A 64,850-nucleotide genomic window follows, 5' to 3' on the forward strand; every position below is an offset into this window, starting at 1 on the left:
TAGTTTGGCATTCAGCTGCTTGCTATTAGCTAATAATCATGTAGGTTTCCAGCCATCAACATGGACTTAACCATGGCACCTGCTGTACATGCCTTTTATTAACTGCAGCCTTTTTTTTAATTCTCTGATACATTACTGCAGTTTCCCCTCCTCCTCTCCTAGCAGCCCTCTTTCCCTAAGCTCCCCTCTTCCCAAGATCCACTGTTGCTTTCCCTCAGAAAAGAGCAGGCTCCCCGGGTATCAACCAAATATGACAAATTACATTAAGAACAGTAGCATACTGTCATATCAAAGCTGGAGAGGCAACCAGTGGGAGGAAGGGAGTCCCAAAATCAAACAGGAGATAGCCCCCACTCACAGTGTGTCCCACAAGAAGAAACTAAGCTACAAAACCAGCATATATGCAGAGAACCTAGGTCAGACCCATACAGGCTCCCTAACTTGTCACTTCCATCTCTGTGATCCCCTAAGCCCTGGTTAGCTGATTTTTGTGGTGTCCTTGACCCCCCTCTGGTTCCTAAAATCCTTCCTCCCCAGATTCCCTGAACTCTGCCTAATGTTTGACTGTGGGTTTCTGCATCTGCTCCTATCAGTTGCTGTAGGGATTCAGCCTTCTCTGAGGATTATGCTAGGCTCTGTTCCACAAAACTGCAGCTCTTTGCCAAGAATATCTAGTAAGGACATGTCTCAGGAATGGTTTCTTGAAGATGGGAACCGTATCTACAGATATCATACCTAAGTGATGAGGTATCACACCTTTCAGGAATGGGGCCCCTACTACTAGCTTAAATTTTTTAAATTTACAATACAGAATTTTAATCTACATTTCAAAAGTGATCTGCATGTAAGATTGTAAAAAAAATACTGACCTTAAATCATTTCATTAACAGGATTAAAAGGCACATCATGAAAATCTAATATTGTGAAAAGTTTATTTGCATTAATTATTAACTCCTTTTTTCCCACCATTGTAAGAGATACATTTTTCTTTGTGATCAGAGAAAAAATATTTTGGAATGGAAAATCTGATTCTACTATTTATTAGAGAAAAATTAAGTCTTAAAACAATCCAGTGCAACAATTTTCAGTAGTACAGTCCAGTGCAGCAATTTTCAGTAGTCCTGTCTCCAGTGTAATCCAGCAAAATATTCACATGGTAACAAGCTCTACGTCTCAAGCTACAATTTATCGTTTTGTCCTACATGGTCTACAGGGCCAGGGAGCCTAAAGCAGCAGTGGTCACTGCCTTTCTGAACCTCAGACCTTACAAATGACAACAGAACTCAAGTCACTGGATCAGCCATTATCTAAACGCCAGGGGCCAACAACCCTCCATTCCATCAAGCTAGCTCTGGGCTTCCCAGTTATTAAAATTATCTTACTGGAGTGGTTAGGGCTTTGGATTTTTAACTCTTGATTATTTTTCTTATAAAAAGTAATAAAACAACATATGCAAGGTGGTTTCACTATGTGAGATGTAACCGTACAGAGATAAATATCTGATGGCTGATGCTTTGGATTTTTTTAAATAAATCATCTCTTCAATAAAAATCTCTAAAATCTTGGTAAGTGTAAACTACGGGTCACTCTATACCAACCTGACAAGTGCATCCTTGACACAGTTCATCAGGACACATTTATAAATATTTAGATAAGTCTTTAATACAACGTGATTCCTTATGACTCAGACATTAGTCTCCCTAATTTACTTTCATTCTTGGACCTTCAAAACATCTTGTAATAAATATGAAAAAATTTAAGTGCAAAAATGAGTAATGCATGATTTTAACACTTTGGAGAGGGAAATCAGTATATATTTTCCTGTGACTTAAAAAAAAAAATAAGAACTCAATCTTGCATGTTTGTGGACTTTTAGCCTATAACAAATATATTGTAGCATATAAAATGTTTTTACCTTATTTTGAAAGCATTACATACATAGTTGTCCAAAATATGTATTTTTTTAAAATTGACACCAATGCACTAATATTCCATTAAAAATAATCTGACTCATGTGCACTTACTAGAAAGCAAGTTTAAAAATTTGGAATTTGTTTAAAGTGCTGATACTTAGGAGAGGGCTAGCTGTAAGCATGTTACCGTACCTATCAACACAACAAGAACCTTTAAACTCAAGGTTAGGAAAATAAAAACAAACAAAAAAGAGGTTCTATGAAAGGAAGATCAGTAACAAACAGTTTCCACTGAAAAGGGATTCAGATAAAACAAAGAGCACCAGGAAGAGCTGCACAAAGGTGCTGGGGGCACCGCATTCCCTGCAGGGAGCACTCCATTTGGATGCATTGCAGCTGTAAATGCAACTGTTACTGAGGTGCTGGGGGGCAGGGCACCACATTCCCTGCAGGGAGCACTTCCTCGGAATGTATTGCAGCAGGCTGTAAATGCAACTGATGACTACCATTGCTCTGTTCACCTCAGAAAACTCATTTCCTTCACTGAACATTCAAATTACAGAACTATACACAATAATGAAAACAAAATTTAAAGGAACATTTATGCATGCCACCCTGGATAGAGGTGACGCATTTCAAAGGGTTTCATATCTCTTAAGACACTGAATTTACATTAATGGTCCAGGAGTGTTTTAGATATAGCTATAGATATATTTATATGCATATATATTTCAACAGGAAGTGTAAAAATCCTTAAAAAGAAATCACAGCACTCACAGCTGCTTTACATAGGAAGGTCTCAGGGTCACTGGGTGTTAAACTATTACAGACAGGAAATGACTTTAAAAAGATGAATGGCACATCAGGAAGCTTCGGACATTTTATTAGAGGTCCGTTTCTCATCACATCACTGATGTGTAGACCCTCCGCTTACAGAAGCAATGTCCCTGCCACCTGGAGTCTCTTGCTCTTCTGGATCAGTTAAAGGTCAGGAAAACGACTCGGATCTTCCTTGTAGTCTTCAGGGATGGCAAAGATGGATCCGTCAAATTCATCACATCGGAACTCCTGAAAAGTCACAGTGGCTGTGATCGTGGGAAACACGGGGATATCTGGAGAACAAATGGTGAGACACCGTCAGATGCCATCTGAGACAGTCCACTCGAGTAGGCCACATTCCTGCACACAACTCCAGAGGGACCCAATACACACCACCCAAGCCTGTGCAGTGGGCTCCAATGGCTTCCTAGAAGAACATCCCCTGATTTCTCTTTCAATTGACATTACTTGAGCACAGCAATCATAGAAGAGTTTCTGGCCCAAAAGGTAAGTGAATCTGGAGAGTATGTTCACCCACTCTGCTCATCTGATTCTCCCTGAGTGGGTTTTTGCTGCAGAAGGCACCCTGTGGCAACTGCTGGGAAAGCTTAGTAAACTGATGCAGATTTCTACTTCCCGACGTCCAACGTGAATGCTAAATGGTTTGTTTCCTGCAACTTGCATAGGAACCAGTGTGTCGCAAAGGTTTCTTAAATTTCTCCTACTGGTGCTGTGAAGTCTGCGCCTTGTTTCATTATTTATCTCTGTGCTTCTTTATTTTAGTGACTTAAATGTTCACACACACTCTCCTGCAGGAGGTGCTACCATGACCTTTATATTTCATTTCATTTAAATCACAAAGAAAGCAAAACTTTTATCTGCTATTGTTATTTCTCAGGCATTTTAACAGAAACACCAACACACTTAAATAATAATTTTTTAAAACCTTAATAAAAATGAAGCAACTGGTACATTCACTGCCCTTTAAAATATATCCTACTAAATTTGAATTAAAAATAAAGAACACTAAAATTATACCTGAATTTTGTCTTACCTAATTTTACAGGAAAGCCTGGAGGAAGCTTCATTTGAACAAATTCTCTAAGCTTGTTAAAGTGCTTGAAGGGTGCTATTACTTCTAGAACATTCAATAATCTGAAAAATGAAAGAATAATGTTTTCATGGTTTATGTCCTTAAGGTTGTTCCTGAACTGCACAGCTCAAACAAGATAAACTGAGGCTAAGTCCTCAGTCTTTCTTGGATGCATCTGTTTTCTTCTATTTTCATGACTGACTTCACTTTTAGGTTAGTGGGGTTAATCCTGGTTAATTTCAGATCACATAACCAACCCCTTTGCCTAGATCCCAGAGTTCTTCAGTGTCTTATACAACAGAGTCACACAACAGCTCCTTCCAGCCTCTGGCTGGGCTATTCCAACACCTACTATTACTTTCCTTCCAACAGGGCGTATCTTCCAGTGTCTTGCTGTGTAAGCAACAGCTAAACACACATTAAACCTTAACTGCTTTGCTTTCCTGACAGCTGGACACACTTCCTTTAACTTACTTTTGTTCTGGGGCTGAGAGTTGGTCCCAGAATCCTGTGTATGCACGGTCAGCACTTACTGCTGAGCTTAATCCCAACACTTTTTTTAAATTTTACTTTTTGAAAATTCTTGAGACATATATAGTCTTAAAGACTTGTCCAGGCAGGCCTTGACATTCTGATCCTCCCGCCTTAGTCTCCAAATAGCTGGGATTGTGAACTTGAGCATAATTTACCCTTTCCTGTGTCAAAAACTATGGGTGGGTGAGTGATTGCTATGCTTTCTCTGCCCAAATCTCTTAAATTTGTTTCTTAATAACTGAGAGTTAAGCTAGAGAGGCCATGTAGAATATTTGTCCAACATGAGCAAGGTACTAGGTTCAATCACACGAGAAAAAAAAAACAACAGAAGTTTATCTGGAACCAGGGAGAGTAGCTTACATCTGTAAATTCATATGATCCCAAAACTCAGGAGTCTGAAGCATGAAGACTAGGGGAGTTCCAGGAAGGTTGGGCTAGAGTGAGGTCCCATCAAAGCAAAGAAACCTTGTCATTTAAAGGGGCAATTTTCCATGTGATTGTTCTGTACCAGCTTTTTCCCATCTTGGAATGAAATGTTATCTCACAGACTATGCCCTTTCCTACAGAGACATGTCTATCACATCTCGAACACTAGCCCCCACTCTTGGAAGCTGGTAAGTGGATCCAGTTCTGTACTCAGTCATGGCTCTGACTTCATCTGTCAAAATTTAATTTCAGCCACATCTACTCTTATCCACTGTGTCTGATGATTTTGTTTTGTGAATAGTGCTGTTCTCTGCTCAGTTTAGTATTCCTTCTTGCCCTTCATCTCAGGAGTGATCTAGCTACACTGATTTATGTTCTCGGTGTGTTTCCACAGCAGTAACATTTCTTCTGTGATAGCATGGATTCTTTGTCTATCTTCTGTATGCAGCATTTCTTGACTTCCTTTCTCCTAGGACAGTGGTTACAATCATCACATGCACTAATACATCTATTTCTCACGTCTTAAGGCTCTTTGGAGTTAATTCCAAGCACACTATAAAATCAGCTGCATTCCTTTAACAGGGACCAGAGCTATCTCTCCATGTCTGTTAACTCCCTTCTCACATCGCCTCCAGCTTCTACCTATGTGTGGCCTCTAGCTTACATAGAGGTTCTGTACAATATTCTATCTACCTTCTAAAGCTTCAGGGTAACAAAGGCAGGTAGTGTGAACAGATTTTGTTGAAAATTATATCTGGGCAGTGGTGGCACGCGCCTTTAATGCCAGCACTCGGAAGGCAGAGGCAGGCGGATCTCTGAATTTGAGGCCAGCCTGGTCTATAGGGTGAGTTCTAAGACTGGCTCCATAGCTATTGGGAAACCCTGTCTCGAAAAACAAAAACAAGCAAACAAAAAAAGAGCGGAAAGAAGAAGAGAGGAAGAAAGGAAGAAGAGTAGAGAGGAGGAGGAAGGGGAAGAAGTAGAAGTAGTAGTAGTAAAAGAACAACAAAATAAATGATAGGAGGTTAGTACTATAAATTCCAAGAAAAAGGAAAAGAAGACAAATATATGATTTGACATAAATATGATCACTGTTGGAATCCAAGACACCCTGGCTCATAAAGCACAGAAACTCGTGTGGAAAACTCGGACTATTCTCAGGCTCTGCATTCAGAAGCATAGTTGAAAAAGCAGTCTAACTAATGTGCTGGAAGAAAATACCTTTTTATTCCACAAATGTCTATGCTTTCAGTTTTTATAAGCATGTGTATTTACGTAAACCAGAAAATTTATGGGCAGGTGTACACACTCTTGAGCCAAGAGCTGTCTGCTTTTTTCACATTTCAGATGCAAATAATGGTGCCTGTCAGAAATTCTGTAGTCAACAGCATACTTACGACTCAATCCCCAGGGGAAACTCCTGGCTCATGGCTACAGTGGCTTTAAATGTTTTCTTGCTCTCTTTGCACACCAGTTCTCTGCCCAGGTGTGGAGCCCTGCAACAGAAAGAACACTGTTAGGGAGCCTTGCAGAGAACTCATCACTCTCTATCAATACTCACAATCTTCCACTTATCTTACCCTGTCTACAGAAATATTATTATGCTAAAAACAAGATATATATAAGAAATGAGACAAAAATAGAGCTTAAAAGAAACAAACGTTAATTCTCAAGGAATTTCATACTGAATAAAACAATTTTAATAATAAACATTCTTAGGAACAAAAAATCACTATGAAAATAAAAATTAATCTCTTTCACTATCTACTTGTCTTAGCACTCAACAATAAAAGTACTGTGATTAAAGAACTGTGTACATATGCCCTGTTAAAGCTGTGTACATGTGCACTATGTACATGTGCACTGTGTACATATGCACTGTTAAAGGTGTGTACAGGTGCACTGTGTACATATGCACTGTTAAAGCTGTGTACAGGTGCACTGTGTACATATGCCCTGTTAAAGCTGTGTACATGTGCACTATGTACATGTGCACTGTGTACATATGCACTGTTAAAGGTGTGTACAGGTGCACTGTGTACATATGCACTGTTAAAGCTGTGTACAGGTGCACTGTACAAGTGCACTGTTAAAGCTGTGTACAGGTGCACTGTGTACATATGCACTGTTAAAGCTGTGTACAGGTGCACTGTACAAGTGCACTGTTAAAGCTGTGTACAGGTGCACTGTGTACATATGCACTGTTAAAGGTGTGTACAGGTGCACTGTGTACATATGCCCTGTTAAAGCTGTGTACATGTGCACTATGTACATGTGCACTGTGTACATATGCACTGTTAAAGCTGTGTACAGGTGCACTGTGTACATATGCCCTGTTAAAGCTGTGTACAGGTGCACTGTGTACAGGTGCACTGTTAAAGCTGTGTACAGGTGCACTGTGTACAGGTGCACTGTTAAAGCTATAATAAATTTAAGGCTCCTTCTTTTGGTGTCTGTGACTGCACTGCGGCAAACACCCCTTCTATTAACAGAGTGAACAGAGTGGACAGGCTTGAGACCTTCCTTCCTTACTCCATTGAGTTGTGCGACTGGGCTTTCCTGCCCTGTTTAAAAGTTCTGTTGAACTATCTAGCACACGCCAGGGACTACACGATGGTTTCCTCTGACCTGCTGGGGTATCTAACAAAGGCTAGGCAAAACAATGGTCACTCACAAAAAGACTATGCCCAACACTGTAAAAAGTTATGTCCATCCAACACTAGAACAGAATGTACAAAACCTGTGATCACAGCACAACTCTCAGTAAGGAAAAAACAAGGCAGCTTCTTCCTGAACAGAGTGGAGTGGGTGGGAGTGGTAGGTGCAAAGGGGGCTATTTTATTCTCCACCAAAGGAAACATAGGTGAGCCAAAATAAACATCCATTCGTCCATTCCAAATCACCTTTATTCACTCAGCTCTCCTCTAGTCAATGCACAGTAAAGGGAGAGGGCTGCTGTGCCTACTCCTCTCCAGGTTAGTGATACAGAGTAAGCACAAGTTTATGAAAGATGCTGACCAGTCAATGGAATGAATGGTGACAGAGGGGAAGCAAACTGGGTGGCTAACACATCAGCACAGCTAAGAACAGTCTGCCAGACAAGGGAACTGAAAAGCAGCACTCCCTTAGAACTAGTCCTACAAGGTTCTTGCTTATCGGTGTGTGTGGTTGACAGAAGGGATGTAAAAAGAAGGCTCTAGATTCACAATGCACACAAAATTTGGGGATTTTTTTTTCATGCTTACTTTATATTTCTTAAAGTTGTAACAATAGCTTTAGATAAAAATACATCAATAGTAGGCTCTCAAAACTCTTGTATCTCAATAGACTGTTTTAACAAATTTTCTTCCTAAGGTCCAAAGAAAACATAAATCAAAGGGGGAAAAAACACCTACTTTCCATTTTCAGCAGATATGTATTCTTCCCACGTAATAGTGTTCTGAGGAGGAGGGGTAAGGGACTGTCTTCTTACCGGCTGCCAATAAGAGAAAGAGAAAGGAGAGTGTAGAACGTGGAGTGAGAATATCACATTTAAAATGTAAAGTTAAAACATACTAAGGCGGAAAGCTTAGCAACCCCAAATTCCTCATGCACCACTCCAAACAATACATACAGTGGGCTCCTCCCCAGCAACCCTTTCATAACCCCATGACTCTACTCACACATGTCCTACAACATATTCAGCCTGATAATGAACAGTAAAACAGACTGTCATTTGAGTGACCTTTTTGTGAGGCTTTTGTTTTGTTTTGGTTTTTTGTTTTTCGAGACAGGGTTTCTCTAGTTGTTTTGGAGCCTGCCCTGGAACTAGCTCTTGTAGGCCAGGTTGGTTTTGAACTCACAGAGATCCGCCTGAGTCCTGGAATTAAAGATGTGTGCCACCACTGCTCCTGAGTGAATTTTTTAAGAGAAAAATTTATTTGCCATCTGATGCCAATGCATGATTAGACATGCAAAACATTTAAGATCAGATGCATCATTGTAAAGGACATACACAGGTAACTCAAGCATGTCAATCAAAACAGAAACCATCATACCCCTCCTCTAGCCACCAATTTACCCTCTTCGCAGACTCATTAAAAGAAAGCTGCAAACACTATCTGCGGCTCCTGAGTGCGCTAGCTCAAGTAGGCCACTGCTCCTCTGCAGTCTCTATTATTGTCTCTAAATAAAACTCCTTGCTGCTTTGCTGTTTTTGTGCTTTCCCAAATAATGGCATCAAGTAACTACCTCTTCTTCACTGACTCAGTTATCTAAAATTCTTCCAGGAACTATGCTAGATACAGAAGCACAGACAGATACACACATACTGGCTTCAAAAAATTTAAAGCAGCAGAAGAAAAAAATATATCAACAAGCAATTCAGCAGGAAAAAAAATCTAAGAGTCATAGTCACTAGAAAGGCACAGGTGTCTGGGAAATGGAAGCATGAGGACCAAGGTCATCCTCAAGGCCATTCTGAACAATGTGAGACTGTCCCCAAACGGGGAAAAAGACAAACAAAAATACAAGACCAGGTCTATTCATACTGGTGGGGGTACAGGGCTGAATTCTCCTGCAGGTTTCCCACAACCCAAACTCCTGGGCTCAAGAGCCTTCAGCAATAGTCTCCCAAGTGCCTGAGTTATAAATGCACAGCACTATGTCAGCTCAAAAAACAAAACAAACAAAACAAAAAACACAGGCTGGAGAGATGGCTCAGATGTTAAGAACACTGATTGTTCTTCCAGAGGTCCTGAGTTCAATTCCCAGCAACCACATGGTGGCTCACAACCATCTCTAATGAAATCTGGTGCCCAATTCCGGCCTGCAGGCATACATGCAGACAAAACACTGTAAACAAAATAAATAAATATTTAAAAACAAACAAAAAACCAATCACAGGTCAAATAAAACCACAGAAAGCAGCTCTACAGACTTGTGGAGGGTTCCACCTTTATGGTTTTGTTTTTGGAGATGGGGGTCACTCAATGTAGCACTACCTGTCCTAAAACCTGCTCTGTAGACCAGGCTGGCCTCGAACTCAAGAGATCCACTTGCCTCTGCCTCCCAAGTGCTGGAATTAAAGGCATGCACTACCACTGCCCAGCTTATAATAATATTTAAAGCAAAGAGAATTAGAGTGAAGAATATGAATTGATGTATTTATTTCAACTATGACAGGAAACAGCAAAAGGAGAGACAACACAAAGAGTTACCTATTGATTGTCTTTAAGGTCAAATTTCAATGCCTGTTAAATATGACTTTCTATCACTGTAGGATGAGCCAGCAATCTAAACTAGGGAGAGGCGGTGCAAACTGAAAACTGCTAGGGAGAAATAAGGTGAATAACAGTCAAGAGTAACACCACTACACTTTGGTTAAAGAAGGAAAGGATTTTTGTTCTGAGTTGTTTTAAAGACAGACCTTGGGTAAGCCCAAAATGGCCTCAAGTTCACTGCGTACCCAAGATAACCTTGAGCTCCTGCTCTGTCTGCCTCCACCTCCGAAGAGCACATGCCAACTGGCCTACCTCCCCACCTCCCTGTTTCTATTATTAGTATGTCCCCGGTCAAAGGGATATGTCCCACTAAGAACTGGAGCTGGTAAACTGTGGCTTGTTTTAGCAGCCTGCTAGAGACGTTACAAATGCCTGGAAGCCAGATCCTTACTTTAAACTAGCAGTGACTGTGCAAAAGAAAGACTGACTTTGAAGAGAAGATCCATCCTTTATGACATCCTATAGAAAGCAGGAGCTGCCCCAAAAGAGCCAGATAATGGGAGAGTGCTGATGCCGGGGTAGCCAAAAGCTGTGGTACACACGAAGCCCCAAGTTCTAGACCCAGCAACACACATATATAAACATAAACAAAGCTTCAAGCAGAGTTTTATATAGTAATGGATTTATCTATAAATTCAATGTCACAATCACCAAAAGCCTCACATACATATACATTAGAAATTGACAAACTAAACTTAAATATTCACCAAGAATAGAGGTTCTTAACTGAGTTTGGTGTGCACAGCCACAAAGCTGAATGAAGCGGATCAGAAATCTGGGGAGAAATGTCTCTCCTACTTAGGAGAAACAGAAGATCCTGTTTCAAAAAAAAAGAAAGAAAAGAAAAGAAAAAGAAAACCCACAAAACTGTGTTTTTCCTGTCCCACTATGATCTGCCTTCAGTAGACATTCACAGCACCAGAAACTAAGCCAACATCTGCTCCACTATGCCAGAGCCAAAATAAGCCTATAGTTCACAAGGGTTTCCTTTAAATCCTGACTAAAGCTGAAAATCTATGTACTTCATGCATATTATTCTGTTCTATTCTATAGTTACATCCAGTAAACTATATTTTAACTTCTAATTTGAAAAATTACAGCTTCTTAATGTCATTTAAAGAGCCATTACAATTCAAATACAATAGAATACATTTCATGTTATCGTACATAAACCAAGTTGTCTCCATTTGAATCAACAGGCATCAGTCTGGCCTGTAGACTTAACACCAGATAGTTTTTTACATACATTTATGCAGCAATTGGCTCATCAGAGCTAACTGGCAAACAGCCCATTAATTTCTTCTGTTTGAAGTGTTCTATGTTTTCAGCCCCAATATTAAACAAGGGTAGCAATAGCCACCATCACAACAAAATTCATTTTTAAATCTAGTCTGTCACACTAATTGTAAGGAAATCCGGTCACTTTGCTCTAGGGTAAGCAAATACCCAAGCCTCCTGACTGCAGTTCCAGCACTCACACATACATGCATGCTTGCAAACACATGCACAGCTCTGAGACTGCTGCTCCACAGACTAGAAGATGACTGTCACTATGTGTGAGATGTGCTTTGGTTGCTTTCAATCAGTTTTATTCAGACACTAAAAAAGGTGCCCATGATCTACTGGACTAATTCCATTCTCTCTCAAGGATCCCTACTCTCCTGTTTAGAGAAGAAGTTAACATCTGCGGATACTGACAGAGGGAATGGCTGGAAGAAAATAAAATCTTAGAATCTAGAAGAGACAGCTCAGCGATCAGAAGCACTTGCTGATCTTCAGAGAACCAGAGTTTGGATCCCAGAACCCCTATCAAGCACAACTCCAGTCCCAGAAGACCTGACACACGTCTGGCTTTTCCCCATCCTTCCTGACCCCACACTCACTGTACCAGTGTTTCAATAAGCAGAAGCGACTCCAGTTCCCAGGCTGTACAGGCTAGGGATGACCTATAAAGTAGTGGATCTTCAAGGCAGCAGGCAACAGGATACGGAATAAGAATTAACACCAGGTTTCATACTTACAAAATGGCTTTAGTCTATTAACTAATGAATACTCAAAGATAAAGTACAGAATCAAAAAATACCAAAAGTCTCCCCCCACTGTCTACTCATAATCAACAAAGACAATAAAGATACACAGGTAGACAGAGGTAGTAGAAGCGCACCTCGAAGTTCTGCTCCGTCAGGCTCCCACCTTTACTCAGGCTCTCCATGATGGCCTTATTCCGCAAAATGTCCTCCTCGCTGAGGTGCTCTCTTCTTTTTCTTGATTCTAGAACAAGTCCATTCACCAGATAAAAGTCTGCCAAAAAGTTTCCTACTCTTTCCTAAAACAAAATCAAATATTCCAAAATGACAGTTAAAGGAAGGTTTATTTCCGGTTTCTAAAAAGTGTTGAGATCATAAAGTTCTCCATAAACATGTACCATGTCGATGAAAATAAATATTCTGCTAATATGTGAAATCATCAGATATTTTCAGAAGTTAAATATACAATCATTTCCAAACACAAAGGGAAATTTAAAGTACAAAAGATATTTGCTAATTAACCTGCAAATTAGCCAGTCTAAACAGAAGCATGAACGGTGTTCATTCATTACCTACTCCCAAGTAGCACAAAACAATCTAAGAACCTTACTAAAGAGTCAAATCTGAGTAACAAGGAGGGGTCAGGGGTAACACTGTTCCCATTTTATAGATAGAAAAGCAGAATTAAAATCTATAGTCCATGCCACACTAGACCCTCTCTGATCTCTGACAGAATAAAACTTCAAGTTACTGCTACTCACTGATTTGAAAAAAGGGGGGAAAAAAGAGTAGCCTTGCTCACTAATACATTTAAATGTTTAAATTATAGATGCAGGCGCAAAAACTCAAATGACAAAAAAGGCAGCATGAAGAAAGCGGGCAGTTCTTTCCAATGAAGTCTCAAGTATAATCCGACGCTGACCCGCACCTCCAACACCCACACAGACCCGTATAAAACTATCTATGTATTATAAACTTACTTGACCCAGCTTCCCATTTCCACCTGTGTCCAGATTGACTACTCCACCTTGATGTGCCCTGGTATTCCAAAACTACATGTACAGCGCATCTCCAGTGCTTCCGTACCTCCTTAAAAGTGACCAGGAAGCCAAGCATTTTGCACCCGTTTCTACCTACAAAATGGGAACCATGGTAAACTGACTCCCTCCTTACCTGTCAAAGACTTAAGAAGGTCACCTAGCCGCTGTTCAAGAGCTTTTGGCTGCTTAGTGGTAACACTAGGTGGACAGCAGTTTCAATTTTTATCTTCTCTTGAAGTGATCCGTCTAATGCTGCCCAGAAGAACAGAGCACAGACAAGTAAGACTTCAAAGCAACAAATGCACTGCAATAACTGGACCCACAGCCTGGAGTCCTAAGTGCCAATTGTTGCCAAATAGGCTTTGAGGGCTCAGGGGTAGACTTCTGTATGCCAGGGAGGTGATTAACAGGTCTTGTGACCATATAAAAAAGCAGCATTGATCAAATATAAATTATCCCGAAAATGTCAAGTGTGTGCTACTCATGACTCAGCCACTGCTGTACCATGCTGTATCATTCTTGCTGCCTGTACTGTACACTACAAAGGCATAAGGGAAATGAATGAATTCTGTTACAATGGAGAAAATGGCAGAAACATGTGCTAATACTAAGGCTGTAGGAAAAAGTTGTAGTGTGCTTACTTTACTATGTAACACGCAAACTGCCAACAGAAGCAGCACTCCTGTGAGAAGTAGAGAATCCCACCACACACTCATGAAACAGCCAGTTCCAAAGCCTTAGACACCATTGTATTAGTATCAGGACAAAACACTACACATTATTTACAGATATATATTTATGTGTGAGAAATGCTAAAAAGGTCTGCAGGAGGGCCAGGATTGTAGACAGTGGTCACTAGAGTCTTCTGGCTTCGTATATAAGGCTATTTATATATGGTATTTATTTTGTGATGTCAACATGCTGCTGTGGTGACATTTTTAATACAATTATCACTGAATTAACAGACTCTGGAAAAACAGATATCCCTCTATAAACTGTGTGAGTCTCATCCAGTTTCCTGAGCCTTAACAGAAAACACTAAGGATTCTAGAAGAAAAAGCAATTCTTCTTTAAAACTGCAATACGAAAACCTTGATATCCTACGCATAGATTTCTGACTCCAGATGGTAGCACCTCTCCCCGTCAACAACCAGTCGGCTATAACAGTTCAGACAAATTCCCAAAAGTACACAAGCCAATCCCTTAAAGCAAGAAAGCCCACATGCCACCCTCTCCTTTTCTTCCCTTTTCTCTCATACCTTATCTCATTTATCCAACAGCCTTCATTGCTATCTCCTGAGTTACAGTTTTAAGTGAATATAAGCTTTGTTTTTCCAATGTAAAAACATTCACTTACTATATTCATAAATATTATCTAAAAAAAACCATTAAATCTTCACCCCTTACCTGATACAGCTCTTATTGTTACATTTACAGTTATTTATTTTATTAATTTACAAACAATTATTTATTAATTAAAATGTTTCATTATCTATTTCATTCAAAATTTCATAACTCAGGTCAGTTTCAAACCTGAACCCTCCTGGCTCAACACTCCATAGAGGCCATGCCAGGTGAAGCATTCTTAGCATGATTTTAGGTAGTCAGATGTGACAGGAAGTATAGAAACTTCCACTGAGATTTAAATTCACCATAGTTTGTAGAGATGTAAGCTTAATATGGGCAAACATAAGATACAGGAGCTCTAAAGGATGAAGAAAAGACCCAGCAAAATAAATTCAAGTGTGCATCTCTCCATAGGCCTCTTATACACAAATCACCAGAAAAAGAATGGAACCATGTGCAAACTCCCCTTATGAGGAGGGCAGACAACAGAGTTCAAATGAACTATACTTTCTCTCTGGGCTTTTCCAAAAACACATGCAAACTATGTAACTAAGAATTCTAACTACTTCTGTGAATTCAAAAGAGAGGAAAGATCAGCCTAAAAGATAATTCCTATAATTTTCATCATTATTTTGGTGATATCAGATACCAATTTTTTAAACTTAAAAAAAAAATCTGTATTTTTACATACTGTTTTATCTTCCCGAAAAAGCCATCCAGTTTGGGCACGTGTGAAAGAAATCGATTTGGTTGATAAAGTTGCAGAATAAATATCACTGCTCATTAAAATATCAACTTCTTCTTCTGTTTCCATCTCGGACTCCTAGGTTGGGGGAAAAGTTAATATCAGAATCTGGGTTTCCTTCAAATATGTAACAAATTTCAAAGGACAAAAATATAGTTTCTAAATAACGTGAAGTGCTATTTATTCTAAAACTAGATGCTTACATTTCATGTCTGATATCTTCTCTAATAACTAGGAATTATGACTAATTATGAGTCTTTTAAACCATGGCAAAGGAAATACAGCATTTTCACACTATTATATAAAAAAGTAATAAACTCACTGTTTTTCATTATAGAACTATATGGTTGTGACACAAATTTTTTTAACGCCTTTAAGAATCAAATAGAAAGACCTGAGACAAAAATCCTATTCAGAGGTTTTATTTACTTTATATGCAGATAAATTAGCCTTTAGTTATTGGTAATATAAATGAAAGAATCCAGAGGCTGGTGAGATGGCACAGGGGTTAAGAACACTGCCTGCTCTTCCAGAGGTCCTGAGTTCAATTCCCAGCAACCACATGGTATCTCCCAACCATCTGTAGTTAGATCTGGATCTGGTGTCCTCTTCTGGCCTGCTGGTACCAGTACACTGTGTACATAACAAATAAATCTTTTTTAATATTTATTTATTTATTATGTAAACCATATTCTGTCTGTGTGTATGTCTGAAAGCTAGAAGAGGGCACCAGGCCTCATTACAGATGGTTGTAAGCTACCATGTGGTTGCCGGGAATTGAACTCAGGACCTTTGGAAGAGGAGGCAATGCTCTTAACCACTGAGCCATCTCTCCAGCCCCAAATAAATCTTAAAAAAAAAAAATCTATCACTGTTATCTGAGTCTTTTTCAATATTTAATTTCTTTCTTTCTTTTTTTTTTCCCCTCCAAGACAGGATTTCTCTGTAGCTTTGGAGCCTATCCTGGAACTTGCTCTGTAGACCAGGCTGGCCTCAAGCTCACAGAGGTCCTCCAGCCTCTGCCTTCAGAGTGCTGGGATAAAAGCTGTACACCACCACTGCCCAGCCTCTTTTTCAAAAATTTCTAAGAAGAACAAGGGAGTTAGCTGTGGTGGAGGACAACTTTTATTCCAGCACTTGAGAGGGAGGAAGATCTGTAAGTTCAAGGCCATCCTGGACTCCATAGCAAGTACCCAGCCAGAGTTAACATGGTGAGAACAAAGGAGAAGAGTGTGTTTTTCCCAATACTTATTAGAAAAGTCATAAATATGACTTCTAAAACTTACCAGTAGTCTTGCTTAAGCTCTGTCTTTTTTTTCTTTTAAAGCATTTTCTATGCATTTGTAAATGCATGATGTGCATGTGGATGATGGGGAAAACCTATGTCATGATGTGTACAGAGAGGCCAAAGAACAACTATCAGGTGTGTTCTTTCTCGCTTCACATAGGTACTAGGGACTGACCTCAGGTCACCAGACTCACATAGCTAATCTCTGCACTTGTTTCTAGGACAGAAAACCACATGCTGGGAAGCTGGGGAACAAACAGGGAGATATACAAAGAGGTTCTCTCACATAAAAAACTCCTATTAGATAGAGACCAGGGAATGAAGGCTCTCCAGAGGCAGCAATGGCTACAAGCAGATGGCTATTTTCTACTCTTACAGCCCACTTTCAACTGGGTATCACTGTGCCTGTGTCACTGAGTCCACAGCAATCAGCACCAACAGCTGGAACTATACCAACACCATAGTCACCACCCTTACAAACCCTGAAATTACTGCTAATGTATAGTGAGTGAAAGTGGATTCCTCGGTAACACAAATACTGGACAGTTTTCTAAAGAAATGTTTTTGGTTCAACAGGTTGAGAAGAACATGAAATATTCCACTTTCCATATTTCCACTCCTCCTTCTACAACATCCCTGAGTCTTCTGTAAGGGAGGGTCTTGTCAATGTTTCTGTTGGGACTGGGATCCACAACGGTATTTTGATTGTGGTTCGCATGGGTCTTTTTTGTTGTTGTTATTTTTTTTTTTACAATCATACTGTTTTATGTGATTAAACCCAAGGCCCTAAGCTGCTGACCAACACTCCTATCAACTAAATTACATCTGGTACCTGATTTGAGATATAGTAACAGCATAAATATAGAAACACTGGCTACTCTTGCAGAGGAGCCAAGTTCAATACCCAGAACCCACATGGCAGAAAGTTCACAGCCAACACACTTGTCTGGATTCTAAAGGAACCAGAAACACATATGGATACCCAAACATACATGCAGGCAAAACTCCCATACATATAAAATAATAAAAATACTTTTTAAATTAAAACAAAAAAGAACATAAATACAATGTTCACTTGGCACAGAAAAATAAACACTAATTTGGTGCCCTTGGATATAAGGATGCAAAAAGGGCCTTCCAGGTCCAGCAAATAGAAACATCAAAAACGAAAAAGGAAGCTTTAAATAACCTGACACATGTGGATACCCAGGTTTACTATGAGGTTATCTAAAACAGCAAGTCAGAAAGTCTAGAGAGTGAGTGAAGGTAAAGCTACACGAAGGAAGCCATCGGAGACGCAGCAATGTCACCTTCAAGTAATACAGTCTTAATGAAAAGGGCCCGTGACCTTATTTTCAAGGTTCAATGTAGAACTAAAAGCAGACAGAAAGGGAGCCAGGATATATCACATATAAGGCGTGATATACTAAAAATCTAACTTCTAGAAACAGTGGGATGAAGATAAATGCTGATATAATGACATTAAGGGAAGAGATGAGCAGGCACATTCTCCAATCAGAAATCATGGAGTGTGAGAAAACATGTCAAAAATAACTTTTCAGTTTTTAAGATAATGATACCATTCACCCAAAGAGAGAAAGCAGGAAGAAGCAGTTTTGAGGAAAACAAATGAGTTAGGTGGTTGTTTTTATACTGTGTAGCTTAATTCATCTGTCTATTCATCACACAATCCTAGTATCATCATCATCTCAATGAATAACTAGAATTTTCTCACATAATTTTGTTGCCTCCAATGTCTAACTCATCTCAGACACTGGTAATACTGGAGTTGTCACCTATCACCTATAAGCATCGGTTTCCTAATCTATCAGACAGATACTAATCTGCACAGGTTACTTGTGGCATAAACAGCTGTAAAGCACTTAGATTATAACCCTAATATTAAGGGTCAGTAACCCATAGTGACTGTTTTTGCACAGTTACCCACAGCACCTGGCAGCTCCTAGCAGTTCCATGTGTAATGGGAGAGAAGGCAACTCTGGGAGTAGGTGATGGGGGAAAACTTTGGTCAAATCAGTACCTTATTTAAACATCTGTGACCCTCTGTTGCCGACTGCATCAGACTGTGAGGTAACTTCTGGCTCCAAGGCCTTAACACTCACTCACTTTTTTCCCAGTGGCCTGTTCCTGACTTCACTCACTCACTTCACTCCTCTCCAAAGAATACCTTTTCTTCTTTTCCCTTCTTTTCTCCTGTAAATCTGCATTTCTGGGTATGAGTTAGGAAACTATTAAATTAGTGCACACACAACATCGACTATGAAGTCCAATCTAAGACGGTAAACGAAGAAGAAGCAACATGATGTGGAATGCCCAAAACAAAGTAAGCTAAAGGGAAGAACTCAAAAATCAGCACAGCACACTCAGGAGGCTGAGGCACGAGAAGCACTTGACCTCAAGAGTCTCCCACCTCAGAGAAACACAGAAACTATCTGCGGGACTTGCTTACAGCAAGAGAAGAAAACAAATGAGGTCATTCAACACACAGCAGCAGACAGAGTGGCCAGCGGGAGAAAAGGTGGAAAGCAGGGCTTGTGTTCTGATGCTGTGCATAAGTCAGTGACAACAGCAGCTCACGTGGCCAGAAACAGGTTCAACACGGGTGTGTGTGTGTGTGTGTGTGTGTGTGTGTGTGTGTGTGTGTGTGTGTGTGTGTGTGTGAAAACTAGAACCAAGGTCACAGGTCCAGGGAGCAACTGAACTCTCAGGGTGAAACCAGATGACTAGGAGGAAAAAGGGTGCAAGAAATAATGATAGCCTTGAGAATTAACTGTATCAATTACACTTTAAGCTTTAAATAAAGCAATTATACAAAGGGTTTGCTAAATGCACATTTTTAACCCTTTAGTGAAATACTAGTAATACATACCTCATGATGTATTCGCTGATAAACTTTTTGTTCATTGTCTAATACTACAAAAGACTCAGAGGGTGCAGCATCCCCATTGAAGATGAAGCTTAGATCCCCTCGTTGGCACTTCATGTCAGTAAAGTCTATAAGAGTTGTGTCAAGCCTGTAAAAGATGGACAAGTAAAAACTGACAAAATTTGATAAAACTTTATTAATAATTTCATAAGTTTTGTGCCTCCTAAACTCAAACTAAGATGGTAATCTAATATCATAGCCTAACTTAGAAATTATAGCTTAAAAACTAAATTTAAAATGTTATTAAAAATATTATTTGAATACATACTCTGTTATCCATATTTCCCTTTTCTGAGCATTTAGTTAACCAAGCAAGAAAGAAAAAGGTCCCCATGGCAGTACTATCCCCCATCCTGTACTACTACTTTCTCATTCCCGGTGCTGTACCTCCATAGGGAAGGCAAAAAGGGAGACCTCTTCAAGACCATGTCACTAGCTCAGCGTATTACTCAAGGAGGCACAAGAGCACCATTCTGATTATAACTGAATCTACACCTAATCACCTGTGCAAACCTTAGTCTGCCTTTCACACTTACCAATCATGTCTACCTACAAAACTCCTGGCCTTTTTGTTGAGCTTCCCAGATTCAGCCAACCACTGTCTTTTTAAACCATATTACCACAGCCTGAAAGCCTTGTGGAATCTAAGAATCAGTTTTAGTTATCAACCTGACATAATTTAGAATCACCTGGGAAGAACTATCTAAATCAGGTTGGCATTCCTATATAGGTATGTCAGTGAGGAACTGTCTAGATTGCCTTAAGGGATGTGAGAAGACCCATCCTGAACTGGGAGGCACCATTCTCTGGTTTTAGGCCCTCAACTGTCTAAGAGCAGAGGAAGTAGCTTAATTTTAAGCACATATACATTTCTCTTTGCCCTTGACTATAGATGTAGTACAAGTGGCTGTTTCAGCCTTCTGTCACTAGGACTTCCTTGCAATGATGGATTGTTCCCTACAATTGTAACTAAAATAAATTCTTTCCCTCCTAAGCTGCTTTTGTCAGGGTATTCTTTTTTTCTTAATAAAGTTGTATTTATTTCTATTGCTTTAAGTTATATGTGTGTGTCTGTGCGGGGGTATGTGCATAGGAGTGCAGGTATTCAGAGACCAGGGGTACTGGATGCGCCTGGAGCTAGAGTTTCAGGTGATTATGAGCCACCTGATGTGGTGCTGGGACTTGAACTCTTTGGTCTTCTGAAAAAGCAATACGTATGCTTAAACACAGAGCTATCAATTCAGCCCCAGCCAAGATATTCTTATCACAGCAACAGAAATTAAGCTAGGACAGAAGTCAATCTCCACCACATGTTTGTAGACCTGCACATCTGCAAGGTTACTGATAGAATCAGTATCTGGACCTGCTATATAGTCTGGCTGACTGGGACGGTCTCTGACATTCTATAGATCACTACTTGGGAAATACTGGGATTAAAGAATTTACTACCCCCTTCAAGTACTCAAGTATTTATTATATTATATGATATTATATGATATTATATGTTACTAGTCCAAGATCACTTACCAGCTGCTCAACTGTCTTTAATCTCAGAAACTCCTTAGCACAGCTATCAAGAGAGAGTCATCCCACACCCAGAAAGTCATTGTGAGAGAGCTACTAATCTAAAAGAGAGTGACGGTGCTCACTCTCTTTTGTCTACTGATGTACATATTCCTCTTTGACCATATTTCCAGCAATTACTTGGATGACACAAAATAAGCATAAATTCTACAGATTCCTCTGTTAATATTTTATAATTCAGCTTCCTCTGGAGTAATGCTTAGAAGGACTATCTTAAAACATTAAAATAATATTTATGAGATGTTAATTTCCCTTTTTAAATAAAGTCTTATAATCTAGGGGAAAACCTTTGCCAATCCAGCCTCAGCATTGTTCTGTGCCACTACTTCTTCAGCCTAAGGCTGGAGGAAGTCCCATGCCCGAGATTTCCCTGAATTGTTTGCTCTCACCCTTCGACTTCTGCCACAATCCTCCTGTCAGACTCTCAGTCTGAGTTCCCAAGCCAGCATCTTCAGTTTACTTGGTAATGTGCATCCCATCATTCCCATTTTTGTCCCCACACCCCCCAGTGTTGGTGATCAAGTTCAGGACTTCACACACACAGGAAAAGTATTCACCTTCACATCATTTGCTGAGAATAGTCACACATAAATGTGAAACAAATTTTAAAATAATTGTTTCTGAATAAACAAGAATCAAATACAACTAAGACATAAAATGATATTTAAAAATTATTCAATTTCTCTGAGCTTTCTCACCTATAAATGAAAAGTGTATATATATAAAAAAAATCCCTCAGCCAGGCGGTGGTGGCACACACCTTTAATCCCAGCACTCGGGAGGCAGAGGCAGGCGGATCTCTGTAAGTTTGAGGCCAGCCTAGTCTATAAGAGCTAGTTCTAAAACAGGCTCCAAAGTTATAAAGAAACCCTGTCAAAAAAAAAAAAAACTCAAAACATTTTTAATTCTAAGCATTTAAATTAATAATCTGGAGAAATGGAGATAGATATAGAAGACACACTTCATACATATATCTATGACCATGTATAGATATACAAATTGGAATATTTATTAGTATTAATTTGTAAATATACAATTTAAAAATATGCTACATTAGTAAGCTAAAAATATAAGCAATGACAAAAGTAAAATTTTATAATTAGTAAAATACATTTACTTCTCATAAATTTAATTATCAATCATAGTTATGAAAGGAAAAGAACAGAAGAAAATGAAAATCATCCTTAACAGCTGGTGGTACATGCCTTTAACCCCAGTCCTCAGGAAGCAGAGGCAGGTAGATCTCTTTTGAGGCCAGTCTGGTGTACAAAACTTGTCCCATGACAGTCAGTTACACAAAGAAACCCTGTCTCAAAAAACCAAAAACCAGCCGGGCGGTGGTGGCGCACGCCTTTAATCCCAGCACTCGGGAGGCAGAGGCAGGCGGATCTCTGTGAGTTCGAGGCCAGCCTGGTCTACAAAGGGAGTTCCAGGACAGGCTCCAAAGCTACAGAGAAACCCTGTCTCGAAAAACCAAAAAAAAAAAAATCAAACAAAAAATTCATCCTTAACATGTTGACTGAAATGGAAAGAAGACTGAAGACAGGAGCAGGAGATGGGTGGATGTATGGAGAGAAAAAAGGGAAACGAAGGGTGTGGAAGACACAGAGGAAAAGGCAAGATGTGAGTGAGGTCCTCCTGAAGTGTCCTTACTCCTAATGAAACCCAAGACCAGAGAAGCACTGCAGCATGACCTCCCCTGGTGCTAGAGTCTGCTTAGATGACAAGCTATCTGCAACAGGTCTTACACGAGTAAAGTATCTGAATATATTACAGTATATTAAGTTACTAAAGACAAGCAAACTATGACTGCAAAAAAGGTTTCCTCCAGACTTAGCTTTTTTTTACTCAGAACACAAAACGCACTACCTCACCTGATGTTGATACCTTGCTTGTATATTTTACAGGCATCAGAAGGCAGAATTCGGGAAAGCAAAGGCACTGCAATTTTAGAAACAAAAAGTTAAAAAGTAAAGTCTAAGATATTTGCAATTTTTAAAAAAAAAAACAGCAAACATTTTACTAATTCACAAATGTTGATAATTGTCTTTAAGATAGTATCTCCCACTCAGAAACTGCTCAACTACAGAGTCAATTTACTTTACTAGGTGTGCCCTTAACCCTGTCCTGTAGTAATATTTTGTGATTTAACAAATAAAGCTTGCCTGAAGATCAGAATGTGGAGCTAAGCCACTAGAGGACAGGTAGTGGTGGCACAAACCTTTAATCCCAGCACTCGGAAGACAGAGGCAAAGGGATCTCTGTGAGTTCAAGACCGCCCTGAGCTACACAAGATTGAATTTATCTAAAAGAGAAACAGAGCTCACGCAAAAGTGGACAGAATATAAGGTGGGAGGAGACAAGAGTTGTGCAGTCAGTCCGAGGACAGGATCATCAGCCCTTGGGTCTGAGCGCTGACAGAGGTAAACATCTGTCTAGGGGCTGACCGCAGTGCTTCTCTGACCCTTCAGCTCTCACTCCCTAATACCCGACTCCAGATATTATTAATCCATCCACTTCCAAGAGTAGCTAACTCTATCACTTCAGGCCACTGTGTGATATACAAATAAATAAAAATCATACCCTGAGGTCACTAAACGTTATTCAATTGTAAACAAGTGATCATGGGTCTTATCTACTAGATCCCTTAAATATCATTTGGAAAAAATAGCAAAAATGTAACATTTAAACAAGATCTCTGAGATGAGGCCACTAAATTTAAGTTTGAATCCCAAATACATACCCTTGCTCTTAGACTGACTGCCTCAATTTCAATGTTTGTATAAGAGAAACCACACCATTTGCCCACCAACTTCTACCTTCCTAGGTGTGTACACACGTAAAGGTCAAAGGTTGATGGTGAGACAGGGTCTCTCACTGAAGTAGGAGCTCATCAATTTGGCTAGAATGGCAAATCTCTGAACCCTCCTACCTCTACCTCTGCATGGGATAACAAGCATGCACTGCTGCATCCAGCAAAGAAATAGAACTCAGGTCCTATGCCTGAAAAGCAGGCACTTTACCAGCTGAGCATCTTCACACTCTCAGCTGCACTGAGTGATGATGATCTGTGGTGAATGTGCACACCCAATGCACTGTGAAAGTGTAACTTGCATTAAAGGGTTTCAAAGTCAGAATGTAACTTTCAAATTAAGTTGTTTATCAATCTTCCATGACCTCCAAACTGTAAAATGTCTATTATTTTTCTACTACTACTGAATAGATGTAGCACAAATAATAAAGACCCAGAGACAGATACTGGGGTTCAAGATCAGAGAAGCAAAGCAGCCAAATCACTAGAGACTTCTTACCTGTACGAAATCTCATCCCCCTTATATTTCTCTCTAGTGCTGGTATGGCTGACTAGTATGGCTAGCTTTGGACTCTGATCTTTAGGCAGGCTTTATTTATTAAAACACAAATAAAATGACACTATAAATAGTTTTTAGTAAGATCTAAAATGACCTAGTTATAGACAGTAATAACAAAATGTACTATTTATTATAGAATATGAATACAGCACACAAATAAAACATATTATTTAACTTCCAAACTACATACAATTATATAAAATGGAACAGACTTCACAGTTTTGTCACTGCATGGCTTCAATAATTATTTCAGGGAAAAATATCACTAACCATTTAAATAACTTTATAATACAAATGCTAACTTAGATGCTAGCAAAAATGTTTATTGTATTAAGTATTAAGTCTTTAATAAAAATAAAATTAAGCTGGGCAGCGCATGCCTTTAATCCAAGCACAAAGGAGGCAGGGACAGACAGATCTCTGTGAGCTTGAGGTCAGCTTGGTCTACAGAGCAAGTTCCAGTGCGCCACCTGGCCCAGCAATACAAAAGTTATTTTAAGTTAATTTTCCATCTTAAAAACTAGAATTTTGAGAGCTGCTTCCCTAACAGGAAATGGAATGTTACTTGTGGGTTTACAATGACTATGCTAAACACAATGGACATTTTCTCTAAATAAGTATCAAATATGTCATGCTAATATTTCTATAAATCCATATTTTATAACAAAACATAGCACTCTTACCCCAGCTTTGAAAATCCCAGTGAAGCTCTAGGTAAAAATCACCTAGCTGAGAAATAAAATATGAAAAATTATTAAATATACTTTAGTTACAAGTTACATATCATTTTGCACCTCCCCCCCTCCCCGAAAAATACTTGATATCATTTAAGAATCTCTAAAGACTAGAGAAGAAATGAAAAATTATTCTTCTGCCGGGCGATGGTGGCGCACGCCTTTAATCCCAGCACTCGGGAGGCAGAGGTAGGCGGATCTCTGTGAGTTCGAGACCGGCCTGGTCTACAGAGCTAGTTCCAGGACAGGCTCCAAAGCCACAGAGAAACCCTGTCTCGAAAAACCAAAAAAAAAAAAGAAAAAGAAAAATTATTCTTCTATTTCTTATGTTTAGAGTTTGAAAAGAATGAAACTAGCCAGGCAGTAGTGACGCACACCTTTAATCCCAGCACTCTGGAGGCAGAGGCAGGTAGATCTCTGTGAGGTCAGCCTGGTCTACAGAGAACTTCCCAGGACAGACAGGGCTACATAATGAAACCCTGTATGGAAAAACCAAACAAACAAAAGACAAAAGAAGAAAAAACAAACTGCCAAAATACCTTCGTAGAGCAGCAGCCTCAGGAGGATGGGCTATCTATCAACCATGATACCACGACATATCTCTTCTAGAGCACTTGTCTAGTTTACTAAACATAGTAACATCGTCCCAGTTCAATGAAAATGTTTCTAATGTTTCTACCAATAACACAACCACACATTATAACCCTAGATTTTTATTTCAGTTACTTGATTTAAAAATGACTTTCACCATTTAACTGATCCTTACTTTACTGGGGAGAAATTTAACTGCACTTTAAAAGACTGCCTGAAGGGCTGGAGAGAGGCTCAGAGGTAAAGAGCACCTGCTGCTCCTGCAAATAAAGACCAAGTTCAGTCCCCAGCAGCCATGTTGAGCAGCTCACCACTGCCTGTAACTCCCGTTCCAATGCCCTCTGGCCTCCTTGGGTACTCTACTTATCTACACATACTTACGCGTGCACATCTTAAATGCTTTTTAAACCCACACTTATAGTTACTGTTTAAGTAAAGAATCAGCAAAGAGGGGGCTGGAGAGATGGCTCAGAGGTTAAGAGCACTGCCTGCTCTTCCAAAGGTCCTGAGTTCAATTCCCAGCAACCACATGGTGGCTCACAATCATCTGTAATGAGGTCTGGTGCCCTCTTCTGGCCTGCAGGCATACACACAGACAGAATATTGTGTACATAATAAATAAATAAAAAGAATCAGCAAAGAAGCCCAGCTTACCTCTTTTAGGGCTTTTAATAACCGAGGTCGTTTTTCTCCAACGCTCTCCCTGGATTGCTGCTTGAGTTTCCTTAGAAGAGCTGTGACTGAAGTTTAAAGAAAACAACTGATTAGTATTTTTCCTTAATTTTTCTATAATTGTTAATTTTCTACAATGAATATCACTGCTTTTTAAATTTTTTAAAATTTGCATATACTACTGGAAGTGTGTGTGTGAACATACAACATGTGAGTGCACCTTGTATAATGTGTGGTGCATATGGATATAAAATGTGTATGCAAAAGTCATAGGCAACTCTGTGGAGCCATTTCTCTCCTTCTACCTTGATGTGGGTTCTGTGTGCTGAACTCAGGTTACCAAGCTTCAACTGCTAGGTGGCAAGTGTCTTTACACACTAAGTCATCCTGCTGTTCCTTCCACTGCTAGGTGGCAAGTGTCTTTACACACTAAGTCTCCCTGCTGTTCCTTCAACTGCTAGGTGGCAAGTGTCTTTACACACTAAGTCTCCCTGCTGTTCCACTGCTAGGTGGCAAGTGTCTTTACACACTAAGTCATCCTGCTGGCCCTCGTTTCTTTTCTTTCTTTAAAAAGAAATAAAAGTTGTAAAATTTCAAAAATCCGAGTAGCAATAAATAAAACTCCCAAATATGAAACTTTTTATAAGATTTTCTTATTTATGTGTATATGAGGAGTGTGTGTGTTATGCTGTGTACACAGAGGAGTCCAGAAGAGTGTTGGATCCCCTAGAACTGGAGTAACAGGCATCTGTGAGCCAGCCCCTCCCCCATATAAGGGACAGGTCTTCTAAAAGAGCAGCAGGAGCTCTTACCTGCTGAGATATCTCTCCAGCCCCAACAAAAAACTTTTAAAAAGAACTTGAGCCAGTGGTGGCGCATGCCTTTAATCCCAGCACTCAGGAGGCAGAGGCAGGCAGATCTCTGTGAGTTCGAGACCAGCCTGGTCTACAAGAGCTAGTTCCAGGACAGGCTCCAAAACCAGAGAAACCCTGTCTTGAAAAACCAAAAAAAAAAGAACTTGCCTAGTGGGAAAGAAATCCTAACATAGTAGTCTCAATTTTTCTTTGCCTTTTTTAGTCATCTATTGACGGATTAACTGAATAAATCTTTAGTAGTGATAAAAATCTAAAAACAAGTCAGGTGGTGGTGGCACACTCCTTTAATCCCAGCAAGCATTCGGGAGGCAGAGGCAGGTGGATCTCTGTAAGTTAGAGGACAGGCTCCAAAGCCTGTTCCAGGACAGGCTCCAGAGCTACACAGAGAAACCTGTCTTGAAAAACAAATAAAGAACAAAAACAAACAAACAAATCTGAAAACAGCACACCCATAACAAGATCTCACGAAGTTGATAAAAGAACACTAGGTCACTAGAAATGAGCTGAGTACACAACTGGAGCGCTCTGAAAATGTGTCACACACAAGAAAATCCTCCTCTCTTAAAAAAAATATAAATGAAGTCTAAATGAAGAAAACTCAGGTCTAAGTAGATGGCAAATCAGCACAGACTCTGGTATGCCGAAAATTTGACAGTGCCCAACAAAATACTCAAAACTACCATAAAAATCAGTATCCCATGACACAAACTATAAACAAGCCTAGAGACCAAAGACAACCGGAGAACAGGACAACAAGGCATAGCTGTCTGCATCAGGAAAAGCTGGGAACTCTGGGACACAGGTTAAGACAAAAATATTCATTTTCTCCCTAGGCCATCATTGCTCACCAGGTAAACATAATTTTGTTTTTTCTTTTCCTTTCCTTTTTTTTTGTTTGTTTTTTGGAGACCTGGGCAGCCTAGAACTCACTATGTAATGGACAATGACCTTAACTTCTGATCCTCATGCCTCCACTTCCACAGTGCTCAAATGCCCAGTTTTACACAGTGCTGGAAATCAAACTCAGGGCTTCATGAATATTATATAGTCTATCAATTGAGCTACATTCTTAGTCCTGACTGCTTATTCTATAGCACAAAAACATTAGCAAAATTAGCAGAAATTAAATTTAAAAGACAATCACAAAGCTTTTGCTAATAATTTATAATAAAGTTTCTGATTCTCCCAAAAAATGTAATCATCTATGCCATAGAAAATTTCAAGATAATGCAACTAAATGAAGACTTTGTTTGTTTATTTATCTATTTATTTACTTATTTTCGGTTTTTTGAGACGGGGTTACTCTGAGTAGACTGCCTCTGCCTCCCTAGTACTAGGGTTAAAGGTGTTCACCACCACTGTCTGTCCTAAATAAAGAATTAAATGCCATTTCCTTAAACAACATCACAAATACAACTTCACACTGACATTTCTAAATAAACACCATTGGTTCAATTAAGTTAAATATTTGAGTTTTCACTTCATTTTGTTGTTTGGGTTATTCATGAGGTCGTTCCTGACAAGAAGTACAAACTGGCTTGAAACTCATAAACTCCTGCCTTTACCTTCTATGTGCTGGGTTATTGAGAATTAAATATTTATGTGATAGGTTACAGTGAAATATAAAATTGAATACGGAGATGTCCTGAAATTGGATTTCTATTAAGAAATATTTCCTGGCTCTCGTCACAGATGACAAGCTCAAATGACTAAGAATCATGCCTTTTTTCTTTAACGCACAAAGTGGCTTTACACATATTTTTACTGTGATAAAAAATCCTTGGAAGTCTCAAAGTCCTCACTAGTTTCCCTTCAAAAAAATCAAAGGAAGTCCTCAGACAAGCTACTACTCCATCCTTAGTCCTTTAATATGTACACTTTCCTTTGTCCCCTGAAATAATTCTATGACGAGGCCTGTTTCTTCATCTCATAGGGGTTTCTGATTTTGTTCACAAAGGACAACTGTCAATACGTAACAAAAAATACCACATGCCAATTTTGCTGTTAAAATTCCATAGAAGTCTCATCATATATTACATTTTACAGTCAAATACAGGCTCATCATTCAAAGTTATCCAAGCAATTCAGGCAACTCACATATGTAATATGTGGATGACATACAACTAAATCCCAAGAAAGTTTCCAGAAAAATCTAAAACTTAGCACAGAAGACTGAGTCCACACAGCAGCCTGAAAGAACAAAATGCTACATAATTCTTCAATAAACATGATTTTTCTACAAAGCTGTTTTAAATTGATTTTCCCACATGAACTATGAAGTAATAATAGTACCAGTCATCCAGATTAAATCCAGACAATTGCTTCCAATTATCCAGATTAAAGCCTGCAAATGTGATCTAGGTATCAAGCATGGTGGTTGTTGTGTAACAGTTTCTTTGAAGATTGAAACATTCCATCCTGCAGGAAAGTAAACAATTCAGAATAGCTTCAGAAAGTCTCTGAAATTGAGCAGATTCACTCTAAGAGTAAGTAATAAAAGCTGAGAGTTCATCTCATATCTAGCTAAGTCAAGCTGAAAAGAAGATTATCAGATGGAGGCTGGAGAGATGGCTCAGAGGTTAAGAGCTCTGGCTGCTCCTCCAGAGGTCCTGAGTTCAATTACCAGCAACCATATAATGGCTCACAACCATCTAGAGGGAGATCTGGTGCCCTCTTCTGGCCTGTAGGAATACATGCAGACAGAACACTGTGTATATAATAAATGAATAAGTCTTTAAAAAAAAAAAAAAAAAAGACAACTCAGACAAGCAAAGCTGCAAAGACAATTCTTGACCAGCCACTCTCTTCTTGGAAGAAACAGAAACCAGCTGAGCTGCCTGGAAGAGGTTTAGAACAACTGATACACCTGGAAAGGACACTCTCCAACCTGCTGATTGCCTGCAGACTGTGTGCTCCAAGTTCTAAGCTTTGGGAGCTGAGGGGTGGGGGTACTTTGGTGATGCAGCTGTCTTTTGAGTCATTTCTGCTCCTTAAGTAACCCCTCACCCATATTCCTATAAGTAGTAACAATAAAACTCATTGGTTCACCAAACTGGACTGTAGCTAAGGAAAAAAATAGCCAAACTGTATGCTAAGGAGCTTCGGGAAGGCTTTAATGCCTAAGCAGCAGCAGCAGTTCAGAGAAGACACCCATGTAGAACAATAAAAGTAAAGACGATCAAGCCTGACACCCCACCCCCACCCCCCGCAAAAGGTTATACCGGGGATGGAGATAGTTTGTTCAGTCAGGAAATCCCCCAAGAGCCAGATATAATGAATGAGAAAGGTACAGTCACTGTGCCAACTCAGGGCCACTCTGACCAAGGGATCCAGCAGGCACAGAAGAGGAAAGCATTCCCTTTAGCCCTGACTAGGTCGGAGCAGATTAAGACAGGCCCTGAATTTAATTGGGTGTGGAAAAATGTAGAGGCCCCTTCAAAGAGTTCCAAGATAATAGAAACATAATGGCTCAGAGACTAAACTAAGAGACAGCACAATTCTTAGCTTTCAGGAAAGTCTACATCCACTGAAAGCAGATGAGTGCTGTTAGCACCATAATTTTTATTTCAATTAGTAAGTCAATGGTTAAGCAGAAAAAATAATTTGCCAGAAAAGACAACTGATTCTTGACTTCAAAAAGAAAAACAGCCCTAGTACCACAACCACTCAATGCTTCAAGGAGGACATGAGCAGGTTTTCCCACATGACTCAATGTTCAAGTATTCCCAAGTTATGGATAATTCACGCGTGAGTTTGCAGACAACCTCAGCACATCGATCAGTATTTCTAAAGCACTGCTTACTCATCTGTCTGTCTCCATAGCTGATGGCTTCCGCCAGAGGGCTCCATCCCTGAGCATTTTTCACCTTTACGGGAGCGTTGTGAGCCAACAGTAAATGTGCACATTCTGCAACATAAAAATTAGTAATAATTATTAGACACGCAATTTTTAGAATATTTAAATATGAGTGTTATGCAAAAGTTCAAGAAACCAGATTACTACATTTGTGAAATAATACCATTCTATGTATAATTAGTAACTTATAAACTCCCATGTATATAATCAGTTCCCCAGATTTAAAGGTACCCAACCTAGCTAAAAATAAATTGGATTCTCTCTAAAAATAAAGTACTGTTTTCTGTCTCCAAAGAATATCTGAAGCGAGTTTCCAAAGACTGCAAGCTAACCTATCAACCTCAAGAGTTACTTTATATAAATATCTACAATTCAGCTGAGCATGGTGGTGCATGCTTTTAATCTAAGCACTTGGGAGGCAAAAGCAGAGGCAGGTGGACTTCTCAGAGTTGTCTGAAGGCTAGCCTGGTCTGCACATCGAGTTCCAGACCAGCCAGGGCTACATGGTAAAACCCTGTCTCAAAACAAAAACAAACAAGAAAATATCTAAAACCCAGAAAGATCCAAAGAAGTTGCATACCTGTCATGTCAATGAAATGTTAATTCTTTATTTCAGGAAGAAAAAAAGTGTTTTAAAAAGAAAGCACACTGAGGACTGAAGAGATGGCTCAGAGGTTAAGAGCACTGGCTGCTCTACCAGAGGTACTGAGTTCAATTCTCAGCAACCACATGGTGGCTCACAACTATCTATAATGAGATCTGGTGCCCTCTTATGGGGTGCAGGCAATACATGCACACAGTACACTGTATACATAATAAATCAATCTTTAAAAAAATGGATACCATAGACCTTTATCTCTTTGTATGTAATGGTCAATTTATAGCAATTTCCTCCCCGAGACTATTTATGGAACCTATCTTTATGGAAGATATCACTTGGATTTGTTTGTTTGTTTTTCGAGACAGGGTTTCTCTTTGTAACAGCTCTGGTTGTCCTGAAACTCACTATGTAGACCAGGCTGGCCTCAAACTCACTGAGATCCACCTGCCTCTGCCTCCCAAGTGCTAAGATTAAAGGCATACACTACCACTGCCTGGCTTCCTCTTTACAATGAGTTTCAATGTAGTCATATCTTAAGCACTGTTGTGCACACATGTTTGAATTAATGATTACCAGGAAACTTTTTTTCCAAATTGTATATGTCTAAAATAAGCTACCTGTGGTCAGACTTTTAAAGTCTGAACCAATACTGACTGAGAGATGCTGAACGGAACTACCTCCTATCTCCCATGGATCATTACTCTGCTAGTGTTTGCAGACACACACTCACGCACACACACACACACACATTAAATACTTAACTAAGCAGTTACTATATGTCTATTTAGGTATTTTTAGTGGTAGAGGTGGTGAGCATGTGGTAGGCAAGCATCCCATCCCCAAGCTGCATCCCCAGTCATTCCTAACTACTAGAAACTGAAAACAGAAGTGAAGGAAGATAAAGTCTTATTACCAGAACTTTTATCCTATGAGGAAGACAAGTAAATCATTTTTTAAAAATGTACCAACTTTTTGAAAGAATATGGTGGGGTGAGCTAAATGGCTTTACTTCAGCATTATTCTTGGTGATAGAAGGAATGACAATAGCAGAGAACTCTATTAGAATAAGATAAATATAGACATTTCATTTCTGAAAGGCATTAAAGAAAGTCTGTTCAAAATATGTGAGAATATGTGATATAGAAGACTGATTATTTTGGAGAATGTGGTGGCTAGCCCTTTTAACCCCAATACTCTCACAGAGGCAGATGGATGCCTATGAGTTTCAGGCCAGTTTGGTCTACCATAGTGAATTCCAGGCAAGCCAGGGCTACATAGTACAACTGTCTCAAAATATATATATATATTCTTTTTTAATACACTGATAGCAAACTAAGTGTCCACCATGGGTTATAAAGACTCCCAGTTCCACACACACTGCTAGAGAACTATGCGGTTCAAAGAGGAACACTACAGCAAGGGACAGGAATGAGGGAAATGGTCAGAACACATGGAAGTAAGGGGTGAGCTCTTTTCAGAAAGTAACTTACTGACAGTCAACAAGTGATGCAACCAGAGAAGCAGGTTACACCATCCAGTGTACTGGACAGAGGAAAAGCGCTCTGTGAGCATTCACAGGTGTCAAAGCGTCACTCCGAGACTATTTACTAATTAGAGTAGAATGTCTATAGCAGCCACACCTACAGCATCACCAATCAAGGGAGAGGACTTAGAAACTGACACGGAAAAGCACAATATGGAAAGTACAGCAGGCAGAACTTCCACTTGGGTGAACCCAAGCTGAGGTCATACTATGAAGAAGGCTTAAAGGTGAAAAGATACCCTTTGGATAATAAATATGGAATTAATTTTTATGGGTTTGGTTTTTGTTTTTTTCCTTGGGGGAGAGGGGGACAAGGTTCCTCTGTGTAGCCCTGGTTGTCCTAGAACTTCTTTATAGACCAAGCCGGCCTTGAACTCACAGAAATCTGCCTGCCTCTGCCTCCCGAGTACTGGAATTAAAAGTATACAGAACCACTCACTGGAATTAATATTCTTTAATACTACCAGAAAAAGAAATGGAGAGAGGCTTCTTGCTCATCTTTTACAATTGTATTCTAACTGAGTCGGTGTGTTTGCACTCATTAGCAAAAAAGTCTTTTATTAGTAATTTATTTATTTTTATGTTCATTTGGTGTTTTGCCTGCATTTGTGTCTGTGAGAGGGTGTTGGATCCTAGAGTTACAGACAGCTGTGAGCTATCATGTGGGTGCTGGGAATTGAATGTAGGTCCTCTGGAAGAGCAGTCAGTGCTCTTAAGCATTGAGCCATCTCTCCAACACACAAAAAAAAGATGTATTTTGTTACTCGTGTGTGTGTGTACATGCATTTTGTGTCTGTGTGTGTGCCATGGAGGCCAGAAAAATGTCAGATCTCTTGAAGCACTAAAGAAAACTTTTAATTTAAAACGCCTAATCTAAAAGTATCTTTTAAGGGACTAGAGTGATGGCTCCATGGTTAGGAGCACTTCCTGCTCTCCCAGAGAACCTGGATTTAGTTCTCAGCGCCCCCGTGGTGGGTGACTCACCTTTAACTCTGGCTCTATGGAATCTGACACCCTCTTCTGGCCTCCAAGTGCACCAAGCACAGACATGGTACACAGGTGTACATGCAATCAAAACACATACACATAAAATATAAAAACCGTAAGTGTTTTCAAAAGAGAATATCAACACTGTTTGTGGGTCCTAAAACAGATCTATTTAAGTCTGTCCCAAAATGTTTTCCAGCGGATACTTATCTCTTATAAAACCTATGAAGAAGTGGGAATATCAGATAACTGTGAGACATAACTCACCACAATCCTATGCTTGCCAACTTCAAAGTCACAGCACAGGCTGGTTCATTAAGGCTCTAGAGTAAACTACTGGTTTTAGCAATTTGAGTTTTCTCAAATGGATTTTACCTGGAAACTCTATTTTCTTCTGGCTACTTATCAGCATTTCCTGAAACTAATATTTTATGAAGTTTTTGAACATGTATTTATTTATTTTATGTTTTTTCTACATGTATGTCTGTGCACTATGTGCATGCTTGGTACCCACAGGCTCAAAGAAACAGTGTTAACAAGTGGTTGTTAACGCCGGGCAGTGGTGGCGCCTTTAATCCCAGCACTCAGGAGGCAGAGGCAGGCAGATCTCTGTGAGTTCAAAGCCAGCCTGGTCTACAGAGGTAGTTCCAGGACAGGCTCTAACACTACAGAGAAACCCTGTCTCGAAAAACCAAAAAAAAAAAAAAAAAAACCACCAAAAAAAAAGAAAAATGGTTGTTAACCACTATGTCACTATGTGGGTAATAGGAACTGAACCAAGTCCTCTGCAAGAGCAACTAGTGTTCTTAACTACTGAGCCGTCTCTCTAGCCCTTGGTTAAGTAATTTTTAATGACAAAACTGGGGCCATCAAGATGGCTCACTGGGTGAAGACTCTTGCCACCAAACCTGATAACCTTACTTTGATCCCTAGGAACAACGTGACAGAAGAAGAGAACCAACTTCCACAAGTTGCCCTTTGATTTCCATACACATACAGAGGCATGCATGAAATCACATACATACACACAAATAAATATAATGTTTTTAATGACAAAACTGATGTGTGAGTGAAGTTAAACATTAAAAGTATTTACTAACCTTTATTTCCTAACATCACAGCAAGATGTAAAGGAGTGTTTCCTAAAATTAAAACAAAATTAAATTAGAAGCCACAACAACAACATGAGTTTTATTTAAATGTGAATTCAGCTCCTTCAGGATTGTTGTCACCAAACTCTAAGCAGAAATAACACATTTGTTTTCTAAGACAAACTCAGAATGGGGCAAAAGTGAAGCTCTGAGTACCTTTCCTGCCCTGCCCAAAAGTAACCAGCAGGGCATTCACTCTCTGAGATGTTCCCACAGGCTTCAGATTCCTTTCGCTGCTCATTTATCATATCAGTCTTTGTCCTTTTAGCAAATAATTCACATATCTACTTACTATGTAGACCAGGCTGGCCTTGAACTCACTATCTGCCTGTCTCTGCCTTGGCGTGCTGGGATTAAAGGTATGGATCACCATGCTCCACAGGTCAGATACATCTTTAGGTTTCCAGATTGCATGAATAAGTAGGTAGCACCATTCCACAGGTAGGGACCCTGAACTAAACAAAAGTGGTAAAGAAAAAGCCCCTTGAATGTGGAAATTCTCCTGTACCAGGTTCTTCAAACTGTGAGCAAGCAGCGCAGACTGCTGCTGCCATAGCTGTAGCAGCTCCTGCCCTGCTATCATGCTCTCCCCAGCCTGGGCACAAAGGATACCCTTTCTCCTTCAAATCGCTTCCAAGGTATTTGATCACAACATGAAAGTAATTTAATACACCACCAATACTACTCAAGTTGGCCAAGTCAAAGCAGTCTCTGTGTGAAAATCCCCAGTAATATTTCTCGAACTAACAAGCTGGTATTAAAATTCATACAAAAATCTCAAGGAACCCAGAACATCATCAACTCAGAGTTGGCAAATGGCAAAGCTTTCCTGGACCCTAGCCACTATCTCTTGTGAATGGTTTATGGCTGTTCTCAGAACAGCCTGTAGAGCTGGCAAGCCTAAGAGAGTCACTTGTTGCCCCTGAAGTAGACCTGCTCTAACCAGCTATCTGCATTTGGTTTCTATGACAGAGCCTAGACTTTCTAGAAACTATCACATTACACTGTATTTAAATGTCCTCTCATAGCTAAATTTACTTAACTCTGGCATTTAATATACTGTATTTTAAAATGTCAAATCATCAAAAACTAAAACACCATATAATCAAACAATCTCACTCTGGGGTATATATTAAAGCAGTGGTTCTCAACCCTTTTGGGAGTCAAACAATCTCTTTCACAGGGCTCACCTAAAACCATCGGAAAACAGGTATCTACACATTACAGTTCATAACAAAAGCAAAATTATTGTTATGAAGTAGCAACAAAACTTTATTTTTGTTGGGGGTCACCTCAACAGTAGGAATTGTATTATAGGGTCTCAGTATTATCATTCTGTCAAAGAAACATCTGCACGCTTGTGTTTATTGCATTACAACAGTGAAGATACCGTCAATCAAGTGTACACCAAAAAAAAAAAAAAGGACTTTTAAGTGGGCAGTGAGAATACTACTCTACCATAAAGGCTTTTCTCTCTTTTCTATAAACATGGATAGAAGTGGAAGTAAGGGAGATAAGCTGGGAGCAACAAGCCAAATACTGCTGTTTTTACACTTGAGGAAGGCAGAAAAACAAGGAACACAGCAGAGACAAACCCTGGTGTTCTCACATGTAGATGCTACAGGAGCTACTCCAAGACATACTGAGTGAAGTCACTAGAGGATAGAGAGGGGAGAACACAGGGGAACAGCGAGAGAGACAATGACACCAAACATAACTGAGGTGTTGTCTGGTACAATAAGGCAATGACAGCCTAGAGCTATGATTCAGAGTAACTGAAGGTCAGAGTCTGATGGCTCCCAAGACGTGGAAAATGAAACATCTAAAGAGATAGAAATGCTAATTATGCTGACTCAGTCATTGAAGAATGCATACACGTATCAAATTATATTCATTTATTCCATAATTATGTGAATATACTGTGCCAATGGGGGGGACTTCTACTAAATAAGATCAGGACTTCAGAAAACTAAGTGTATTGTCCAAACTAATGATAAGAGCAGTTTACTTAAAATATTTTAATTAAAAATATGAATTTCTCGAAAGTATGCTATACAAGAATGGAACGGATTTTAAGATCTATTCTGCATTTAATTGGGGATAAAACATTTTTACCTACCCTGAGCAAAGGATGAATTGCCATCATCAAAAATAAAAGTTATTTTAAAGTATAAGAAGAAAATATAGTTTTACAAAGTCTCATTGTTGTAAAGAGAAAGAGTTTTCAGAGCCTTTTTTGGGTAGCTGTGGGAACTCTTCGACACTGTACTAAAACTGATTTGTTAAAGGCATTTACAATGGGAAATCCAAATTCTATCAGGATCTCTTACACTAAAACACGTTGGTTTCTCTTATACTGTAGGTAGAATTTTTATTTTCTTTTTCTTTCAAAAGACACTTTTTACAAGATTTATTTGTGTATGTTATGTACATGTATGCCTGCAAACAGGAAGAGAACAAGGGATTCCCATTATAGATGGTTGTGAGCACCATGAGGTTCCTGAGAATTGACCGCTGGCTGAGCCATCTCTCTAGTCCATTGTGGGTAGAATTTTTATGGGGTGTGTGTGTGTTGCAAAGGACCAAACTTGGGGCTTCAAACACACTAAAGTCTAGTACTCTACCTAGTATACTACACTCTAACCTGAGCGAGACATGATTACAGAATACACAGCATCATGAAAAGCGCTGTCTAGAAAAGTCTATGGCCATCCAGATACTGATACATTCCAATAGACAGTACCAAAACAGCATGTTCTATGTGACCGTGACCAGAGCAGTGGTTGTAAGAACTAGGAACCTGGAAAACTTAAAATGGCTGAGCTAAGTTTTCAAAATTCTAACTTTAACTTATTATTTACAAGCTCTTTGTTTTTTAAGTTTTTTAACAGTTTTTTTTTTTGTGTAGCCTTGGCAGTCCTAAAACTTACTCTGTAGACCAGGCTGGCCTCGAACTCACAGAAATCTGCCTGCCTCTGCCTCCAGAGTGCTGGGATTTAAGATGTGGGCCAGCACCACTACCTGGCTAATTCTTCTTCATTTAATTAGCAGCAAACACTATTTTGTGCTGAATGGGATCAAGCTCACCCCATTCATTTACCAGAGAAACATCTGCCAAAAGTCTAAATTGTCTATAACCTGTTGTCTTTTTTCCCAAGAAAAAAAGTGCTCTGTGGGAAAAGGGTATGTAGTTCCTCTCCTCATAGTCAGTTTCAGAAATATTTTTCCCTCATTTCCCTCAGCATGCAAAGGACATTGTATACAGCGCCTAAATGGCAACAAGAGTCCCCAAAAGGCAGGCGTTCGTTCAGCAGGCCTTTTGTGCTCAGTGAACAGGCCAGCGAACAGAAGGCAAGCGGTGACTTGTGTTATCACGAGACACTTTTGATCTGTACACCCTAATTATAGAGCAAAGCAAAAAAAAATAAAACAAAAAACAAAAAAACCAGACCTAGTACAGCACTAAGTTGTACACACATATCCAAGTCCATATCCCCTCCACCCCTCACTTCCAGTAACAGCTGTTTACTGTAGCAGTTATCCATGAACCTGTGCCTGCAGACACCTGCTTCATAGTGAGACCTCTGATGAAAACCACCCGATCGCATTCCATGTTGCTACATGCAGACGCCTTCACAGGGTCTCAGCAAGCTTACAGCATGGCTGCCTCTCAAGTCTCCAAACTCCAGCCACATTTCCATTTTTTGCCCACTTCATCAGTGTTCTCCCTCTGAGTTCCTGAAGGCAGTACCTTTGCATTTACTTATCTCTGCTTGAAACTCTGTTCTAGACTGTTCGGCTTAACTCTCTCATTAGTGCACCCCACATACGCGCACACTCGACATGACTCATTAGCAGTCACACCACACATTCACTGCTTTGTCTACCGTCTGGCTCTTCAACTAGCATGCAACCCCACAAGAACAGGAATTGGGTTAGTCTGTTCACCTCTGCACTCCCAGCATCAAAAACACAGATATCAGAAGCTCCATGTTTATCTGTTGAATGAATAAATCAACCAACTAAAAAAAAAAACAGAAGCCATTAAGAACCAAGAGAACAATTTCAAATCTGTTTCTACTCTCAGAAATGCCTTACTCTAGAACAAGGCAGATCCCCTCTCAGCTGTCCCTGTAACGCAAACAAAAGAAGCACTTATAAGGAGACGGACAGGTACAGGGGTTTCCTAGAACTCAATACTACTCTGTAGAGCCTGCAGTAACGGCTGCAGATCTGTGCACCTAAAACTCTAGCAGATCCAGAAGCCCAACAATCTTGCCCTCTACTCTTCTGATAGGCAGTATTTAAACACCATCAAATTAAATCCTCAAAAATCTACCTAAACGTCAAGAACAAGGCAGCTATTACAATCCAGAGAAAACAGCCTGTCACACACCAATCAACAGAATCAAAGGCAGAGTCACTAAATCTCCAAATTCACTAGCAACTTCTCATAGCTATGAAAGGTTAGGGAGAGCACTTCACAACCCTGCACTCTCACTACTGTCGGTCACATCAAAGTTACCAACAGTTGGGAAGAGCTGATTAACTTAGCAGGAAGTGTAATCCACACCAAGTCTTCAATCTATTTGTACCACTTTCAGTTCTGAAGTACTGAATAGTAAAATCACTTAATGACCATTATAATAAAGATGAATAGTCCAAACTACTCATGACTCAAAAAAATCTTGACACTCAATGTAAAAGTCTAGACTATCGTTTTTCAAATTTCTACATTATTTATTTCTGTGTGTGCATGCAGGTACGCATGCCTACAGAAGTCAAAACATGGTATCAGATCACCTAAAGTCAGACTTGCAAGCAGCTGGGAACAAAACTCTAGACCTTCATAAGAGCAGCAAGTGCTCTTAGCCACTAAGGTATCTCTCTAGTACCTTAACCTTTAATTTTATATTAAAGGGAAAAATTATTTGAAGATAAAGATAAAGGTATGGTAATTTTGTGTACTGTTGTGGTTTGAAGGAAAATACCCCCCAAAGGAAGAGCCTCCATTGGGAGGTGTGGTCTTGTTGGAAGAAGTGTGTCATTTTAGAGGAAAGCTTTGGGGTCTCATATACACCCAAGGCACACACAGTGGAACAGTTCACTTCCTGTTGCCTTCGGATCAAGATGTAACCATGTCTGCCTACATGCTGCCTTGCTTCCTGTGATTTTGATAATGGAGTAAACCTCTGAACTGTAAGCAGTCACCCCAGTTAAATGTTTTCCTTTATAAGAGTTGCCGTGGTCATGGTACCTTTTCACAGCAATGGAAACTGTAACTAAGACAGTACTTTTAATGTATTATTTCCCTATTCCCCAAAAACTGTTATTAAATAATCCCCAAGGCAAATTGCTTGGTACACTTGCTCACAAGAAGTACATATTTTATCATGTTTAACTTTTAAAGCAATGTTTAAGCCCAGAATACAAAAATTCTGAAATTATTTAGCAGATGTATTTATTTGACCAACATCTCATCAAGAAAAAAACAGTATACAACAAAATTTATCAAAAATTAATCCAAACTAAGGAGCTAATCAACAATAAACTTAAGCAATGACAGAGTAGACATCAACAAGCTCTCCACATAAACCAAGGGTCAATAATAAAAGCAAATTTAAATACCTTAACTGTAGAGCATTGTGTTTGAAAAGTAATTGCAAATTTGGGTATGGGAGTCTGAGGCAGGATAATTTCAAGCTTTAGGACAGAGCTCGGACTACACAATGAGACCTGTCTCAAAAACTAGATCAGTAGGTGACTGATAGGTAGACAGACAAATGCAAGAAGGGATTAGGAGAAAACCACCAAATTACTTGAGAAAGGCAGCATTAAAAAGTTTTTATCTAGGACTAGAGAGATGGTTCAGTGGCTAAGAGCACTTGCTGCTCTTCCAGAGAACTCAAGTTTGGGTACCAGCACCTATACCTATACCTATACCAGGCTACTCACACCCAACTGTAAGCTCCAAGGGAAATACCTCTAGCCTCTAACGGCACCTACCTGCATTCACACACACATATCCACATGTAGACAGTCCAGACACACATATGCCCCTACCTAAAGTAACAAAAATAGGCCAGGTATGGTGGTGCATGCCTTTCATCCCAGCACTTGGACTTGGGAGGCAGAGGACAGTCAGTGGATCTCTCCTTATGAGTGAGGCCAGCTGGTCAACATATTGAGTCCCAGAAGAGTCAAGGCTATATATAGTGCAACCTTATCTCCAAAAAATAAGTAAATACAAATCTTTTTCATCCTTAGGTCTTTTTAAAAATATATTTCATTTTATTTATGAGCATGTGTATGTGTACATATACCAAGTATGTTCAGGTGTTGCAGGTGGCTGTGAATGGCCAGATATGGGTGCTGGAGTGACCTGAGTCCCAGTGCCTCTTCTCCAGCCCTGTTTTGGTCTTGTACTGTGAGGCTCTGCTGCTGTGGAATTTCTGTGCAAGGCCATCCCTGCCTGCACAGCCACTGCACTGTTCTCACAGGGAAGGGGAACAGATCAGGGTTCCGTGAACAGCAAGTTTCTACAGTTTTAATTTACTTATTTAAAACACTGAGTATTTGCTATGTTTTAGGAAAACCATCTTAAACTTTTCACAGAGCACATCATATGACAAAAGGCTACAGAAGATGCACTGACTAAAGGGCTATCATGGGGGTGAATAACCCAGTGCTTTTATTTGTGCCACTGCACCAAGAAATTTAAAAACAAGCAAAAAATTCTATAGAAACTGAGAGCTATCTAGTGACAGGATCTTTCCATAGGCTCCTATATAAAGAATACAAGACTCCTAATAACCGAAAAAATAAACTGGGGCTTTTTATCTTCTATTGTAAATACTAAGTGAGAAATATGCATTAAAGGACTGTACTGCAAAACAAACCACACATTAGAACTGACTTTCCTAAAATGCAGTGAGTCTCAACAGAAATTCACAAAGAAAGTAACACGCACTCAGGGATTCTAGCTATTCTTTCTTTCTTCCTTTCCTTTCCTTTTTGAGACAGGATTTCTCTGTGTAGCCCTGGCATTTGCTCTGTAGACCAGGTTGGCCTTGAACTCAGAGATCCTCCTGTCTGGCTGTGATTAAAGCTGTAGGCCACCACTGCCCAGCCATTATTTCTATTTTCAGTCTCATGGTTTCTGTTGCATATGCAACCTTAGCAAAGTTCTTTGCCTCTCTCAACTCTTTTCTGATAGAAACCCAATAAGAGCCTTCTAAGAAAATAACTTAACAATGTCCATTAAAAGTAAAAACACAGAGCAGGTAATAGTGGTGCACCCCTTTAATCCCGGCACTCGGGAGGCAGAGGCAGGCAGATTTATGTGAGTTCCAGGCCGGTCTGATCTATAGAACAAGTGCCAGGACAGACTCCAAGGCTACACAGAAAAACCCTGTCTTTAAAAAAAAAAAAAAAACAAAGTAAAAGCACAGCGCTCGACTGAGCTGGTAAAACGCCTGCCACACAAGCATGAGGACCTGAGTTCGAATCCTTAGGAAAACTGGGTGTGGTGGCACTGCTTGAAATCCCAAAGTTGTGGAAGCACAGATGGGCACAAAGCACCTAGAGTAAAAGTAGCATTCCAAGAATGGAACCGGTAGCAGGCAAGATGGCTCTGTACGTAAAGACAACCTAAGTTCAATTCTGGGACCTACACAGTGAAGGAGAGACATGATCTTCTAAGCTGTCCTGGGATCTCCACACACAGGCCCACAGAACTCACTGACAGAAGAGCAAAGGGGAGCACAGCAGCGGCCTTCTTCCTTAGTGAGAGTGTGCAGGAGGATGCACAGCACTTTCACTGGCAGGAGCCACTGGTGGCAATCATCAGAAGTGACAGAAAGGCAACTAAACAAAATACACACATTCCACTTAAAAAGTGAATTGTGGTACATAAAGAGCAGGAGTGTAGGGTATACAGAAGTCTAAATACCTGAACAGAAGTCAGCTCTAACAGATGCTAAACACAGAACTGGAAGTCTAACAACCTCAGTAGTCCTGGGAATTCCAGTCATCCCTTACCTTAAAGAGCATTAGCTATCAAAGAGATTGTTGTGGACACTTTCAAAGCAACATTAAGGTAAATTTTAAAGGCAACGATAAATCACAGTTACTGGTGGATCAAATTTAAATCACTTCCAAATAACCAATAAATTAGTAATACAACTCAACTATTTAAGTCAGGATACAATTCTCAGCAGCAGTCAAATGTGCTTGTTACAACAACAGAATTAAATAAAAAGTAGAAAAATGAAGACCTGGAAACAGCTTCAGAGCACTTTTTTGGTATTTAATGGTGGTGGCATTATGACTACAGTACAGTGAACTCAGGAAACAAGGGCAGCTACAAAACTGAAAGAGAATATGTGTTTACTTATTTTCTATCTCTGTTCTACTTTTAGATAAGAAGCCTACAAACCAATCAAATTCAGGGCGCTTATTTCACAGGTGGTATTGCACTAATATGCAATGCCACTTTGAGCAGCTTGCTTTATAACTTCCATTTTAGGTTAAAAACAGCTGCCAACAATATTTGCTAACTACAAGTTTAAAACGGCCTGTTAATAAAATGTTGAAAAATAGTTATTACTATTCACATTAGTTTCAACTATTTACGATTACACATTAATTGTAAATTAGGTACAATCCCCAGCACCATGAGAAACAAAAAATGGATGCAAATCAATCTTAAAACTTGTTATTTAAAGGAGGAAAAAAAAAATCAGCTGTCAAGATGTGACCAAAAGTAGCGACCGTCCAGCATCAAATAAGCTATGCTTTCTCAAGCATGCTGTAAAGACAGGACTTTATTATGAAAATTACAATACTGACTTTACCCTCAGTCAAGGTAAAACATTATTCCTAGTGTGGAAAAGGCAATAAAAAAAAAAAAACCCAGCTACTGACAAGTCTCTTCAATCGCTTTGGGAAATCAAACGCAGACACATTTCTGTGTGGATTTCAAAAACCAGTGTTTTAAGTATCTTGAAAGCCAATCTCCCCCCCCACACACACACACACAAAGCACGGTGACAAATACAATTCACACCTAGCTGCACTGGGTGATTAAGACCAACAATATATATGTTCAAATTTAAAGCGCCAAGAAGGAAGTGGGGGCTGTAAAGACAATGCCGAAAACCAAGAAGACCTGATTGGATGTGAGACAGCCTCACTTTAGGCACACGAAAGGCCTGCCGCCGAGACAAGGCAACTTATCCTGAGAAGCTCGGGAGGGGGTGACAAGAAGGTAACATTCCTTCTGAGCCGCACCCACGAGACCCAGACTCCTGACCTCCGGCACGATGAAGCTGAAATACTCGGGTTTTCCCCGCTGCGGTGCACGGTGCGCGGGCCGGAGCCCAGAACCCCTAGGCTGACGGTCACCCACACACACACCAGGGAACCGAAAACGGGCAAAGCCGACCGGCAGAGCTCACCGTGATTATCTTTCTGTCCAATATTGTGCGTGCGGATGAGCGAGGACAGTCTCCTCACGTCCCCCTTGAAGACGCACTCGTGCACCGGGTAGAGCGAGGGGCAGCTGCCTCCGTCAGCGACCACAGCCGCGGGGTTGCTGCCCAGGCAGGCAGGGGTCGGGCAGGTGGCGGTCACCGCGTTGTGTTGCAGCGGGGCCGGGGCTCCGGAGCTGGGCGCGGCGGGAGCCTTCAGCTGCAGCCGGTGGTGGTGGTGGTGGCTGAAAATCTTATGGCAGGCCTTGCCGCCCTTGCCGCCGCCGCCCGCCCCGCTTCGGCCCCCGGTGAAGGCTCCGCCGAGAGCGGCCGTCGCCTCCTCCTCGCAGGGCTCCAGCACGTCCCCGTCCTCTTTGCTGGGCTTGTGGTCCCTCCGCAGGGAGCGGATCTTCTCCCCGGTCATCGCCGCCGCGGCACGCAGGGCGGGCTCCGGTAGGCTCACCGCGGGCCGAGCCGGAGCAGCGGCGGCGGCGGCGCCCGGCGATTAGAGAGGCGGCCGCGACCCTCGCACGCAGCATGAACTCCCGGGGCGACCGCGGACCCGCCACACGCGCATCTCCTGGAGGCGGCGGCCCTCGTCCGCGACGAGGAAAGCCGTGGCCACACGACGCCGGGCGCCGCCGAAGCCGCCTCCTCACACGGAAAGACCCGGCGCGGCCATCTTCCCCCGTCTCCTCTCGCGAGAGCTCCGGAGAAGACGCCGCGGTGGGTTAGCGGGGCCCTCCTGCGCTCGCGCCTTTGTCCGGGCGGCGCCCCGCTCCCCTAGCACATTGTTCCACCCCGAGCCCGGCCCTGCGGCTAGAGGCCCTGACTCAGAGCTCTGACCTGGTGCTCCAGGGCTTTGGCCCGCAAAGAAGGAGGTTGACGACAGTTGCAAACTCTGGCTTAAACCCTCAGGTTAGAGAACCTCCCTAAGAGCGAGGTGGAAAGACACCGGGACACGCCGGATGTGACATCACTGAGCTGCGCTGGACACTCACTCAGTAAACATTTGCTGAGTCTCTGTTTGGGTCCCTAACCTGAGCTGGTGCAAGGCTGTAGTGGAGGAAAGATGGCCAGGTTACAGGAAAAGAGAGGTAAATTTAGTTTTTGAAGGGTGATCTTGGAGGAATATAAGGGCTGACTTTGAAATTTAAAGGCTGTTCGTTGCACCAGGAAGGGAAGACTTTCAAACATTTGTTAGTTGTGTGTATTTGGAACAAACGTCAGGGTTAAAGTATGTGAAGGATGCTTACTTAAAGAAGTGGAATAATTTTTAAAATAAGTGTGCAGTAATCTCTTAGAAAGACCCTAAGAGCCGGGCGATGGTGGCGCATGCCTTTAATCCCAGCACTTGGGAGGCAGAGGCAGGTGGATATCTGTGAGTTCGAGACCAGCCTGGTCTACAAGCGCTAGTTCCAGGACAGGCTCCAAAGCCACAGAGAAACCCTGTCTCGGAAAAAAAAAAAAAAAGACACTAACTTGGAACTTTGCTTCCTCTCTTCCCCCCTAGTGAGGAAAAATCCAGGTGAGAGATGGTAAAAGCATGGAAAAGGTTTAAGACTTTAAAAATAAGTTCAACATTAGCATATTGAGTTGAAGGTCCCTGCTGTTTGACCACAGTTAGTCATCATACATTTTGGAAATATGGAGATAAATTCTTAGGAAGGAGAAGACAGAGTTTGGATAAGATTCAGGAATTATACAGTAGCCCAGAAGTGAATGGCTTCTCCTAAAGAAGAGTGTGTGGAGTGAGAAATAGAAAACACCATAAAATATAGAATGACTAGTTAAGATAATGAATGGGAATCAAAGCGGGGTGTGTGTGTGATATGAAACTGTGAACATTTAGAAGCCTAAACTGAACATGGTGGCTCAAGACGATAAATTCTAGCACTTCAGAAACTGAAGCAGGACAGGAGGATCACATAGATCCAAGGCCAGACTGGGCATCAAGTGAACTCTATCTCAAAATTAGTCGATGGGCCAGTGAGATGGCTTGCCACCACGCCTGAGGACCTGAGTTTAATCCCTAGGACACAAATGGTGAAAGAGAACCCACACCAACATTTGGTTCTCAGAAGCCTAGAGAGAACTGTACAGATAAAGAAATGTAAACAAAAATCTAATTACTAGCAGATAGGTAGTCATTCATGTATCTCATTACTGGCTGCTATATCTCCATGGCTCTGAAATCTCCTAAGTGTCCTTCCAGTGAAATCAAACACCATAAACATTTTTTTAATTCAAACAATAAAAAATTTATTTAAAATTATTGTGGTGGTGTGTGCTTGTAATCCCAGCACTCAAGTGACCATTTTCAAACACTAAACATATATTCATCCATAAACATTAAGGGCTTAGATTATACAACAGAGGGAAGTGACACCAAAATATGAGTAATGTGAAAATATTCAGCTCAAGAAAAATACAAGACCTGAAATCTCTAACATCCCAATAGAACATAAGAGGAAACTATTAGTTTGGTAGTGAAACAGAAATCAAATGATCAGAAAGTCTTTGTGGTGGAGTTGGAGAGGTTGAGAGCACCCCTCCTTTTTCAGGGACCCCCAAGTTCAATTTCCAGCACCTACAGGACAGCTCACAACTGTCTGTAACTCCAGCAGTTCCAGGGGACCCAACACCCTCACACAGATATACATTCAGGCAAACCACAAACTACATAAAATAAAAACAAGTAAAATCTTTAAAAACAATATTTGTGGATCAAGTAATGTCTGAACTAGGTTTTAAAAAACTGTGAAAACCCATTCTCCACTCTTAAGAGGCTCACGTTCCCACCCTAGCAGGCCCCCATTCCTTCTCATGATATTTGGATGTCCAGAGCTCCTTTCCATTTTGGAATTAGTTCACAATTTTTCTCTTCTCTACCCAATGACTTTTGTAATAAAATTTGGGCATAAAAATTGGGGTTAGGAATTACACTCACTGTTACCCTAACATAAAATGATTTCTCTTTTATTCTGAATGTCAGTCACAAACTACAGTTGTATAAATATTAGCAGTATCGATGATTTACAACCCAGTTGAAATGAACAATGTTTCCAAATTCTACAGTTGCTGCAGATAATATTTAATATTCATTACTAGCTAAAAATGTTATTAGATCTTGTTTCTTAGTGGTTTAATAAAGGTGAATGTATGCACAAATTTATTTTTTAGAGTATTCTATAGCAGTTTTGTTATACTTTGTGGTTTATTTTATGCTCCCAGAAAATCTGTTCCAAAAATGAGTGACAAGAGTTTGCTGTAGCATTGAAGAGGTCGATGGAAGGAAAATAAACACTAGGAATCCTTGGAAATCACCTCTCCTAGCAGTGCTGCAGCCTTCTGAATTGTTTCCTCTTTTTTCTTCCTCATTTTTCGTTACAATTTCCATGCTCCATCCTTCATATTCTTTTTTTTTTATTTATTATGTATACAATATTCTGTCTGTGTGTATGCCTGCATGCCAGAAGAGGGCACCAGACCCCATTACAGATGGTTGTGAGCCACCATGTGGTTGCTAGGGATTGAACTCAAGACCTTTGGAAGAGCAGGCAATGCTCTTAACCTCTGAGCCATCCCTCCAGCCCCCATCCTTCATATTCTTGTCCTTTGAGTTCTGTGAGTAGGGAGCTACACCTAACATTGTGGTGTCAGGGTTTCAGACAAAGAGCTCCACAGAGTCACCTGCAGCAACCTCAGGATCACTTTGCAAAGCCCTAGCCTCTCCTGAAGCCTGGATTTGTAACTGCACCACAGAAAACAATCCAGACCAGGAAGTTAAAGCAGAATTTGGAGTTTACTAACAAGAGAGTATAAGATGAGAAAAAGAATCACTTAGGAAAAGTACCCAAATGGGCTTCTTAAGAGTGTCACATAGCTGGGCGGTGGTGGCGCACGCCTTTAATCCCAGCACTCGGGAGGCAGAGGCAGGCGGATCTCTGTGAGTTCGAGGCCAGCCTGGTCTACAAGAGCTAGTACCAGGACAGGCTCCAAAGCTACAGAGAAATCCTGTCTCAAAAAACAAAAAAAAAAAAAAGAGTGTCACATTTAAATATTATAGCAATCATCACTCCTTAATTTACATTTTTCAAAGGGTTTCCAAGAGTGTTTGTTTTCAAGACAGGGTTTCTCTGTAGCTTTAGCTTTGGAGCCTGTCCTGGAACTCATTTGGTAGACCAGGCTGGCCTCAAACTCTTGGAGATTGGCCTGTCTCTGCCCCCCTTCGAGTGCTGGGATTAAAGGCATGTGCCACCACTGCCTGGCTTCTCTTCCTTTTAAACCTTAGAGTGGCTCCTGAAATAGTTCACATAAAGAGCCGTTCTCTGCCTATCTTAAGTTCTAAGCTTGATTAACTACTATTTAACCTTCTAAGTTGAAATACCTCCACATAGTATCTTCTCTCTGGGCAACCTTATTAGAAAATTCTGTTGATTGTACTGGAATTGATTCTTGACTCTCAGTTTATGGGAGACATCAGACTCTAGAGTGAAGGGCCACTTTCCCTTCCCGTGTCCCGTGTATTTTTATTTATCCTGCCTCAGTTTCAGCACAGTGCCTTCTTTACAGATAACAAATGCTTACTATTAATAATAAAGTGTTTAACTAATAAGACATTAAACCCTGAAGTATCCACAATATGCTGATGTAACTAAGCCATTCTAAAATATTAGATATAAGCTTCTTTTTTTTTTTTGAATTTTCGAGACAGGGTTTCTCTGTGGTTTTGGAGCCTGTCCTGGAACTAGCTCTTGTAGACCCAGATATAAGCTTCTTAAGTAATCGCAGTCTGGCTAGGACTGAAACTGAACCGAACTACTGCTTTATACTGAAGTACTAGTGGAAGCTAGTAGAAGCTAGTTGTCTGCCAATACTCAAGTACTTTTTTGTTCCATTTCCACTTAGAAGTAACAATAAATTAAATTAGAACTGCCTTTAAATTATAGCAAAGTGGGGTACATTATGTGAAACTCCCAAATAATAATAAAATGTTGGGGGGGGAGAAAAAACAGTGGGGGCTAATGCTCTCACTCAGTTCTCCTCACATAGTGTTAGTTTCTAATTAGTGCATCTAGGCTACATCTTTCCCTCCCAACCTTTGGGCAGTTTTGTATTTTAAGATGTCTCAACTATCTAGATATGGTTTCTCATCATCCATCTTGTTGAGGTGAGTCTAGGAACAGTTTGGTTGTAGAGCTACCATAGATGCCTAGCTAATGAGGTTGGCCTCTTCAGAATCTCCCAACAACATCACCACACCAGTTCTCTAGCAAGTAAAGAAGAGCAAAAACACACAAACCAAGACTTTCTCCACATACGTTACTCCCTTGCCCTGTGTCTCTCTGTGTTTGCTCCCACTTCCTTCCTGTGGTCAATGCTTTTCTTTCTAATATTTTCATTCAGTAGAAATCTGAGAGGCAGGGATTGCCAAGGAAAGCAGAGCCCAGTGCTTAAAGCTATTGAAGGAAGCAATCTTCCTGAGACAGATAAAACACACATCGATCTGAAAACAGAAGCAGAAAGAGCGCCAGGAACCTGATGAGAGCCAGGTTAGGAGGCCGAAAGAAAAGTTAAATGTCAGCAACACACATGCAGTATTTGAATATAAAAGGGTGAATATGACAGAAAATATTCACTTTATTTTAATATATACACAGGCTACATAGGCATATCCTATCTATTAGGCACCTGTGTCCACATACCGAAATGTAAGTCCTCCATACGAGGAATATATGGCATACATCAAGATCTCTTCTTGAAGCAAATGCCCCCAGAAGTAGACAGTGTACCTAAATCAAATAGATTCATTGGTCCTATTGGTAACATGAAACCCAAGTGAAAAACAGCCCCAGCTATGTATGAGCACTCAAACCATAAATAGAAGAGCAAATTTAAAGGAAATCCATCAATGTGTTCCAAATAATAGGATAGATAATTCTCACCAAACTGAGAGGTTAGAAACTCTGAAATGACCTTCGGATGACCCAATTAGTGAATTGTACTTGAGATTCTGGGAAGAGTTTTACAGTTTCTATTATTCAGATCAGGCCAAACCCCAGATGCTATCACAGTTTAGTCTCAAAGGGCAAGGCAGACTGACAGTAACAAATTGGTACACCAACATCGTCTGCTCAGGCTCAGAGTAACTCACCGTAAATGTTATCTGACCTGTTGCTTGTTTCCTTATCCATAAGATGGGAGTTACAGTAATTTCTATCTCACATGGTATTGTAAGAATTTAATAGAAGCCAGACAGTGGTGGCGCACACCTTTAATCCCAGCACTCGGGAGGCAGAGGCAGGTGGATTTCTGTGGGTTTGAGGCCAGCCTGGTCTACAGAGTGACCAGGACAGTCAGAGATATACAGAGAAACCCTGTCTCGAAAAGCAAAAAAAAAAAAAAAAAGAATTTAATAAATTCCAATGAGCCATTTATGAGCACTGTATTGAATAATCACTAAGTATTATTATGGCAATTTCTGGGGAAAAAAAAAAACCAAAAGCTGTAGGGCCCGGGTCTACCCCTGCTCCTGGGTTCATCATGAGGACAGTTTCTGGTCAACCAGCTAAAACATTCTGTTTGTTTTTGTGGTCCCTCTGCCTCGCCTGGTGATTAGCTGTAGGGCATTATTTACTCCATCCACCTGTGGTGTGACAATTTTCCACATGTCTGGGGGGAATTCCTTGTGCAGCAGCTAAGTACGTAAGGATTTCCCCAAGGCTGAATAAAGGCATTCCACCTATCTCCTTTTGAATGACCCAGGTCTCTTGTGTGTTCTCCTGGCCCTTGCCTGGCTCGCGCACACGGTACAGTAGCGCACGAACTGTACCTAGAGGGTAACACAGAATTGGGTGGTACAATTGGAGGCCCCCGCTGGGATCTCAAGAATTACAGTCGGAGGCCCATCAGCGAGGCCAGGAAGTAGGGGACCCCTGAGAGATCGCCCTCGGAAGGCTGGCCAGCAGGTAAGAAATTGAGTGGTGTGGGTGAATTGAAAATGGGTGCTAGTAATACAGTAAAGACGGGCCAATTGATTGACGGGCCAATTGATAGTGCTTTTAGAGAAGCAAGGCAAGGAAGGCACTGGTATTAAATGTAGACAGCACAAGAGTTCTTTAAGACAGTTTTCTTTTGTGTAAGGTAGATTATTGCCTAATTTTTGAGAGAGTTTAGTCCCTGGTTTCTACACGCAGGGGGCTTTAATATTACTGATTGGGAGCAGGTAAAGGCTGACCTTCAAAAAACATTAAAAGAGAGAGGCCCAGAAGAGTTCCCCATTTCACTTTCACTATGGCATTTTGTCAGAGATGCTCTTCTCAGTGATGATGTAAAAGAGCAATTAGAGAATTTGAACAAAACCTTTGAGGAGATTCAGGATGTAGAATCTGTGGGTTCTATTAAGAGTTTTGAGGAGTGGGAAGTTAAAAGTCATAAAAGGGATATAAAAGAAAAAAGAAATTTTAGAAAACATTGCATTGATAAAAAAAGAAGTTAGTAAAAGAAAGAAGGCAGCTTTGCAGAACCTGTCTTTCTGGGGGAGATTATTGTTATGAAGAGGCGAAATGCAGAAAAATTGCAAAAATACTGCACTGAGTAATGCCACTTCTGGTTAACCTTGACGTGTTAACTGTCTTCAGAGTAAGTTCCAAGAACAGCTAGAGGCAGGAGGCATAGTGCCATCCACTTCTCCCTGGAATACTCCTATCTTTATTATTAAAACAAAATAAAATTTTTATAGAGATTGTTAGGAATATTTCCTTTTTTATGGTTTATTTAACTTTATCTTATGTGTATTGGTGTGAAGGTGTCAGATCCCCTGGAACTGGATTTTCAGACAGTTGTGAGCTGCCATGTGGGTGCTGGGAATTGAACCTGGGTCCTTGGGAAGAGCAGTCAGTGCTCTTAACCGCTGAGACAACTCTCCAGCCCCAGGAATATTTCCTAAGGTGAGTTCCCTGCCGATACAAAATTCCCAATCAAGCCAAGTCAAAACAAGCCAAATTAAGAAATATCCAGGTTTGAGCCGGGCAATGGTGGTGCATGCCTTTAATCCCAGCACTCGGGAGGCAGAGGCAGGCGGATCTCTGTGAGTTCGAGACCAGCCTGGTCTACAGAGCTAGTTCCAGGACAGGCTCCAAAGCCACAGAGAAACCCTGTCTCAAAAAAAAACAAAAAAAGAAATATCCAGGTTTAATGGGAGTTCTGCACTCTTGGGTGGCCCCGAGGGGGAAACCGGGAAGCCACCAGAAAAGCGACCCCTGGGAGAAAGAAAGGGAGACCATGTGTTCCTCTTTTGGGGGGTGATGTAGGAGTGTCATATATCAATCTATTGATTTCATTGGTTAAGCAATAAAGAAACTGCTTGGTCCTGATAGGTTAAAACATAGGTGGGAGGAGTAAACAGAACAGAAGGCTGGGAGAAAGAAGCTGAGTCAAGGAGTTGCCATGATTCTCCCACTCCGGGCAGACGCAGGTTAAGATCATTCCTGGTAAGCCAGCTCATGGGCTACACAGATTAATAGAAATGGGTTAGATCAATATGTAAGAGCTAGCCAATAAGAAACTGAAACTAATGGGCCAGGCAGTGTTTAAATGAATACAGTTTCTGTGTAATTATTTTGGGTATAAAGCTAGCCATGCAGGCGGCGGGTGCCAGGGACACAGCCCCGCCGCTCTTACTACAACGGGGGGGGGGGATCCTTAAATACTCTGGGGAGTGGTCCTGACCCCACTCCCAGGGAGGGGTCAAGGGTGGGGTCAGGACCTGGCCTGCTGGGATTTGGAGCAGGGGCAGCGGTCTACACTCCGAACTTGACAGAGATGTGTTTGAAACTCTTACCAACATGGTATATAGACCTCTGTCTTTGGAAAGGCGTTCACCTCCAATTACAGTAGTGGACTTAGTGCCTGTGTTGGTGTCTCAGGAATAGATCTGGTCACAAAGAACATCCTGTAAAAAAGGGATTGTCAGGTGTGGTGACACACAATTGTACTCTTTTTTTTATTGAGAAAAAAACAATTTCCGCCTCCTCCCAGCCTCCCACTCCCCCCACACTCCTCTCCCCGTCCCCCCACTCCTCTCCCTCTCCCCCCGCTCCTCTCCCTCTCCCTCTCAAGTCTGAAGAGCAGTCAGGGTTCCCCGCCCTGTGGAAAGTCCAAAGTCCTCCCCCCTCCATCCTAGTCTAGGAAGGTGAACATCCAAACTGGCTAGGCTCCCACAAAGTCAGAACATGAAGTAGGATCAAAACCCAGTGCCATTGTCCTTGGCTTCTCAGCAGCCCTCATTGTCCGCCATATTCAGAGAGTCCGGTTTTATCCCCTGCTTTTTCACTCACAGTCCAGCTGGCCTTGGTGAGTTCCCAGTAGATCAGCCCCACTGTCTCCGTGGATGGGTGCACCCCTCTTGGTCCTGACTTCCTTGCTCATCTTCTCCCTCCTTCTGTTCCTCATTGGGACTTTGGGAGCTCAGTCCAGTACTCCAGTGTGGGTCTCTGTCTCTATCTCCATCCATCGCCAGATGAAGGTTCTATGGTGATATGCAAAATATTCATCAGTATGGTTATAGAATAGGATCATTTCAGGTTCCTTATCTTCAGCTGCCCCAGGAACTAAATGGTGACCTCATCTTGGGCACCGGGAAGTCCCTCTAGGTCCAAGTCTCTTCCCAACCCTAAGATGGCTCCCTTAATTAAGATATGTGCTTCCCTGCTCCCCTATCCAACCTTCCTTTATCCCAATCATCCCGTTGCCCCAAGTTCTCCCCATCCTACCCTTCTCACTTTTCTCTCCCCATCTCCCCTTACCCCCATCCCACCCCACCCTTAAGATCCCGATTTTTTGCCTGGCAATCTTGTCTACTTCCCCTACCCAGGAGGATAGCTATATGTTTTTCTTTGGGTTCACCTTCTTATTTAGCTTCTTTAGGATATCCAATTATAGACTCACTGACCTTTATTTAAGGCTAGAAACCATTTATGAGTGAGTACATCCCATGTTCATCTTTTTGGGTCTGGGTTACCTCACTCAGGATAGTATTTTCTATTTCCATCCATTTGCAGGCAAAATTTGAGAAGTCATTGTTTTTTACCGCTGAGTAGTACTCTAATGTGTATATATTCCACACTTTCTTCATCCATTCTTCCATTGAAGGACATCTAGGTTGTTTCCAGGTTCTGGCTATTACAAATAATGCTGCTATGAACATAGTTGAACAAATGCCCTTGTCATATGATCGGGCATCTCTTGGGTATATTCCCAAGAGTGGTATTGCTGGGTCCAGGGGTAAGTTGATCCCGAATTTCCTGAGAAACCGAAACACTTCTTTCCAAAGTGGTTGCACAAGTTTGCATTCCCACCAGCAATGGATGAGGGAACCCCTTCCTCCACAACCTCTCCAGCAGAGGCTATCATTGGTGTTTTTGATTTTAGCCAATCTGACAGGTGTAAGATGATATCTCAAAGTTGTTTTGATTTGCATTTCCCTGATCGCTAAGGCGGTTGAGCATGACCTTAAGTGTCTTTTGGCCATTTGAACTTCTTCTGTTGAGAATTCTCTGGTCAGATCAGTGCCCCATTTTTTAATTGGGTTAATTAGCATTTTAAAGTCTAGTTTCTTGAGTTCTTTATATATTTTGGAGATCAGACCTTTGTCTGTTGTGGGGTTGGTGAAGATCTTCTCCCAGTCAGTGGGTTGCCTTTTTGTCTTAGTGACAGTGTCCTTTGCTTTACAGAAGCTTCTCAGTTTCAGTAGGTCCCATTTATTCAATGTTGCCCTTAATGTCTGTGCTGCTGGGGTTATACCTAGGAAGTGATCGCCTGTGCCCATCTGTTGTAGGGTACCTCCCAATTTCTCTTCTATCAGGTTCAGAGTGCTTGGACTGATATTGAGGTCTTTGTTCCATTTGGACTTGAGTTTTGTGAATGGAGATAGATATGGGTCAATTTTCATTCTTCTACAGGTTGACATCCAGTTGTGCCAGCACCATTTGTTGAAGATGCTTTCTTTCTTCCATTGTATACTTTTAGCTCCTTTATCGAAAATGAGGTGTTCATAGGTTTGTGGGTTAAAATCTGGGTCTTCTATACGATTCCATTGGTCGACTTCTCTGTTTTTATACCAATACCAAGCTGTTTTCAATACTGTAGCTCTGTAGCAGAGTTTGAAGTCAGGGATAGTAATGCCTCCAGAGGTTCCTTTATTATATGAGACTGTTTTGGCTATCCTGGGTTTTTTGTTTTTCCATATAAAGTTGATTATTGTCCTCTCAAGATCTGTGAAGAATTTTGATGGAACCTTGATGGGGATTGCATTGAATCTATAAATTGCCCTTGGTAGAATTGCCAATTTTACTATGTTGATCCTCCCAATCCAAGAGCAAGGGAGATCTTTCCACTTTCTGGTATCCTCTTCAATTTCTTTCTTCAATTCCTTAAAGTTCTTGTCAAATAGATCTTTCACTTCCTTGGTTAGAGTTACCCCAAGATATTTTATGCTATTTGTGGCTATCATGAAAGGTGATGCTTCTCTGATTTCCCTCTCTGCTTCCATATCCTTTCTGTATAGGAGGGCGACTGATTTTTTTGGAGTTGATCTTGTATCCTGCCACATTACTAAAGCTGTTTATCATCTTTAGGAGTTCTTTGGTGGAGTTTTTGGGGTCGCTTATGTACACTATCATATCATCTGCAAATAATGAAAGTTTAACCTCTTCCTTCCCAATTCGAATCCCCTTGATCCCCTTATGTTGTCTTATTGCTATTGCTAAAACTTCAAGCACTATATTGAAGAGGTATGGAGAGAGTGGACAGCCTTGCCGTGTTCCTGATTTTAGTGGGATGGCTTTGAGTTTCTCTCCGTTTAGTTTGATGTTAGCTGTCGGTTTGCTGTAAATAGCTTTTATTATATTGAGTTATGACCCTTGTATCCCTAATCTCTCCAAGACTTTTATCATAAAGGGATGTTGAATTTTGTCGAATGCTTTTTCAGCATCTAATGAAATGATCATATGATTTTTTTCTTTCAGTTTATTTATATGATGGATTACATTGATAGATTTTCGTATGTTGAACCAGCCCTGCATCTCTGGGATGAAGCCTACTTGATCATAATGGATAATTTTTCTAATGTGTTCTTGGATACGGTTTGCCAGTATTTTGTTGAGGATTTTTGCGTCGATGTTCATGAGTGAGATTGGCCTGTAATTCTCTTTCTTGGTTGAGTCTTTGTTTGGTTTTGGTATCAGAGTGACTGTAGCTTCATAAAAGGAATTTGGCAATGACTCTTCTGTTTCTTTATTGTGAAATACATTAAGGAGTATACGTATAAGCTCTTCTTGGAAGTTCTGGTAGAATTCCGCATTGAAACCATCTGGTCCTGGGCTTTTTTTGGTAGGGAGGTTTTTGATGACAGCTTCTAATTCTTCGTGACTAACAGGTCTATTTAGATTGTTCACCTGGTCCTGGTTTAGCTTTGGTATATGGTATTTATCTAAAAATGTGTCCATTTCTTTTACATTTTCCAGTTTTGTGGCATACAGGCTTTTGTAGTAAGATCTAATGATTCTCTGAATTTCCTCTGTGTCTGTGGTAATGTCCCCCTTTTCATTTCTGATCTTATTAATTTGCATATTCTCTCTGCCGTTTGATTAGTTTGGATAGGGGTTTATCAATTTTGTTAATTTTCTCTAGGAACCAGCTTTTTGTTTCATTGATTCTTTGGATTGTTTTCTGTGTTTCTATTTTGTTGATTTCAGCCCTCAGTTTGATTATTTCAAGTCTTCTACTCCTCCTAGGTGAGTCTGCTTCTTTTTTTTCTAGAGCTTTCAGGTGGGCTGTTAAGTCTCCAATGTGTGCTTTCTCTGTTTTCTTTAAGTGGGCACTTAGTGCTATGAACTTTCCTCTCAGGACTGCTTTCATAGTGTCCCATAAGTTTGAATAGGTTGTTTGTTTATTTTCATTGAATTCCAGGAAGACTTTGATTTCTTTCTTTATTTCTTCCTTGATCCAGGTGTGGTTCAGAAGTTGACTGTTCAGTTTCCATGAGTTTGTAGGCTTTCTGGGGGTAGCATTGTTATTGAATTCTAACTTTAATCCATGGTGGTCTGATAAGACGCAGGAGGTTACGAATATTTTTTTGTAACTGTGGAAGTTTGCTTTGTTACCGAGTATGTGGTCAATTTTCGAGAAGGTTCCATGAGCTGCCGAGAAGAAGGTATATTCTTTCCTATTTGGGTGGAATATTCTATAGATGTCTGTTAAGTCCATTTGATTCATTACCTCCATTAATTCTCTTATTTCTCTGTTAGGTTTCTGTCTGATTGACCTGTCCATTGGTGAGAGAGGAGTGTTGAAGTCTCCTACTATTAGTGTGTGTCGTTTGATGGCAGCCTTGAGTTTTAGTAATGTTTCTTTTACGTACGTGGGTGCTTTTATATTAGGGGCATAGATATTCAGGATTGAGACTTCATCCTGATGAACTGTTCCTGGTATGAGTATAAAATGTCCCTCTCTATCTTTTCTGATTGATTTAAGTTTGAAGTCAACTTTGTTAGAAATTAGTATAGCCACACCTGCTTGTTTCTTGGGTCCATTTGCTTGATAAGCCTTTTCCCAGCCCTTTACTCTGAGTAGGTGCCTGTCTTTGTGGTTGAGGTGTGTTTCTTGTAAACAGCAGAATGTTGGGTCCTGTTTTCGTATCCAATCTTTTAGCCTGTGCCTTTTTATAAATGAGTTGAGTCCATTGACATTAAGTGATATTAATGACCAGTGGTTGTTAACTCTGGTCACTTTTTTAGTAGTAGAGTTTGTGTGTTTCCCTTCTTTGAGTTGTGCTCGTGAAGGGTCTCTAAATGTTTGAGTTATTGTGGTCATTGTTGGACTCCTTGGTTTGTGATTTTCCTTCTATTACTTTCTGTAAGGCTGGATTTTTGGCTACGTATTGTTTAAATTTGTTTTTATCCTGGAAAATTTTGATTTCTCCATTTATAGTGAACGAAAGCTTGGCTGGGTATAGTAGTCTGGGCTTGCATCCATGGTCTCTTAGTTTCTGAAGTACATCTATCCAGGACCTTCTGGCTTTCATGGTTTCCATAGAGAAGTCAGGAGTAAGTCGGATAGGTTTACCCTTATAAGTAACTTGACCCTTTTCCTTTGTAGCTCTTAAAATTCTTTCTTTATTCTGTATGTTTTGTGTTTTGATTATTATATGGCGAGGAGATGTTTTTTTTTTTGGTCCAGTCTATTCGGTGTTCTGTATGCTTCTTGAACCTTCAAAGGAATATCTTTCTTTAGGTTGGGAAAGTTTTCTTCTATAATTTTATTAAATATATTTTCTGGACCGTTGAGCTGTACTTCTTCTCCTTCTTCTATCCCAATTATTCTTAGGTTTGGTCTTTTTATTGTGTCCCAGATTTCCTGAATGTTTTGTGATGAAAATTTGTTGGTTTTGCTGTTTTCTTTGATCAGTGTGTTTATTTTCTCTATGGTATCTTCAGTGTCTGATATTCTTTCTTCTATCTCTTGTAATCTGTTGTTAGTACTTGTCTCTGTAGTTCCTGTTCGTTTACCCAGATTTTCCATCTCCATTCTTCCCTCGGTTTGTGCTTTCTTCATTGCTTCCATTTCATTCTTCAAGTCTTGAACCGCTTCCCTAACCTGTTTGATTGCTTTTTCTTGTTTCTCTTGGTTTTCTTGCGTGTCTTTGAGCAATTTATTCATTTCCTCTACCTTTTTGTTTGTATTCTCTAATTGTTTATGGCAGTTTTTCACCTCCTGTTTAAGGTCCTCTATTATTTTCATATAGGTCACTTTTGAGTCGATTTCTTCTATTTCTTCTGGAGTAGGGTGTACAATTCTTCTTATTTCGGGATCCCTGGATTCTGGTGGTGTCATGTTGCCTTTCTGGTTGTTGGAGGAATTCTTGCATTGGCGCCTTCCCATCTCTTCCTTCAAATGGAGCCAGGAGAGGCCTGGTGTCTTGGTCTAGTCTTTGCTGTGATTGACTCTCTGGGTATATCTCTTCAGTGTAGAAGCAGGAACCGTTCCTGTCCAGATGGGATTCCTCAGCAACTAAACAGGGCCGCCGGTAGCCTAATGCTCCAGGCCCAAAAGGATGAATGGGGGGGGGCGGTATCCAGAAGAGCACAGGAAGCCTGGCGCAGGAGCTGAAGGTGCCGGGGCTCCCTTACAGGGGACCCTGAGGCCTGCCCGGTAGGCAGGCACTCACCGCTCTGGGTGGGTAGCCTTAGTGTAGGAGCTTAAAACTGTTCTTAAGCCACAATTGTACTCTTGACACTTGGGAAACTGAAGCAGAAGGATTAGGAATTTGAGGGTAGCTTGGGCTACATGAGACCCCATCTCAAAAACAAAACAGGACAAAAGGTTAAAGGATTATTTTTTCTTTTTCGAGGCAGGGTTTCTCTGTGGTTTTGGAGCCTGTCCTGGAGCTAGCTCTTGGAGACCAGGCTGGTCTCAAACTCAGAGATCCGCCTGCCTCTGCCAATCCCAAGTGCTGGGATTAAAGGCATGTGCCACCACCGCCCGGAAATGTTAAAGGATTTTACTATATAAGCATACAGCTATAAATGAGGGACTCTGCTTTCAGGTCCAGTTGCTTTTAAATTTTTTCATGTTCCATGGGGCATTGACTCTAGAGCCTTGTGTATGGTATGGTTAGCAACTGCTCCACCACTGAGTATGTGCAGCCTTCTGTTTAGTTTTTATTTTGACGCAGGGCCTCACTGGAAGAGGACTTGAACTTGCTCTATAGCTCAGCTCAGACAGGATTCAGTCCTCCAGGCCTAGCTTCAGGCCTGTTTGTAAGAAAGAATATTGCACTAGGTAGGAACTCAATAGTGCTGAAGTTCAATTGGATGAAATTACCTTGACACTCTTAAATGGAGTGGTTTTCTTTGCTGCTGATTTTACAAGGTTGCTTCAGAGGAGGCACAGCAGGAAGCAGCCCTGCAGCCCCCACCCCCTCATTCCCCTACCTCCCCATCCCTACCCCCACAGCCTGAAAAGTTCCCTTCCCTCGGAGGGTCCTCCATCTGGGAGATAGATAATCAATCCTTGATTTTGCTGTAGAAAAGAGGTTCAGGAGCAGCGAGAATGAGGCAGAGCTGGAGTTCACAGAAGATTTTTAATGTAGATTTAAACACTGGAGTTCATAGGAAGAGGCACCCAGGGAAAGAATCACACATACTGAGGACATGGATGTCAGCCTCCTAGAGGAAACACCCACTTAGATGTCTTAGCAATCACCACATGTCATTTTGGTGGCTCTAAAGTTTTATATAAAAGGTCACCAGAAGCCCTTTTTACTTCTTGTGATAAGTGAGATTATAGTGGACTCTGGAGGTACCTTAGATGGGTTTACAGTCTGTAAGATGAAGTGTGGGTATAGTATAACATTAGACCTAGAAATGGCAATATTGGCTGATAAGGAAAGGCAGCGTACAGGCAAAAGGACGCATGCAGGAGTCAAAAGAGGATTTAACCTAACATTTCTCTAGTTTCAACTTTACCACAACTGTTTGTGGTACATAAATGAATAAAATGTAATTGAGGTAGGTGTGGTGGTGCACACCCTTTGATCCGAGCACTTCGGAGGTAGAGGCGGTGGACCTCTATGAGCTCAAGGTCAGCCTAGACAACATTAGAGACCCTGTTTCAAAAAAAAAAGTGATTGACAGTAAAAATGTAAAATACTGGGGCTGGAGAGGTGGCTCAGGGGTTAAGAGCACTGGCTGCTCTTCCAGAGGTCCTGAGTTCAATTCCCAGCAACCAAATGGTGGCTCACAGTCAACTGTAATGAGATCTCATGCCCTCTTCTGGCCTGCAGGCACACATTCAGTCAGAACATTGTATACATAATAAATAAATCTTTAAAAAAATGTAAAATACTAAGCAAAGTTTCATGACTTCAGAATGGCTTTTTTAACTATACAGAATTTTCATGAGCTGTACAGAGTTTGTAGCTGGACAAATATTTTTCTCCCTTAATTTAATTGGATGCTGTTTTTAATTCTGAGTTCACTACAATTAGGTGATTTTATCTTAACGTTGTACACGGGTGAGGACCTGCCTTCACCACGTGAGACTTACTGTAAAAGCCCAAGACAACTTCAGGTGTGCCACTGGGAAAGGAAATGGCCATGGTTGGTAAAATACACTCAGGCCTTTAGCATTCTTTTCTGCACTGTCAACATTCTCACAAGAACACCACTGCTAAGAACCGTATTTTCTCTATACAGTCAAATGCCACAGCAAATATTTCCTTTATTGGAGTTCTTGACTCTTAGCTGGTGAGACAGAGACTTCAGCCAGACTCTGGAGGTGAGGACTCCTCTCTCTCCCCCAGGTCCCTTAGTTTTCTTTGCCTTTCTGTCCTGCCTCATTCACGGGAAGGAACAGTATTCTGTATTGTGAGTGACAATTAGAAGGGACAGAGCCAGGGGCACCTGTGTTGTGCCTGCTCTCCCTTGGCTTCTGACCATGGGCAGTCTATAGGGTTTTCTTATCTGTTACTTTCTCTTTCTGGTTTTGTTGTTGTTTTGTTCTTTTTGTTTGTTTGTTTGTTTTTTCTGTTATATGATCTCCCTACAAGGTCCTTACTGTAGACCAGGCTGGTCTCAAACTCACAGAGATCTACCTACCTCTGCCTCCTTAGTGATTGGATCGAAGGCATTCACCACTATGCTGGCCACATCTGTTAGCTTCTGTGATCCAATTTTTAGTTCAAAAAAGTCATTTTCTGGACCTGGCCGGGTCTCTGATATATCTTCAGTCTCTAATATTCTCATACATTGTTCAGTTGGTGACACCATTTTCTCACTAAAAGGTCAAGGCCACTTAAAAAACAAACAGAAAAATCAACAATGGGGAAACACAGTACACTTCTGCTATTTATCTTCCAGCCTTCCCAAGGACAAAGACCTAGTCATAGTACCTCCTCAGTTTCGTAAAGTTTATCCTGGCACTTAGGAAATACTATTGATCAGTGTACTTGTGCTGGAGTCAGAGCTAGGTGTGAGTGACATGAAGATAAACTTTATATCTTTTTTTCCCCTTTTTCCAGAACATATAACCAAGCAAGGCACATTCAAACAAGGAAGTACAATAAGCATTATGGAGGCCATATAAGTCTGGGGACAAAGGCTTCAGACACATTTTACCAGCAGAGAAGCTTGAGCTAAGATATAGAGAACCAGAGGACTGCTGGGGAGACATTTGGAAGGATATTTGAGGATAATAATATGCGTACAGCTGTGAACGGATGTGGGCATCTGCGAGGGAAGGAGTGCAGCACAGTCTGGGGAGGAGATGAAACCACGGACCAGGAAGAACCGGGAATTAGAGGAGTTAGAGGTGAAGGAGTATGACCTCACCTGGGTGGAGCCTGATGCTTATGGCAGATTCCACTGTGGTTCTGTGGGTTCCTTTTCAAAGCCCGCTCTGCTAGGAGAATGGACACGGTAATGGCCCTGACTCAGGGCGTGCCATCATACTTGCCCATACTTGGGACTGAATGATTGTTTGGTGAGCAAGCGAGTAAGTGATGGATGAGTGAGCCTAGATGAAGACAGCTCAGCACTGTCGTTTTTGGCACACCCCACGTATATGTAAAGTGCTGGGGACAGAGCTTTCACGGAATTTCTTTCTTTGTTTGACAGACTTGAGAGTATTTTTATGATTAAAACAACTATAATGATCTGTCCTGTCCCTTTAAGAGACAAGCCACGCCACCCGTCTACCGAGGCAAGCTGATCTTCAGCTTCCAGCCTGAGTTCTCTCTCTTTTCAGTCTCTCCCCCAAGAGGTAGCAGCCTTTCTCTATTCTCCCCTTCTTCCCTTCTGCCCTTCTGATTCTCTTTCTCTTTCCCCCTCTCTCTCTCCTCTTCTCCTTCTCCCCCTTCCCTTCCAGAACCCACTAAATAAATATCCAACCTTACTCTGCTTGGTGTGCCTATCTGTCTCTCACCTGAAGTGTGGCTCCCTGCCCGGGACCAGCCCTTGACGTGCTGAAGCCACTAGGGGAACTGCACCATCCCTGCCTGGGACTGACTGATCTTGGGACCCACTGCCCACAGCCACCTTTGGAGACTTGAGGCGTGGTTTTGTGGCATGCCCATTTGTCTTCTGTCTTCTTTGGCCATCTGTCTGTCTCTCCTCGTGGCCTGTTGCAGATCCATTACAGCAACAACAAAAAAACCACACAAAAGGCACACACCAAAAAATTGGAAAATTATTCTGACCCTACATGCAAAATGAGCCAAAAAAGGATCAGTCTTGAGCACACATTAACTTCTGGCAAAGAACAGATCAGAAGCTCAGGAAGGGGCTGGGGAGGACAGGGTGTGAAGGTCAGACACTCCCCTCAGGCTGTGTTCCTGGGGAAATGGTATTGGCAGAATTCTCAGACTAGTCTCCTTATAAGGGAGCTAGGAAGGTCTGTTTTCTAAGGCTGTAATGGAACACCCAAGGCTGTGTACTTATTGACCTCATGGGCACAGCAGGGGTGTTGACCAGTCTGCTAAAAGCAGACAGCATTGCATAGGTGGGCAGCATTCGTGTAAGAAATGTCACACATCAAGGCCAAGAGCAAGTCCAAGACCAAGGGACAAAGAAGAAAGTCTCTTTGCTTCCCTTCTGGGCAGCACCCCTTCTCCCCCAGTGATCCAGTTACCTCCCATTCAGTCCTGCCTCTTAAAGGGCCCATCATTCAAGGAAACAACCTTCCACCACAGGCGTCTTTGGAAGCCACAGTAATTCTGGAGCCCTAGGAATGGCTTCCGTGATGTAATTACTGCTGTGAACATATACCTGTCTGTCCTTAGAAGAAAAGCACCCAGGGAGCTGGGGAAGCTTGGATGCTGCTGGGATCACCTTTTCTGTAAAGATGGCAAGCAGGGAATGAGGAACGGATTTCTGGCGTGGGAATTTAAATGAGAATGACACACACCCAGGATGGT

At 41.0% G+C, this 64,850-nt stretch overlaps 1 protein-coding gene across 2 annotated transcripts; it reads right to left on the reverse strand.

Moving 5' to 3' along the window:
• Positions 1–915: 915 nt before the first annotated feature.
• Positions 916–45,440, reverse strand: Ankrd13c (ankyrin repeat domain 13C). 2 transcript variants are annotated; one of them, XM_075981018.1, is made up of 13 exons: positions 44,864–45,440; positions 35,355–35,396; positions 31,070–31,174; positions 26,375–26,460; positions 25,079–25,124; positions 22,899–22,965; positions 19,384–19,528; positions 15,152–15,283; positions 12,211–12,372; positions 8,181–8,260; positions 6,183–6,281; positions 3,787–3,887; positions 916–3,025 (listed from the first exon to the last, which is right to left on the reverse strand). In XM_075981018.1, exons 1-13 carry the CDS (start codon positions 45,297–45,299, stop codon positions 2,895–2,897), a joined length of 1,632 nt encoding a protein of 543 aa, XP_075837133.1. In that variant the 5' UTR covers positions 45,300–45,440; the 3' UTR covers positions 916–2,894. The 2 variants fall into 2 exon arrangements, with proteins under 2 accessions (XP_075837133.1, XP_075837134.1); XM_075981019.1 differs by lacking the exon at positions 35,355–35,396.
• Positions 45,441–64,850: the final 19,410 nt, after the last annotated feature.

This window comes from Microtus pennsylvanicus, chromosome 7, assembly GCF_037038515.1.
Source record: "Microtus pennsylvanicus isolate mMicPen1 chromosome 7, mMicPen1.hap1, whole genome shotgun sequence".
Lineage (NCBI taxonomy): Eukaryota > Metazoa > Chordata > Mammalia > Rodentia > Cricetidae > Microtus > Microtus pennsylvanicus.

Excerpts from the sequence above, each read along its gene's own strand:
- Ankrd13c (XM_075981018.1), bottom strand. The coding sequence starts at position 45,299 with ATGACCGGGGAGAAGATCCGCTCCCTGCGGAGGGACCACAAGCCCAGC. Across the intron at positions 19,529-22,898 it reads AAGCAAGGTATCAACATCAG|GCTTGACACAACTCTTATAG; the intron begins GTGAGGTAGTGC and ends CATCTTTTACAG. Across the intron at positions 8,261-12,210 it reads TGACGGAGCAGAACTTCGAG|CCGGTAAGAAGACAGTCCCT; the intron begins GTGCGCTTCTAC and ends TCTTATTGGCAG.